Source organism: Bombina bombina, chromosome 3, assembly GCF_027579735.1.
Source record: "Bombina bombina isolate aBomBom1 chromosome 3, aBomBom1.pri, whole genome shotgun sequence".
NCBI classification, from domain to species: domain Eukaryota; kingdom Metazoa; phylum Chordata; class Amphibia; order Anura; family Bombinatoridae; genus Bombina; species Bombina bombina.
In genome coordinates, this window is record NC_069501.1 from 1,000,311,967 (window position 1) to 1,000,384,055 (window position 72,089).

The following is a 72,089-nucleotide window of genomic DNA, read 5'->3' on the forward strand; positions in this document are numbered from 1 at the left end:
CCAATGCGGTTATTAGCAAATTGAGTCTGTGCTGGCAGTTGTGGTGTCTGTATTGGGATCCCTGGGTTACCATATACCGGGGTAAGCGGGGAGCATGCTGTGGATATGTGTGAATTTGTCCTCACTGTTTTGTCCCATTCCTCCAGCATCACTCCAGTCAAGGGGTAGAGCACAACAGTCGGGGGCCTGAATTTTTTATCGATCCATAGGAGAGAGGCGAGATTCCCCACCCGAAGGATGCTAGCATCAAGCTCAATCCAAGCTTTTTGTGGGTTACCATGACACCACTCAATCACCCTCTGCAGTAGGGTAGCTCTCCTATACATGAGGAGATTTGGTAGCCCCAGCCCACCCTCATCCCTAGGGAGATACATGGTCTTCCTATTCACCCTTGGCCTAATATCTTTCCAAATATAACCTTCAATTAGTCTTTGCAGGGAGGGTAGAAAGAGGGTAGAAAAGAGTATGGAAGAGGGATTGGCATGGCCTGTAGAACATACAATACCCTGGGAAGAACATTCATTTTAACTACATTGATTCTTTCCAGCCATGATATCATTTTGTGTTTCCATTCTGAGAGATCTCTAGCATTGTCAGTTTTGAGTGCTACATAATTGGCCTCAAACATGTCAGATACTTTGGCAGAAAGTTTGACCCCGAGATATTTCAATGAAGTGGAGCAAAGAATAAAAGGGCTATAAGTTTTGCTGGTGCCAAACCAATACTTAATAATTCTGACTTAGTGTTGTTAAGGAGGAAGTGGGACACATCCCCATATTCACTAAACTCGCTCAGCAGAGCAGGAATTGAGGTCTCTATCTTAGTGAGCGAAAATAAAAGATCCGCGTACATTGCTATTTTATATTCCCTGCCACCGACATGAATCCCTTGTATTAGTTGGTTTGCTCTAATACTGCATGCCAGGGTCTCTATTGAGATGGCAAACAATAAGGGGGACAGCGGGCACCCCTGTCTAGTTCCATTTGTGATCATGAAGGGGGAAGAAAGAATATTATTAACCTTAACCCTAGCGTTAGGCGCTGAATACAGGGCGAAGACCATCCCCAAGAACCTCTCACCAAATCCAATCTTTTCCATTGTGCTTCTGAGAAACAACCAGTTCACCCTATCAAATGCCTTTTTGGTGTCTGTTGATAGTAAGGCCATCGGAGTGGAGTTGTTCTCAGAGTATGCAATCAGTTGTAATACCTTCATGGTGTTATCCCTCGTCTCCCTCCCAGGGACAAACCCCATCTGGTCCTGTGAGATCAGCAAGGGGAGAATGGAGTTAAGTCTGTTGGCTAGAGTCTTGGCCAGAAGTTTTATATCTGTGTTTAGCAATGATATTGGTCTATAACTTTGGGGGATGTCCACAGGTTTACCCGGCTTTGGCAACACAGTGATATAGGCCGTTAACATAGTGTCCGGTAAGGTTTCTAGGTCTACTAATTTATTAAACAAGTCTTGTATGTGGGGCAGAAGGACTGGTGAGAAATTTTTATAGTATTTGGCCCCGAAGCCATCAGGGCCAGGACTCTTTCCATTAGGGAGGTCCGAAAGTGCATTCTGTATTTCCTCCTTTGTGAGGGGCGACTCAAGAAACTCCACAGATTCCTGCGGTAAAGTAGTCAAGCGCACTCCCTCTAGGTATTTTGCTATTTTAAGCTTCTCTTGATTATCGCCTGAAATATGCTCAGGTAAGGGAGGTTTGAGATTATATAAATGACTATAGTAATTGCGGAAAGTCTCCGCTATGTTAGGACTGTCTTTATGGGTTTTACCGTTTCTGTCTTTTACCGTATAGACATGGGTTTTTAATTGAGAGCGGCGAAGGGCTCTAGCAAGTAGTTTTCCAGCTTTGTCGCCCCCTTCATAGTATTTTTGTTTCAAAAACAGTGCTTTCTTCTGGTTCTCGTCTTGCAATAATTGTTTAAAGTCAGACCTAGCAGATGTCAAATTAGCTAATAGACTAGTGTTCGTGGGGTCCCCTTGTGCTGTTCCTCCAATTTCGTGATTTGTAATAATGTTTGGTTATATTTTTCTCTGGTCTGTTTCATCGCCCTACTTTTATGTTTTATAAAGAGTCCCCTCACAACGCTTTTATGTGCTTCCCACACTGTGGTCAGCGGCAGTTCCTCTGTCAGGTTGTTAGTGAAATATTCTGTCAGGTTGGTATTAATATCCTCAACTATCAGTGGACATTGCAGCAAAGAATCGTCTAATCTCCACAGGTAAGGTATGTCTGGAGTGTCTGGTCAGCGCATCACGCACGAAACTGGTGCAGGATCTGACCATGTGATAGGTGAGATGTCACTACGCGAGATGTATGCAATTCCCTGGGAGTCCGTAAAGAAGTAGTCTATACGAGAGTATTTCATGTGTGGATTCGAATAGTATGTGAAGTCAGTCTCGGTAGGGTGCAGAGTGCGCCAGACGTCATGTAACAAGTGTGTTTTCAAAGTATTGTTAATGTGTTTCAGAACATTATGTGGGACGCTGGAGACCCCATTAGAGGTGTCCAGTCTAGGGACCAATGGTGCGTTAAAATCTCCTCCTAAAACCAAGACTCCCTTAGAGAGTTCAAGAAGCCTGGTAGAAAAGGCTCTAAAGAAGACATGTTGCGCTGTAATTGGGGCATATGCGTTAACCAATGTGATATATTTGCTATGTAGTAATCCCACCACTATAATAAATCTGCCCTCTTTGCCTCGCTCCACCAATTGTACCTGAAATGGGACTCTGTGGTGCATGAGTATGCCAACTCCATTATGTTTACGGGGTCCTGAGGCAAAGAACGCTACAGGGTATCTGTGGTTGTGCCATTTAGGCTCTTTATGTTTAGCGAAGTGAGTTTCCTGGAGGAAAAACACATCCCCCTGGAGTTTATGCAGTTCACGTGACACTATAGAGCGCTTACCAGGACTGTTGAGTCCTTTAACATTTATAGTGATGAATTTGGTAAGGTGTACCTTTGATCTAATCTCTGAAGGAGCCATATGGAAAAAAAAAATTAATTTAGGAAGAAGGGTCAGAGGAAATAGGAGAGAAGGGAGAGCAGGCAGAAGGTTGAGTAAGGAAAAGGGATCAGCGAGGAATTTTTGAAAGAACCGGCCCAAGAGAGGCCCACACACACTCTTTAGATAGAAAAATTAACCACTCTCTATCGAGCTGGTTTGCCTTGTATAAAAGGATGACAATTTTCAAGGTAAGCTCGCAACCACCAGCAATGCAAACAGTGCAACAATACAACTTTTTCAATCAGCCTTTAGCTAGTCATTTTAGAAGCATAAATAATAAGCTAATTATTAATCCTGAACAGAAAGATTCTATTTAAACATATTACCAGTTATTAATCTGAAGTATTAAGATAAATTAGTTGAACCGAGGGGGGGGGGGAGGGGGAAAGGGGAAGGAAAGGGAGGAATATAGATGGGGGGGAGGGTGTTGGGAGGGGGAAAGGTAAAGGGACACAGTTGAGGGGTAAGGCATATAACATAAAACTGTAAGTAATTCCTAAACAAGAAAAATGTTTTATATAAAACCATAGTTTGGGGAAACAGAGACATTACAGTACATTAACTAGGTACCTTATTTTTGCCTCAGAAACATGTGAGGCGTCCCGGGTTCACTGTTAAAACACACCCCAATATTTGGAGTTACTAAGGCCTAGATTTTGAGTTTGGCGGTAGCCGTGAAAACCAGTGTTAGAGGCTCCTAACGCTGGTTTTAGGCTACCGCCGGTATTTGGAATCATTCAAAAAAGGGTCTAACGCTCACTTTTCAACCGTGACTTTTCCATACCGCAGATCCCCTTACGTCAATTGCGTATCCTATCTTTTCAATGGGATCTTTCTAACTCCGGTATTTAGAGTCGTGGCTGAAGTGAGCGTTAGAATTCTAACGACAAAACTCCAGCCGCAGAAAAAAGTCAGTAGTTAAGAGCTTTCTGGGCTAACGCCGGTTCATAAGGCTCTTAACTACTGTACTCTAAAGTACACTAACACCCATAAACTACCTATGTACCCCTAAACCGAGCCCCCCCCCCACATCGCCGCCACTCGATTAAATTTTTTTAACCCCTAATCTGCCGACCGCCACCTACGTTATACTTATGTACCCCTAATCTGCTGCCCCTAACACCGCCGACCCCTATATTATATTTATTAACCCCTAACCTGCCCCCCACAACGTCGCCGCCAGCTACCTACAATAATTAACCCCTAATCTGCCGACCGCCACCTGCGTTATACTTATGTACCCCTAATCTGCTGCCCCTAACACCGCCGACCCCTATATTATATTTATTAACCCCTAATCTGCCCCCCTCAACGTCGCCTCCACCTGCCTACACTTATTAACCCCTAATCTGCCGAGCGGACCGCACCGCTACTATAATAAAGTTATTAACCCCTAATCCGCCTCACTCCCGCCTCAATAACCCTATAATAAATAGTATTAACCCCTAATCTGCCCTCCCTAACATCGCCGACACCTAACTTCAATTATTAACCCCTAATCTGCCGACTGGAGCTCACCGCTATTCTAATAAATGTATTAACCCCTAAAGCTAAGTCTAACCCTAACACTAACACCCCCCTAAATTAAATATAATTTTAATCTAACAAAATTAATTAACTCTTCTTAAATAAATTATTCCTATTTAAAGCTAAATACTTACCTGTAAAATAAATCCTAATATAGCTACAATATAAATTATAATTATATTATAGCTATTTTAGGATTAATATTTATTTTACAGGTAACTTTGTATTTATTTTAACCAGGTACAATAGCTATTAAATAGTTAAGAACTATTTAATAGCTAAAATAGTTAAAATAATTACAAATTTACCTGTAAAATAAATCCTAACCTAAGTTACAATTAAACCTAACACTACACTATCAATAAATAAATTAAATAAAATACCTATAATTATCTACAATTAAACCTAACACTACACTATCAATAAATAAATTAAATACAATTCCTACAAATAAATACAATGAAATAAACTAACTAAAGTACAAAAAATAAAAAAGAACTAAGTTACAAAAAATAAAAAAATATTTACAAACATTAGAAAAATATTACAACAATTTTAAACTAATTACACCTACTCTAAGCCCCCTAATAAAATAACAAAGCCCCCCAAAATAAAAAAATGCCCTACCCTATTCTTAATTACTAAAGTTCAAAGCTCTTTTACCGTACCAGCCCTGAACAGGGCCCTTTGCGGGGCATGCCCCAAGAAGTTCAGCTCTTTTGCCTGTAAAAAAAAACATACAATACCCCCCCCCAACATTACAACCCACCACCCACATACCCCTAATCTAACCCAAACCCCCCTTAAATAAACCTAACACTAAGCCCCTGAAGATCTTCCTACCTTATCTTCACCATACCAGGTTCACCGATCGATCCAGAAGAGCTCCTCCGATGTCCTGATCCAAGCCCAAGCGGGGGGCTAAAGAGGTCCATGATCCGGCTGAAGTCATCATCCAAGCAGGAGCTGAAGAGGTCCATGATCCGGCTGAAGTCTTCATCCAAGCGGGAGCTGAAGAGGTCCATGATCCGGATGAAGTCTTCTATCAATGGCATCTTCAATCTTCTTTCTTCGGGAGCCATCATCTTCCATCCGACGTGGAACATCCTCTTCTCCCGACGCCTACTCGCCGAATGACGGTTCCTTTAAATGACGTCATCCAAGATGGCGTCCCTCGAATTCCGATTGGCTGATAGGATTCTATCAGCCAATCGGAATTAAGGTAGGAATATTCTGATTGGCTGATGGAATCAGCCAATCAGAATCAAGTTCAATCCGATTGGCTGATCCAATCCTATCAGCCAATCGGAATTCGAGGGATGCCATCTTGGATGACGTCATTTAAAGGAACCGTCATTCGGCGAGTAGGCGTCGGGAGAAGAGGATGTTCTGCGTCGGATGGAAGATGATGGCTCCCGAAGAAAGAAGATTGAAGATGCCGTTGATAGAAGACTTCATCCGGATCATGGACCTCTTCAGCTGCCGCTTGGATGAAGACTTCAGCCGGATCATGGACCTCTTCAGCTCCCGCTTGGATGATGACTTCAGCCGGATCATGGACCTCTTCAGCCCCCCCCGCTTGGGCTTGGATCAGGACATCGGAGGAGCTCTTCTGGATCAATCGGTGAACCTGGTATGGTGAAGATAAGGTAGGAAGATCTTCAGGGGCTTAGTGTTAGGTTTATTTAAGGGGGGGTTGGGTTAGATTAGGGGTATGTGGGTGGTGGGTTGTAATGTTGGGGGGGGGTATTGTATGTTTTTTTTTACAGGCAAAAGAGCTGAACTTCTTGGGGCATGCCCCGCAAAGGGCCCTGTTCAGGGCTGGTAAGGTAAAAGAGCTTTGAACTTTAGTAATTTAGAATAGGGTAGGGCATTTTTTTATTTTGGGGGGCTTTGTTATTTTATTAGGGGGCTTAGAGTAGGTGTAATTAGTTTAAAATTGTTGTAATATTTTTCTAATGTTTGTAAATATTTTTTTATTTTTTGTAACTTAGTTCTTTTTTATTTTTTGTACTTTAGTTAGTTTATTTCATTGTATTTATTTGTAGGAATTGTATTTCATTTATTTATTGATAGTGTAGTGTTAGGTTTAATTGTAGATAATTATAGGTATTTTATTTAATTTATTTATTGATAGTGTAGTGTTAGGTTTAATTGTAACTTAGGTTAGGATTTATTTTACAGGTAAATTTGTAATTATTTTAACTATTTTAGCTATTAAATAGTTCTTAACTATTTAATAGCTATTGTACCTGGTTAAAATAAATACAAAGTTACCTGTAAAATAAATATTAATCCTAAAATAGCTATAATATAATTATAATTTATATTGTAGCTATATTAGGATTTATTTTACAGGTAAGTATTTAGCTTTAAATAGGAATAATTTATTTAAGAAGAGTTAATTAGTTTCGTTAGATTAAAATTATATTTAATTTAGGGGGGTGTTAGTGTTAGGGTTAGACTAAGCTTTAGGGGTTAATACATTTATTAGAATAGTGGTGAGCTCCAGTCGGCAGATTAGGGGTTAATAATTGAAGTTAGGTGTCGGCGATGTTAGGGAGGGCAGATTAGGGGTTAATACTATTTATTATAGGGTTAGTGAGGCGGATTAGGGGTTAATAACTTTATAATAATAGCGGTGCGGTCCGCTCGGCAGATTAGGGGTTAATAAGTGTAGGCAGGTGGAGGCGACGTTGTGGGGGGCAGATTAGGGGTTAATAAATATAATATAGGGGTCGGCGGTGTTAGGGGCAGCAGATTAGGGGTACATAGGGATAATGTAAGTAGCGGCGGTTTACGGAGCGGCAGATTAGGGGTTAAAAATAATATACAATGGTCAGCGATAGCGGGGGCGGCAGAATAGGGGTTAATAAGTGTAAGGTTAGGGGTGTTTAGACTCGGGGTACATGTTAGAGTGTTAGGTGCAGACGTAGGAAGTGTTTCCCCATAGCAAACAATGGGGCTGCGTTAGGAGCTGAACGCGACTTTTTTGCAGGTGTTAGGTTTTTTTTCAGCTCAAACAGCCCCATTGTTTTCTATGGGGGAATCGTGCACGAGCACGTTTTTGAAGCTGGCCGCTTCCATAAGCAATTCTGGTATCGAGAGTTGCAGTGGCGTTAAATATGCTGTACGCTCCTTTTTTGGAGCCTAACGCAGCCATTCTGTGGACTCTCAATACCAGAGTTATTTTAAAGGTGCGGCCAGAAAAAAGCCAGCGTTAGCTACGCGGGTCATTACCGACAAAACTCTAAATCTAGCCGATAGCCATTACCGTCCGCTTACCAGATGCACAAATCTCCCCAAAGATTCAGAAGCACCTACCCAGTCTCTCCTTGAACAGTGATCCTGTGGAAAAAAGAAGATTAAATGAGCATAGTTGGGACTGTGTGTTCATGGTCGTGGCTGCGAGACATCTGGTAGCTCCTCTGGATGTTGCAGTGATTCCACTGCTGGTAATGTTATGTCCAGAGCTGCACAAAAGGTATCCAAGTCATCTATAGTCCTATAGATGGCCGTATTTCCCTTATTGGCGGCCATCAAGCAAGTAGGAAATCCCCACCGGTACTGTATCTTGTTATTCTGCAGTGCCGTGGTTAGAAATTTCAGTTCCCTTCGCTTTTGAAGGGTCGCAGGGCAGAGATCCGAAAAGACCTGAATAGTAATGCCCACGTGCTGAATTGGATTTTTATTCCTGCTGTGGCGTAAGATCTCCTCCTTGTCCCTGAAATTAAGCAGCTTCAAGATCACATCCCTTGGGGGTGCCTTTGCAGAGGGTTTCGGGCGCAACGCCCTATGGGCCCTTTCTATACAGATCTCTGGTGACATGGGTGTTCCCTTGATTACTCTAAATAGATCTTGTAAATACCCTTGTAGAGCATTGGGGCTAACACTCTCTGGAATTCCCTGTATACGTAGATTGTTTCTTCTTCCACGGTTATCTAAGTCTTCTATTCTTTCTAATAAATTTTGTATAGTATTGGTGTTGTGCTGTACTTGGGGTATAGTTTCTTTTAATTGATCTCTCATAGAGCTATGGGAGTGTTCTATAGTGGTGACTCTCTGTGCTAAGTCTGCAACATCCCTGCGGATTTTTCCAAAAAGATTTTTAATCTCATTAACCACCTCTTTGATATCCTCCTTTGATGAGAGGTTTTTCAAGTCTTCTTTCGTGACATATTGTGCAGGAGGGTTTGTCTCGGGAAGGTTGCGGTCTGAATCTGTTGTTTTAGAATCTTGCTGAGTGGGTGAGTCATCAGATGTCTGGGGGTCTATATTTTTAAGATAGTGATTCATGTTCCTGGTCTTGGCACCCTTGTCTCCCAGTCCAGATTTTTTTTTGTGCCATTGTGTGATTTGACATATATATTGTGTACTCTGATAGAGTGTGGTGGCTCCTGGCTAAGAGCTACAATCCCACTGTGGCAGGCTATATTGACCCAAGACCTCCTCTAGACCCTTCACTATAAAACAAAGGCAGCAAAAGTGCTACTTACTCTGAGCCCCTTATAACTTCTGTGCAGCTCAGTAGGTGTCAAAGCTCAAGTTCTTCTTTTATTTTAATAGGCTTCCTGTTTAGTTATTAATTCTATTTTTATTGTTTAATTTTTTATTTTTTTTCCCCTTATAGGTCTTCTTTAGGGCACACCAAGCGACCCTACAGTGCACTAACCCCTCTGGGCGTTTATATGGCCCACATCTTATCACATAATCCAATATGGCTTTATAATGGATGGCCCTCTCTCACTCACCGGGACCGGCAGTTGTGCAGAAGCTCTGTGTCAATCCCTGCAGCTCCGGTAAGATTTCAAATATCCTCCTCAGACTCCCCGCTCACAGTGAAGAAGTTAGCCCTGCAAGCGTGAAGCAAAGCCCCTAATGTACCACCGCTCCTCAATGCGGCTCAGGATGGTGCCGCAGTTAGACGAGATATGCGCTCGTCACGTGGGCATCCCGGTCCGGTGCTGCGGCCCTGCTGAGGGTTATTGGCAGTTGGAGGTATGGCGTCCCAGCCAGGCCCAAGCACCCACGCGTGAGAGGATTCCACAACCGGCCCAGCAGCCGGGTCGTCAGCTGTGATAACAGGTCAGTGGCTGTAAGACAGTCTCACTTGAAGCACTCCTGAGGGAGCCGACTGAGATACTTGCCGGGTATTAGTTAGTTTTGGAAGCTCCGTTGGGCTCAGCGCAGGCCTTCAGAAGTGTGAGAGGGTTAGATCTTCTTTAGATGCACCAAACAAGTCCGTTTAGGAAATTAATATAGTAAAAAGGTCCCCCTCGGTTCATATGGGGTAATAAAACTTAGAGATGCTCTAATGTATTAAGAAACATATGTTAGACTAGCTGTTGACTCAGGAGCTCTACTCAGCTGCGGCCATTCTCCAGCATAGCCAGGCTCCGCCCTCCATTGTGAGTGTTTTTAATCGTGTGTTATAATAAATTTACAGTAACGTCTACCTTGATATGGGCTTGCGCTTTTTTACAGGGGCACTGGCCCCTGTGGGCCCCTGTGTAGAACTGCCCCTGATAGCAGGTGTCAAGTAAATGTCATTACTAAGGCAGTTATTGTTTAGGCAATTATGCTACTGTAAGGCGTTGCATTCTATTATAATATCCTTTTAAGTAAACAACAGAATTTTTCCAACACGTATGCTCATCTGAACTTATCTTACACCCTTCCCAGAGGCAAGTATTTTGCAATTTCATATCCCCCCCCTAGTATAGTACTATGCATGTAAATGTGAATGCCTTAACCCTTTGAGTGCTAAGCTGAATTTAATATTTTTCTGTTTTTTACTATTTTCAAAAAAACATTTTTATTTTGCCCCCCAAATCCCCAAGACTTCTACAATTGGAAAGGTTAGATGATTACCTTTCCAATGGTGGTCCTTGGGGGTCTGTAGCTGCTTAGATCCCTGAGATACAGGTTTCTAAGCATAAGACAAAAAAGAGGAAAAGTGGATAGTACAGAGCACTCAGTCTAATACAATAAGTGAATTATGTCACAGTGAGGTTAGCACAAGACGAGTGAATATTAAAACTTAACATTTAATAATAAAATTAAGAAGTAGATAAATACTACTAGTGTAGGTGTATATAAAACTCATAAAAATTACAAAGAAAGCAGGCATGCCTAGGTAAATAACTATACAAATGTAATGTCAGTAGTAAACCACAAGTATATGGAATTGTCTGGCAGTGATGCACCCAAAAATGCTTGCGGATTTCACAGATAAGCTATCTAAAAATAGAGGATTGTCCTCAAACAAGTTAACAATTACTAGTGCAATACTGGAGCGGTGCGAGCCCTGTCAGAGTTCCAATACCAACCCATTAAATACTAATAAAGTATGGTGTAAATGTATATGTCTGAAATCAATAATACATTATCAGTTCACGACAGAACATAAGGTAAGGCAGCAGAGCTTTCAAAACGAGCACCTGATGCGCATTTCGCCAAACAAATGGCTTTCTCAAAGGCTAACCCGACTTGGGAAAGCCTCACTGCTTAAACATTATAATAGGCCAATCAGGGGTGAGGATTCTTACACACCCATTTGAGAGGCCAATGCAGTTAGTCCTCTTATCATTGGATAAGCGTCCATCACATGACCAAGCATACGGTGACGCAGAAGGGGGCGGGGACAATAGCCGATTTCGCCGCTTAGAAGATTATACCTTCAATACACTTTCGCTTGAAAATAGACCATCCTATATGTTTATTTGTAATGAATATCAAGGGAATGAATTCAATGAAAGTAGCGCAATATAAAGTGTTGAGAAAAGACTGGACACCACATTATAATAGTGTATCCTAATAAAATTGTATGGCATATTGAACAAGTATTGCTATGTGATATCCAAGAATTGTAAGAAACTGTGTAAGATCATTGTATTGTTAGTCTCATTTAGGTTGATCATAGATCTTTTATTGTATGATTTATACCGCTTATTCGCAAATATCTACATTAAAAATGCATCTTGTAAAAATCTAAGGAAGAGGTATATCGTACTGAAATTTTATTAAGGCAAACAACATTGCATCAAAGGAAAAATAAACACATAGTTAAAATTTGGTTCTAATGATATATCCTAATAACAGTATATAGCCTTTAGAGAGATATCCCACATTACATCTATTACCGGATTCCCTACAATATATTCCTATATAATATTCAAAATCATGACCACCTATATAAAACCTTTATGTTGGTACAAGGAAACAATAACATATGCACGTATCCAAGTATGCGTCTGAGGTTTTACAATTACTTTAACTAGTATGCTCATTAGCGTATACGTAAAGTACATTTCCATCTGATAACTATCTGTGTTTGTCTGGATCATACGGCAAACTTCCATTCAATACAGATAACTTCCAATACAAAAAATAGATTGGGTAGTCAGCATTTCTACTTCTATGTAGCCACAAAACATTATTACATGTAGTGGCAACAAGAAATTCCTAATTCTAAGCAAAAATTCAACCATAACCTGTGTGTCAAAATGACCCTCCTCTTATAAAAAGTACCTGGTAAAAAGTACTTTGCATAGTGATCCAAAAGAACTTAGTATAGTATCTACCAACTGTTGCAACATAACTTGGGTATATGCCTATATTTCAAGATAACTGACAAATTGATAATCAACTTCTTAATACAATAAGGACATCAGAGTATATGTTCATTATTTAGATACAGTTATTATTCAGACCAATATTCAAATGCATGTGTGAAAACATATGCACATATAAAGATGTTGTTCATCCTATAATACATCTCATTATCAGATACAGCTTGTTGTTAATCTCATTAGGTAATCTTTGATCCTTTTAGGAATATTATGTAGTTTGCTAGAGTTCTTTCGCAATTGTCTGCGTTAGACATGCTAAGTCATGCCAAAACAAGGGGTCACAATCTAAAGTTAGAGGGTAGCAGATTCAGGAGAAATTTAAGGAAGCATTTTTTTACAGAAAGGGTGGTGGATTCATGGAATGAATTTCCATTTGAGGTGGTAAACACAAAGACTGTAAAGGAATTTAAAAATGCCTGGGACATGCATAAGTCTATCCTAAGGAAAAAGTAACATGTAATATGGGTAGACGTGATGGGCCTTTTTGGTTCTTATCTACCGTTAAATTCTATGTTTCTATGTTTCTAAGTCATACCATATCAAAATCTGGGGTAGAGGTTAAAGTTAGCAAAAGATATAGCGTACTGATTTTCATTAAGGCAGATAATATTGTAACGGCAGTATAGACAGAATAAGACATGATTCAGGTCTATCTGGATGAGAAGTGTATTATATTACAAAAAGGAATTGTAACCATCTTGTTCATTCAATCCCTGTGGTGTTAGAGTGTCAAGCCAGAAAATCCACCAGCATTCTGCCTGTAAAGGCATAGTTTCCACATCCCCACCTCTAATTCCAGGTTTAATTATTGTAGGACAGAGACTTTTAGATCTGGTTTTGTTCCGTGTTTGCTAAGGTAGTGTTTGGCTACAGGGGTAAGGCTCTTACCTTTTTTGTGGTCTTTTTCACAATTTTTAATACTATTTATGTGTTCTCCCAGTCTCACACGTAATTCACGTGTCGTGATCCCTATATACCTTTTTCCTCATTTACATAAAAGGCAATAAACCACATTTTTAGTTTTGCAGTTCGCAAAGCCAAGCATTCTTTTCGTGCTACCGGTCAGAGTAATGAATTCTCTCCCATTGTGTATATACCTACAAAAGCTACAAGTGCCACGTGTATAGGTTCCACATATGTGCCTATTAGGGTTTTTTTCTCTTGAAGTGGCTCTTAACTAATTTATTGCCAATTGTGTTAGCTCTTCTCCAACTAGTCTTGATTTTAATTTTATCTCTCAGAAATTTTGACAGATCTTTATCTGATTTTAGTATATTACTCTGTCTATTCAAGATGTTACTGATCTTATTATGGTTAGCGTTGAATGTGTTTACAAATCTAATTTCATTATTTGTAACCTTAGATTTCTTTTTCAGAATCAATAAGGAGTCTCTTGATGTTATTTTGGCTTTTTGATATGCTATACGTATCACCTTTCGGGTATAACCTCTATCTCTTAGCCGTAACTTTAATTCTTTTGCTCTTTCATTAAAGACCCTAAAATCTGTACAATTCCTTCGTATACTCAGGAATTCTCCTGTTGGAATTGCTTTTTTGGACTCTATAGTATGGCAACTATCATACTGAAGAATGGAGTTAGTTGCAGTGTCTTTTCGAAAGAGGTCTGTTTTTAGAAAATTATTTTCATCTTTGTAAATAGTAACATCTAAGAATTCAACTTTGACACTACTTAGATTATATGTTAGTTTAAGATTCATTTTATTTCTATTCAAAATAGAAATAAATTCTCTGAAACAATCTTCACTACCTGTCCATATTATTAAGAGATCATCTATATACCGACACCATATGCTGATGTGGTCGGTATATTCTGACAAGTCTTCGTTAAATACAAACTCTCTCTCCCACCAGCCAAGATAAATATTAGCCTAGGTGGGTGCACAAGATGACCCCATTGCGGTGCCCTGGATCTGAAGTTAAAAATTGTCATTGAAGACAAAGTAGTTATGTTTCAGCACAAATTGAAGTAACTCTATGATAAATTTATTACGTTCCAATTTATCACTAGATTTATCACTAGATTTATCACTAGATTTCATACTTAGAAAATATTTAACTGCTTCACATCCATATTCATGTTTTATTGATGTGTACAGTGATTCCACATCACAAGTAATCAATAGCGAATCTTTCTCTAGTATTAAATCATTTATTTTACTGAGAATATCCATGGTGTCTCCAATATATGATGGTAGAGACCATACTATTTCTCTCAGATATAGATCCAGAAATCTACTGGCTTGTTCCCAAAGGCTATTACCATTCTGTTTGGCTAATTAAGTTATTGGCTTTAGCATTATCAATAAGATTTTTATACTCATTAAGAAACTGGGTAGTGGGATTGGAAAATAAATGTTTATAACAACTTGTGTCATTCAATTGTCATTTAGCTTCTAGGATATAGTTTTCTTTTTCCCAGACCACTATATTTCCCCCCTTGTCTGAAGGCTTTATGAGAACGTCTTCCCAGGAATTAATTTCTTTAAGTGCCTCTTCCTCTCTCCTACTGATTTACTAATTCTAGTGTCTGTCAGATTCAGAAGGTCAAGTGTCACCATTTTCAAAAACACCTCAATTTGGGGTACCTTCGATGTGGGTGGCATATATTGCGATTTTAGTCTGATTTTCTTATCCAAAAAGGCATCAGTCTCAGATATCTCACCCCCTTCACTTTCAATCCAAAGTCCAATAAGAGTGTCTAGAATCTGTAACTCCGCAGTAGCACTATCATCATGCGTGTTATACATTTTCTTTAGAACTAGTTTTCTACAAAAAAGGTGTAGGTCCTTTATTAATTCAAATTTATCAAGAGGAGGGGTGGGAGAAAAGGATAAACCTCTAGATAAGACTGACTGATGGATTTCAGTAAGGGTTCTTTTAGATAAGTTAATTACCTGTAGTTTATCTATAGTTTTCTCTACCATTTCGGGCATTTGCCCCAATCCTGCCTCCTCCTGTATCCATTCTCGGTCCTGTACCCCCATCTTGATCGATCCCTTAGGGTTCTGTTTTCCCCCTTTGCCCCTTCTTGTGGGTCTTTCATCTCTTTTTCGAGAGGAATTGAATTTCTGCCTAAAAAAATACTTCCACTAGATTTCTTAGTACTATTATCAGAGTCACTGTCCTCTACAGCTGACGATTCACAGTCAGACTGATGTGTGTTTTTGGATGGTGGGAGGCTATTATTCGTTCTCCGTCTGGGCTGCTTATTGTCCCATGTAAAAAAAATTCCCTTTCTCAAAGTCTTTCAGATCTCTTTTCATTTTAAAGCATTTAGTCTGAATTATTTCCTTTTCTCTATTGTCAAGTTCCTCTCGCATTTCCTTATATGCTTGTTTGAATTTATCCAAACTTTTGTAATTTAGTATTATAATCAGTAATTTCTTAATCTAATTCTGACATAACCTCTGTCTCATAGTCTGACAGAATTTCCACTAATATCTCTGAATAATTTATTAGAGCTTGTTCCCATCTATCTTTGTATGAGTCGATGTGGAAAGCAAAGGTTGGGAATAAACGTACTCGTAATCCCCTAGGTATATGTTTTGCTAAATATTTATTGTATGCGCTTTTATTCCAGAATGAACATGTATGTTTTTTAATTAGATAGTTCAATGATTTCAAACCCTCTTCCCAATTATCGATTTCAGTATCCAATATAGGCCTCGCTTCCATTGAGACGTTAAAAATGGAGCCGTAAGCTACCGAAGCGGCCGACAGCTAAAAGTAATTTACGGCTGCATTTTAGTACCAGGTTTCCATTGAAAAGATTAGCGTGTTGCGCGCAGTCGCTCTTTTCGTGTAGCTGTAAGTTAACGTTGTGTTAACGCTTCCATCTGACGTCGGATTTCTTGAAAATCAATTAGTTGCTAAGGTAACCCGACCTTACGCTATAGAATTTACGTTTAACGTCCGTGCTTCTTACCTGTGATCGCCTCTCAAGAAAAATAAAAAAACACTTATCCATATTTTTAATAATCAAATACTATTTTTTAATATAATTATATTTACCACTTCAGAAATATAAGTAATATGTATTGCTGCCCTAGGCATAGGTCTAGTTTGCATTCTGTAGATATGTTCTTGCATATATTATTATATTTAAATATATACTGATATTTCTATTAGAATATAAGTTCAACTATTTCTATACATGAGACAACATTAAATATTACTTATAACAATTTATTTCTACATTAAAACACTTGCATTATTTGCAAGTTTTATAATTTCAATAGAAAATAGATCTCAAAAAGCACAATTTTCCTCTTTTACACCTAGTTGAGCTGGGGGTAATATATCTCAATGTATCGACAGCCTCCGACAATGTATTAACGGTTAGCGCTTTCAATGGAAACCTGGTATAATTTATCGATTAACGGCTTCTATTACTTTCTATGGGACGCGAAAATCTTTTCTGCAGCCGAAGTCCGGCAGCCGATATTAAGGTATAACGCGCCATAGGAAACAGTCGTTAAACGCTATTGCTTTCGACAGCATATTTAACGGTTTGCGAGTGCACGCAAACTGAATTACGACTCAATGGAAGCGAGGCCATAGTGTCATTATCGCAGGCTAATGCAAAGGTTTTGTCTATGTCTCTCAATCTTTGGTCTTGTCTATTTTTAAAGTCTTGTGACAGACTGGAGGACATGGTGTAACGTTAGGTAGATTGGCTTAAATCTCAAATTATACAGGAAAGGTTCCCAGAAATGCTGTCCTAAACAGCTGATAGATAATAATTATAGTATATAAAGGGAAAGGGGGATAGAACAAATTATCTTATATAGACCCCAAATATGTCGCTAGTATAGTATATAGTCAGAGACGACTGGCTGTATACTCTGTGGGTAATAATACCATACCAATAAAACATGGCGGGTGCTAACTATCCTGGTAATGTACATAAGACAAAAAAGAGGAAAAGTGGATAGCACAGCCAGGCTCCGCCCTCCATTGTGAGTGTTTTTAATCGTGTTTTATAATAAATTTACAGTAACGTCTACCTTGATATGGGCTTGCGCTTTTTTACAGGGGCACTGGCCCCTGTGGGCCCCTGTGTAGAACTGCCCCTGATAGCAGGTGTCAAGTAAATGTCATTACTAAGGCAGTTATTGTTTAGGCAATTATGCTACTGTAAGGCGTTGCATTCTATTATAATATCCTTTTAAGTAAACAACAGAATTTTTCCAACACGTATGCTCATCTGAACTTATCTTAAACCCTTCCCAGAGGCAAGTATTTTGCAATTTCATATTTCCCCCCTAGTATAGTACTATGCATGTAAATGTGAATGCCTTAACCCTTTGAGTGCTAAGCTGAATTTAATATTTTACTGTTTTTTACTATTTTCAAAAAAACATTTTTATTTTGCCCCCCAAATCCCCAAGACTTATACAATTGGAAAGGTTAGATGATTACCTTTCCAATGGTGGTCCTTGGGGGTCTGTAGCTGCTTAGATCCCTGAGATACAGGTTTCTAAGCATAAGACATAAAAGAGGAAAAGTGAATAGTACAGAGCACTCAGTCTAATACAATAAGTGAATTATGTCACAGTGAGGTTAGCACAAGACGAGTGAATATTAAAACTTAACATTTAATAATAAAATTAAGAAGTAGATAAATACTACTAGTGTAGGTGTATATAAAACTCATAAAAATGACAAAGAAAGCAGGCATGCCTAGGTTAATAACCATACAAATGTAATGTCAGTAGTATATTTTGTGTCTGATGCTTGGATGCTGTATAGTATGTTTGTTTTTTTTCCTTCTAATTATTATTTTTGTATTATAAACAGACCAGTTTTGTATTATGATGAAACTGTTTACATATAACATTGCTCAAATCAATTATATACCCTGTGTGGTATTTTTCAAGTAAGACTGTATATGCTTTACTTACTGCTGGCTATAAATAAAAGTGAAAAAAAAAAGAATCTGCCAAGGTCTCAATGTTATGATTCTCCATTTTGACCCATGACACTTTATCTGCTCACCTTCTATGGCTAACAAAGTTCCGCAAACAGGTCTACAACCTTGGGGGTCCAGAGCAGAAGATGATGTAGGGGGGTCTTCCCTTACCTCTATCTCCATTGTAATCTTGCCCCTCTGCTCTACTATCTTTGAAGTAGTCTGTTTCCAAGACCTGCAGACTCATTGTTAAACCCTTTGCCAAATTATCTACATCTGGTGCTGGGAATGGGTAAAGCAGGACTTCTAGGGCTCTGCAGCTGTTGCAGTCCAGCTTTCAACATTTAGTTAGAGGTCGAGTTCCGTAATTCTCTCTCCTGTGGGCCTCCAGTATTTCACAAAGCTCTGCGTAGAAATCCTCCATCAGCTTGAGAACTAAGATAGGGCTAAAGATGATGTATAAAGGTACGCAGTGCAGCAGACTGCTAACCGGCTAGCTCCCAGAGAAACCAGGGGGGAATTTGTGGCGGCCTAAGCTTCTCTGTACCTTGCAATCAAATTAAGATTAGAGATATACTCTGGTTCCACCAGCAATAAAATAATCAGATGATGCTGGAGAAGTTATAGAGATATAATCTTTCAAAATAGCATGTAGATTTGAAGATAAATGGTAAAATAAATATTCCTCAATGCAGAACACACATTTCAGCATCTGAACATGACTGCCACCTGGATGTTCCCGCATTTATAAATATCTATAATACCTTTATTTTGTCTTTTGATGCACCCAACTATACTATTGCATGTTTTGTACAGTAGTAGTGGCTAGAGGAAAACTGTTCAAACAAGAGACAGCAGAAGATGTCAACTTCCTAGTAGATGGTGGTGCAGAGAGAAATAGAGATATAAATTATATTAGGAAAATAAACAGATTTGAGAGAGAGAGAGAGAGGAAAATATTTTGAGGAAAATATTGTCTTAAATTTCAAAAAGCACAGTGTCAGCCATAGCAACCTGTGCACTGCCTTAAAGTGCATGTAAAGTAAAGCTACTTGCTCCTCCTCATAGTGTGTAATGCCAAAAAAAAAGGTAGTTTAATTCATCAATTTTTTAAATTTGCTGCTGAAAAAGAAATAGATACTAATTTACCTTCTATTAATATCTGTGATTCCTCCGCCCGCCATTTTTGTCCCACATTTATGCTCTGATTGACACTTCTCTATTGAAATCGTGTTTTCACCCCCGGGGCGTCCAGCCACTTTTTTGACACGTCACGCGACGTTACTGCACATGCGTGAACTACACAATGACGTTGCAGACTCAATGCTCGTCCACGAGTCGTGCATTCGCAAAACGAAGAAGCAATAATTCATTGAATACTCTGTTTCTAAAATAGTTACGGACTTTCAACGCATGAGCAATGTGAAACGAGGTGCCAATGTTGATAGCATATTAATTTCGGGACGCGTGCGCATATTGTCATGAACCTTTGAAACGCATGCGCTAATTGACTGCTGATTGTGAACGCGCATCAAAGCAACGTAATCGAGCGGGCGGGACCACTCTAAGTAAGGCAGGGGAAATACAGGAAGAACAGGTTGGGAGGAGTTGAATATTATAACGGAGATAAGTTGCATTAGATAAAATAACTAAAAATATGATTTTATTTGAAAAAATATTATTGCGGTTTGACTAAATAGTAGATTGTGAATAAGTAGGCAAGATGTATTACAAAAAAAATTATATTCACTTTAAGACTGTAGCTATGATCATATTTTATTACAGTAATTGCTCTCACTGGGTGACAAGTAGGTGTTATCTACCTTCGTGGCTCAGCCAATTTGAAACAGTATTCCTTAAAGAATTTTGGAAAAATAAAATCATCCCAGCTGGTTGCCTTAGTACAATGTATGTTTAATGTTTAGGAGAAAGCTGAAACCATAACTCATATGTGAGCACAAACTGGGGATCACAGGGCTGTATATTGTATGCACGTGCATTTCTTAACCACACATCAGGAATGCTTGCTGTGAAGCATATGCAATGTATAACAGGTGTCAAATAAATGTCATCACTAAGGCAGTTATTGTTTAGGGCTAGGCAATTATGCTACTGTAAGGTTGTTGCATTCTATTATAATATCCCGTATGCTCATCTGAACTTATCTTACACCCTTCCCAGAGGCAAGTATTTTGCAATTTCATATCCCCCCCCTAGTATAGTACTATGCATGTAAATGTGAATGCCTTAACCCTTTGAGTGCTAAGCTGAATTTAATATATTTCTGTTTTTTACTATTTTCAAAAAAACATTTTCTTTTACTTTTTTATTTTTCCTCCCAAATCCCCAAGACTTATACTATTGGAAAGGTTAGATGATTACCTTTCTAATGGTCGGTCTTGGGGGTCTGTAGCTGCTTAGATCCCTGAGATACAGGTTTCTAAGCAGCATGCACCCTTTCCCAATACTTTGTATTGACAATTTTAAATAAAGTTGCGCAGTGACGTCACCACGTCATTGCGCGTGACGTCACCGGAAAGCCCCTGTGATGCTTGTATATATGCAGGCCAGATCGCTGGGGTAAGGGCGGGTGGGGGCCCCTAGATTGCAAAAAAGGTAGTTGAGTGCTAATGACATCTCTGAGCCGTCATTAGCACTCAAGTTAAATCAGGTGCAGGAACACAATATGCTTTGCTCAATTAAGACAAGGATCTGAGAGTCCCCATATAGGTGGGGGACTAGTGCTGGATGTAGAACTTCATACGGAACTAGTGGATTCAAGGCCACACTCCCAAAAAGTAATCCCGGATGGATTCCTAAGATGCAATAAAGGAAGAGAAGGAGAGGCGCCAACCATAAAACAGTATCGTCGGGACGATCACAGGTAGAGACAAATTCCTCCCCCCAGTAGTAAGATACACTCACAAACGGAGCGGCACAAACAGTGCCTGTAGTAGCAGATCGGGACTATTCGGAGTCACCCGACAGACACACAGTGGCTATACACGTCACCAGAAATCCTCCAACCGGTAGGTGAATTACTATGATGCACCAGCGGTGCAGTCTTTCAAACTTTGTCCTTTAGAGATAATTCCTCTCCGTCTCTCAGGAGAGTGTTTGCAGTTTCCCTTTACTGCTGGCAAACACTCTCCGCCCTCCGCTCCATGCCAGATTGTTCCTGAAAGAAGAGGTCACTGCTTGGAAGAAGACTTCACCGCATGGACAGGACCTTTTCCGCTGGACTTCAGGAATGGTATCAACCTGGGGGTTAGACTTAGGTTTTTTTTTATTTAGATTAGGAAGGGCACTTTGTAAAAGAGCTAAAAGCCCTTTTAACAGCAATGTCCAAACAAAAGTCCTTTTCAGGGCAATGGGTAGTTTAGTTTTTTTAGTGTTAGGTTTTTTTTATTTTGGGGGGTTTGGTGGGTGGGGGGTTTTACTGTTAAGGGGGACTTTGTGTATTTTGACTGTAAAAGAGCTGTTTATCTTGGGGCCCTGCAAAAAGCCCTTTTAAGGGCTACTGGTAGTTTATTCTTAGATTAGGGGGGGGTTTTATTTTGGGGTTGCTTTTTTATTTTCATAGGGATTAGGTATAATTTTTTAAAATTTGATGATTTTGTTTTTTATTTTCAGTAATTGTAGCTGGAAGGGACAGTCTACACTAGAATTTTAATTTTGAATAGACTGTTGCTTTAATTTATACTTCGGGTTTTTTTTTTTTAAAGTAGTGTTAGTTTTTTTTTTTTTTTATAATTATTATCAAAAAGGGAGATACTACAACAACCGCAATTAGATTGTTATAATGCATAGACAGGGATTGCAGCACATATTTTTTATATAATTTTTAATTAGCTTTGTAAAATTCTAAAGCTCCGCTAAAATAGCGGTGTGTATAGATATATACTCATTCCCCACATTCACATATGCCACCCAGCGTTAAAGTTGAATAGAAGGTAACCACTAAATTAAAGAACACATGAATCGATGGGTCAAGAAGCGTGTTTGGACAAATGCACAAGCACAGATTGGCTGTGCAATTTTATTTTAGTTCACACAGAATGAAACCAGAAGAGCAAACAGGTATCGACTGTTTAAATTGACAACACCTCCACTAGAGGGTGGTTACGTGTAGGCGTAGATTCCGCCACCATAGTGATCATTGAGGATCTTTGTCAAAACAACACATGTATATAGATAAACAAACAGTGAATTTATACAACCAATATTACTTTAAAGATGAAAAATTGTAATGCTTAAGTCAATATGCACTATACCTAAATTTGGCCAAATTGTGCAGAAAATATCCTCAAAATTATTACTGATAGAGGACAATATAGTCTGTAGGGGGCTAGAGAAAGCAACACCTGTAACAGCGGGCACCACCAACTGAATGAGAGGTATCAGGTGTCATGTTATCACATATCAGGATCTATGTTTCTTAACCCCAGTGTATACAGACTAATTGTTGAAAACTTAATAGCAATAAGCAGTATATACTATACATGTACTAGTTGAACAGTATTTCCAAAGACCAATAGAGGTTATGGGGATAGTATATAACAACTCCAGTATTCAGCGGGCACCACCAAATATAAAGGTATCCGGTGTCATGAAAAATATTGATTCTGGATCTATGTTAAAACTACCCCAAAGTAACTCTTTTTCGGTCTGTTACAGTTGTATAGAGAATGGAAATTAATTACAGCGCATTACAACTCATTTAATACATGACAGTGTCTGAATAGCATAAACAAACGTGTACACAGGTAGTGGTCACCCTTTTCAGGGCTTAGGCATGTCCCATTACTAGGATCTGTGTGTACAGATGGTGCATTTAAAACACCTTCGGATGTCCAGGTAAATGAGCTGAAAATTCAGATGGTAAACGTTCAGTTAATTATACAACCGTGTCTTTGCTTTCTGTAAAAGAACTTCCAAATGGTTTCCGTGTGTAGATAGATTCCAAATCAAACATGCTACAATCTAGCACAGCGTAGACGCCACAGCGATCTGTCCTTCGTGCATGTCCGTCTCCACTTCTTACGTCACTGCCGACGTACGTTTCACCCCCCACGTGACAACCAGAGAGCACAGGGGTTTCCTCAGGGCAAAAGCGGATTTTCCGCTTTTGCCCTGAGGAAACCCCTGTGCTCTCTGGTTGTCACGTGGGGGGTGAAACGTACGTCGGCAGTGACGTAAGAAGTGGAGACGGACATGCACGAAGGACAGATCGCTGTGGCGTCTACGCTGTGCTAGATTGTAGCATGTTTGATTTGGAATCTATCTACACACGGAAACCATTTGGAAGTTCTTTTACAGAAAGCAAAGACACGGTTGTATAATTAACTGAACGTTTACCATCTGAATTTTCAGCTCATTTACCTGGACATCCGAAGGTGTTTTAAATGCACCATCTGTACACACAGATCCTAGTAATGGGACATGCCTAAGCCCTGAAAAGGGTGACCACTACCTGTGTACACGTTTGTTTATGCTATTCAGACACTGTCATGTATTAAATGAGTTGTAATGCGCTGTAATTAATTTCCATTCTCTATACAACTGTAACAGACCGAAAAAGAGTTACTTTGGGGTAGTTTTAACATAGATCCAGAATCAATATTTTTCATGACACCGGATACCTTTATATTTGGTGGTGCCCGCTGAATACTGGAGTTGTTATATACTATCCCCATAACCTCTATTGGTCTTTGGAAATACTGTTCAACTAGTACATGTATAGTATATACTGCTTATTGCTATTAAGTTTTCAACAATTAGTCTGTATACACTGGGGTTAAGAAACATAGATCCTGATATGTGATAACATGACACCTGATACCTCTCATTCAGTTGGTGGTGCCCGCTGTTACAGGTGTTGCTTTCTCTAGCCCCCTACAGACTATATTGTCCTCTATCAGTAATAATTTTGAGGATATTTTCTGCACAATTTGGCCAAATTTAGGTATAGTGCATATTGACTTAAGCATTACAATTTTTCATCTTTAAAGTAATATTGGTTGTATAAATTCACTGTTTGTTTATCTATATACATGTGTTGTTTTGACAAAGATCCTCAATGATCACTATGGTGGCGGAATCTACGCCTACACGTAACCACCCTCTAGTGGAGGTGTTGTCAATTTAAACAGTCGATACCTGTTTGCTCTTCTGGTTTCATTCTGTGTGAACTAAAATAAAATTGCACAGCCAATCTGTGCTTGTGCATTTGTCCAAACACGCTTCTTGACCCATCGATTCATGTGTTCTTTAATTTAGTGGTTACCTTCTATTCAACTTTAACGCTGGGTGGCATATGTGAATGTGGGGAATGAGTATATATCTATACACACCGCTATTTTAGCGGAGCTTTAGAATTTTACAAAGCTAATTAAAAATTATATAAAAAATATGTGCTGCAATCCCTGTCTATGCATTATAACAATCTAATTGCGGTTGTTGTAGTATCTCCCTTTTTGATAATAATTATCTAAATATTTAAAGGGTCTGCACATTGGCTATTATTTTTTCCTTCATATAAGGTTTTGTTTGCACCTGGGCGTTGCCATACAGTCCTAGGTAAAGAATTATTAATCTGGCTCTACTAGCCTCCCTTTCCCTACCCTTTTTTTTTTTTTTAATAGTAACTTTAGTATTTTGTAATTTAAGTAATTTGTGTTCATTTAGGGGGTGTTAGGTTAGGGGGCTTAGTAATTTAATTATTTCTTTGCGTTGTGGGATTTGGCGGTTTAGGGGTTAATACTTTAATAGGTAGTGTGCATTCTGGGCTTTGGCGGTTTAGGGTTTAATACTTTAATAGGTAGTTTGTGTTGTGGGCTAATGGCGGATTAGGGGGGTTAATAGTTTTATTAGGTAGTTTGCAATGTTGGGGTTGGCGGATTTACGGGTTAATACGTTAATAGGTTTATTGCTTTGTGGGTTTATTTGCGGATTTAGGGGTTAATACTTTAATAGGTTTATTGCAGTGTGGGTTTGATGGCGGATATAGGGGTTAATAGTTTAATTAGGCATATTGCATTGTGGGGGGTTGTTGGTTTAGGGGTTAATACTTTTAATAGTTCCGATGTGGGTTTGATGGTGTATATAGGGGTTTTTATGTGTCGGGCTTATTTTTGAGAGGTGTGTTAGACTTTTACAGGAGATTTGATATTTTTTTTATTTCTCTTAGGCACCAGCAGTTTCTTAAGTGTTGTAAGTGACTAGCGACTCCAGTAATTTGTATTTACGCTCATTTCTGGATATTGCTAGTTTATCAGACTTACAGCACTTTATGAACTGCCGGCGTATATGTAATCTCTCCCCAAGTGAGAGGACACCCGTCATGGGCTGTTGTAGCGTGGCTCCCAAGAGGCTAAGCCTAACACAGCCCTGACCAGGTCTGCTAAACTGAGTGCTACGGCGAATTGTGACAGTTATGTTGCACTGTTTTTACCTAAGTTTTATGTGTTTTACAAATTTGGCATCAGTGAATCTCAACCTAGTAATTCTTCTGCTATGTTTGTATTTAGTATTTTATGTGGAGCTTAAAGGGACAGTAAACACCAGAATTTTTGTTGTTTTAAAAATGTAGATAATTCTTTTATTACCCATTCCCCAGTTTTGCATAACCAACACAGTTATAATAATATACTTTTTACCTCTGTGATTACCTTGTATCTAAGCCTCTGCAAACTGCCCTTGTATTTCAGTTCTTTTGACAGACATGCATTTTTGGCCAATCAGTGCTGGCTCCTAGGAGCTTCACATGCCTGAGCTCAATGTTATCTATGTGAAACACATGAACTAACGCCCTCTAGTGGTGAAAAACTGTCAAAATGGTTTCAGATTAGAGGTGGCTTTCAAGGTCTAAGAAACTAGCACATTAACCTCCTAGGTTTAGCTTTCAACTAAGAATACCAAGAGAACAAAGCAAAATTGGTAATAAAAGTAAATTGGAAAGTTGTTTTAAATTACATTCCCTATTTAAATCATGAAAGTTTTTTTTTTTTACTTGACTCTCCCTTTAATACAACCTAAAATGCAAGCTTGCCAATATTATTTGCATTAGTGAGATATTTTTTTCTTTTTAGTTAAAGGGACAGTCAATTCCAAAAAAACATTCATTTTTCAAATAGGGCATGTAATTTTAAACAACTTTCCAATTTTCTTTTATCAACCATTTTGCTTTGTTCTCTTGGTATTCTAGTTGAAAGCAAACCTAGGAAGGCTCATATGATAATTTCTAAGCCCTTGAAGGCCGCCTCTATTTTATTTACTTTTTGCAGCAGGGGAGAGCTAGCTCATGTAGGCCATATAGATAGCATTGTGATCACGCTTGTGGCTAGTGGCAGACACTGCACTAATTGGCTAAAATGCAAGTCAATAGATAATAACTAAAAGTCATGTGATTAGGGGCGGTCAGAAGATGCTTAGATACAAGTTAGTCACAGAAGTAAAAAGTGTATTAATATAACAGTGTTGGTTTAGCAAAACTGGGGAATGGGTAATAAAGGGATTATCTATATTTTTAAACAACAAACATTCTGGTGTTGACTGTCCCTTTAACTAAATGTATTTTCCCTCCGGCTATATGACTAAGCAGTGATCTCCTATATTAAAAAACCGGTCTACTCCTCAATATATAAATGAACAGCTGCTACCCGTATTTACCTGAGTGCACTGCTCTGGCACATTGTGAATACTACTCCACTACAGTGTCCATTCTTTAAACGGTAAGTTTTTATGCAGCTATATATGCTTAGGACCTACATGAGAACTACAAAAACAAAAATAGGATTAAAAAAACACAACTATCTATTAATTTATTTCCATTCACATTACATAACTCTTAGTTGTGAAATATTACATTATCTAGAAATATTAGTGTGTAGGACTATATCAGGATTAATCAGAATATCTACACAAGATCTTGTGAATGGTAAATAAGAAAGTATAAAATACCATTATTTTTGTTAGTGTTAATTAATTTGACAAAATGCATGCCGAAGAGACCAAGGGGCCGATTTTCCAACTGTCTGTACGACATGATCCGCTCAGTGGATCATGTCCGACAGACATCGCTGAATACTTTATATAACTTTTATATCAAGATGTTCCAATAAAAATAGTATTGACATTGTTTTTTTTATTAGTCCAACATATTTCATATGTCTGAAAGTAAACACGTGTTTTGGAGCTAAACCTCAGGAATTTGTGGGATTATTATAGATTAAACTATTTTGCAAAATATATTTTGGATGCTTTATTAGATATTTGTTTATTGAATACAATTGTGTAATTCTTATTCTAGTAAAAATTGTTTATTATGCTTTTATTTCATATTTTCACTTTTTTTTAGCTCATATTATATTATTTTTATTTTTTTACAGAAATATTCCATACTTCTACCTACATTTTAGACAAAACTAGTTTTCTTTTTTGTAGAAAATATGCTTTTAAGTGTTTCAAATTTAATGTGAAAATGATAGTAAAGAAGGGATTTATTTTTTTTTGGTCTATCCCTGTAGGAGAAAATATTCAGTGTTTGAGAAACTATTTGACTCATTTGACCTGGCTCCAAGGATAAATGTAGGAAACACCTTGATTAGTATGCAAAGCACAGCAATACAAAGTAATTTATATTTTATTATTCACAACTCATATTAGTATAATTATACATTGTCACGTCAGTGGTTTCTTTTTGGATATCTTTGATATTTTTCTGAGAAATATTTTTCTTGTAAAAAGAACGATTGCCTAGATTACGAGTTTTGCGCTAAACAGGGTACGAAACTAACGCCAAAAAAGTTGTGGAGTGTGGAATGAAAAATCTCTGGAACGCAACCCCATTGATGTCTATGGGGAAAAAAAAACACCCTAACATAAACCCCTAGTTTAAACACCCCTAATCCGTCGCCCCGACATTGCCGACACCTAAAAAAAGTTATTAACCCCTAACCTGCCGCTACCCGACATCGCCGACACAAATAAAATGATTAACCCCTAAACCGCTGCTCCCCAACATCGCTGCCACTAAATAGAATGATTAACCCCTAAACCACCGGCCTCCCATATCGCCGCTACTAAATAAACCTATTAACCCCTTAACCTCCGGCCCCCAGGTCGCCGCCACTAAATAAACATATTAAGCCTAAACCGCCAGCCCCCCACATCACAAAAACACTAAATTAAACTATTAACCCCTAAAGCTAACAGACTTCTAGCTTTAAATTAAAATTACAATATAACTATCTTAAAATAAATAAAAACTTACCTGTGAAATAAAAAAAATCCTAAATTTAAACTATAAATTTACCTAACATAATTATTCTAATAAAATTAAAAACTATCAATTAAAAAAAATCTAAATTACAAATTTAAACAAACCTAACACTACGAAAAAATTAAAAAAAATCTAAAATGACAAAAAATAATAATAAACACTAAATTACGAAAAATAAAAAACAATTTTGGCTGTTAAAATCAGCCAATAGGATTTCAGCAGCTCTCATCCTATTGGCTGTTTTGAACAGCCAATAGGATTTCAGAAGCTCTCATCCTATTGGCTGATTTGAATTTGAAGAATCAAATCGGCCAATAGGAATGCAAGGTACGCCATTTTGCAACGGCTACCTTGCCGTCAACTTCAGCGTACGGCGGTAACCGTATGTAGAGGACGCTCCGCGCAGGATGTCTTCTGAATGCCTTTTTTACGGGCAATGCCCATAAAAAATCCCCTTTTGGGGCAATGGGTAGATTTTTTAGAGTTAGGTTTTTTTATTTTGGGGGGTTGGTTGGGTGGTGGGTTTTACTGTTGGGGGGGACTTTGTATTTTTTTAAAGGTAAAAGAGCTGTTTAACTTAGGGCAATGCCCTACAAAAGGCCCTTTTAGGGGCTATTGGTAGTAGACATGTGCGTTTCGTATCGGACGAATTCGGACAAATTTTCGCCAATTCAGCGAAATTCCGAATCGGCACATCCCGAAAAATTCCGAAAAATTCTAAAAATGAATAAATATGTTTTCCGAATTTTCAGATCCATTATTCATATTCAGGATTTTTCATTGTTCCTTCATAAACCGCAGTTCCCCCGACACTAACTCTAAGTCTATATTAAAGGTATAACCGCTACACCACCATTCCCTGACATCGCTGAAACTAAACCTATTAACCCCTAAACCGCTGTCCCGAAACATCGCCGACCCTAACTAAACCTATTAACCCCTAAACCGCGTCCCAAAACATTGCCAACACTAAACCTACTAACCCCTAAAAGCTATTAACCCCTAAACCGCCGTTCACAAAAATTGCCAATACTAAGTAAACCTATTAACCCCTAAACTGCCGGCCCCCATATAGCAACAACCTAAATTAAACTATATTAACCCTTAAACGTAACACCCCTAACCCTAAACCTAACCCTAACTGTAAACTAACACCCCCTATCATTAACATAATTAAAATATAACTAAATTAAAGTTACAATTATTAACTAATAATACATATTTAAATCTAAATACAAAGTAACTTACCTGTGCAATAAAAGCCTACAACCACCCTTACCCATACCTAAAAAATAAGACACAGGAGACAGCATCTTGGTACAAAATTGGCCGCAGCACTTTTATTAAATAACCATAAAACCTTTAAAGGGACAGTCTAGGCCAAAATAAACTTTCATGATTCAAATAGAGCATGTAATTTTAAACAATTTTCCAATTTACTTTTATCTCCAATTTTGCTTTGTTCTCTTGGTATTCTTAGTTGAAATCTTAACCTAGGAGGTTCATATGCTAATTTCTTAGACCTTGAAGCCCACCTCTTTCAGATTGCACTTTAACAGTTTTTCAGTTCACCACTAGAGGGTGTTAGTTCACGTATTTCATATAGATAACACTGTGCTCGTGCACGAGAAGTTATCTGGGAGCAGGCACTGATTGGCTAGACTGCAAGTCTGTCAAAATAACTGAAAAAAGGGGCAGTTTGCAGAGGCTTAGATACAAGATAATCACAGAGGTTAAAAGTATATTATTATAACTGTATTAGTTATGCAAAACTGGGAAATGGGTAATAAAGGGATTATCTATCTTTTAAAACAATAAAAATTCTGGTGTAGACTGTCCCTTTAATTATTAATAAATACCACATTTAAACATAAACACAATGTTCTTAAATAACTTAGACCTTAAACACCATTTAAATACCATACTGGACCATACCCAGCGATGCTAGTTCCTTTATTATTTAGCAACATGGCCGTTACTCCATCTGGACTCAACTATATACTTGCTGAGTCTGTTACAAACCTCCCTTCCACTTTAATAGGGAACCCCTTTCCCCTATAAGAACCCAATTGCACACTCACCCCATGGAGAGGCAACTTGTTCAAACCCCCACTTCACTTGGCCATATTCCTTTCCTTGCTGTCTAAGAACTAGCACCCCCGCCACCGACTGGCCTGATTAAATCAGCCCAGTCCCGCCAACCCCAACAAGTCTCTCAGAGATACCTTAATGTCCAGTAAAAACAGCTGCTGGCCAAATTGACCAAAGGTGTACCCCGTCCTTCACATAAAACTCCCCAGAACCCACCTCCTCAAAATCAATGTGGTAAGCCACCGCACCCCCAAGTCTTCTAACAAAAGAACCTATCAGTTTATTAATTTTTCTCCGACTCCATTCCAACCTGTCATAGTCCCAAGCCGCCCTCCACACCAACCGTGGCACAATCTGAGACCAAACAATTTTCAAGGTCGGGTGAAGATCGATAAGTCTCCCTAAGTCCCTCTTTATCCCAAATCATTACCCCCCAAATGCACAATCAACACCCCCAGAGGAGGAAATTACCTACAGTAATCCACAAACAATGGCAACAAACTCACCGCAGACCCCGAACCCCCAACCATTTTACCTCCCACTGATCAATTGGGCACCCAACTGCAGGCCGTCCACTTTTTTCCTAGCCTCAGACCTGGCCCAGTAAATAAACCAAACGCTCTTCACACCTGGGAATAAAACAAAACACAAAGAAATTCCATTAACAAGAGCACTCCTCCCCTTGTACCCTCAATTCAGGTCACACATAAGACCTATATCATGTGGACCCCCATCTCCCAATATGTTTAACCACATCCTCCCGTAAACCTAGCATAGAGGCCTCAGTTGCCGCCCCTATACGGAAGGAATGGGACCCAAAATCAGACGGGGACAGCCCTAACAGACCTATAGCTCCTTTTAAAACTGCCCTAAACTGATATTGCAACAGGAAGGACCCATCTGAATGAATTAACAGCGGGCCCCCTTGCGCAGGCCGTAGGGCCGCATAGTGCAACAAGACTCTACAGGGACAAACCTCCCTGCCACTAGTAAATAAAACTATACTCTTCCCCTTCCCATACAGGTCAGTTTTACTGCGTCTCAATAAAATATCCACCCTGCGCTCACCCCACAACACATCTTCCACCCGCAAACCACCGGGCGCCCTCTTGCTCGGACTAACCAATTCAGAAATACGAAAGGCCTCAAAAAAAGCTAGGACTAAGGCCATGCGAAATAAAGAAATCTCGAATGTGGAAAAACAAATATTGGGCAGTATTCCCCAAATCCTCACCAATAATGCAAAGGTAATGGGCCTCCTACTATCAATGCTCCTACCCTTCTTCTTCAGACCCTTGAGGACTTGTCGAACCCAAAAAGCTTTGTTCACATCTCCGAGACCCAACAACCTAAACCTGAAAGCTAAGGCAGACAGTCTCCTGTCCATACTAGCAGATGACAAACCCAAGCCGCCCCAATGCCACAACCACTCTAAAAGGCAGCCGGTAACATCATCAATCCCTTCAGTAACCCCAGCCTGCCTCAACCAGTTCTCCCATTCCCACCATACTCTAACATAGGCAGACCAAGTACCTGGAGCCAATTAACTTTTCACCAATCCAGCCAGTCCTCCTACCCAAGCCTTCATAGCTGATCTGACACCTTCTCCCCACCGCGTACGCCTGGGGGCCAACTCCCGGAAACGATTCCACTAAAATCGAGATAAAGCATCTGCAATCAGATTACACTTACCAGGAATATGCCTGGCCCTAACCAAAACATTCATGTGCAGACACTTTAAAACTAACAATCTCAGCAAACGCAAAAAAGGGGGATAAGAAGCAGAGAGAGTGTTAACCGCAGCGACCACACCCATATTGTCCGTGTGAAACAGTATAGATTTGTTCACCAACTCCCCCTCCCAGACAAACAATGCCACGATGATGGGGAACAGCTCCAGGAACACCAGATTATGAATTAAATCCATCAAGACCCAGGCACACCAGTGCCCCTGAAAATAGGCCCCGAAACCGTGCCCCCCAGCAGCATCGGTTACCAAGTCCAATTCTAAGTGAGACACTCTGGACTCCAGGAACAAAGTCGTCCTGTTAAATTCCTTCAGGAACCGCAACCATATCAACAAATCATCTTTCAGCCCCCTTGTCACCTTCACAAAGTGATGAGGCTTACGAACCCCAGCCGTAGCCAGCGACATTCTCCTGGAAAACACCCTACCTATGGGAATGATTCTGCAAGCAAAATTCAACTTCCCTAGGAGGGACTGAATATCCCTCAATGTTACCTTGGACAAGCAGAGGAACTGCCGAATCATGCCCACTAAATCAGCAATCTTATCCTGAGGCAACCTACACTCCATCCTGCACGAATCAATAGTGATGCCCAAAAAATTGAGGACCATTACAGGGCCCTCAGATTTTTCCATGGCAATGGGTACCCCAAACTCCCTAGCCACCAAATAAAAACAGTCCCTCAGCATCCCAAAAACCTCCAATCCAGCTGGGCCCACAAAAAGAAAATCATCAAGGTAGTGTACTACTGATGAAAACCTCGACCGGAACCTCACCACCCACTCCAGGAAAGAGCAAAAGCACTCAAACAAGGAGCATGAGATGGAACACCCCATGGGTAGGCAAAGATCCACGTAATAGGCCCCATTAAAACAACAACCCAGTAGATAATTGGAAGGAGGATGAACCGGCAATAACCGAAAAGCCGCCTCGATATCGACCTTGGCCAACAACACCACAGGACCAGCCTCCTTGACGAGTTTGACAGCCAGATCAAATGATGTATACGATACCGAAGCCAGCTCCTTCAGAATGCTGTCATTCACGGAACTCCCTTTTGGGTGATGTATCAACCTTAACTTCCCCGGGTCCTTCTTAGGGACCCAGAGGTGAAATGCGCAAATGAAGAATTGGTGCAGCCCCAAAAGGACCTGCCATTCGCCCCAACAAGACCTCCTTATACAATTTCTCCTGCACCATTTCAGGCCACTCCCTAGCCGATTTCAAGTTACCCCTGAGTTGAATGACCCCCCCCCGTAGACGGGATTATAAAGCCATTTTCGAACCCTTGCCACAACAGCAACACCTTTTCCTTGCACCCCCGAAGCTTAGCGTACTGGACAAGCCAACGCGCCATCCCACTTACCCTCACCAGAGTTATTCCCTTTGTCAGGCAACTCCGGACCTCCTCCTGCTCTGTTCTTACGGAAACACTTTGAGTACGAATGGGAACCCCCACACCCCGAACACTCATGTTGAAATTTGCACAACGAGCCCCATTTACACACCTTCTCATTGAAGGAGAAGCAGAAACCTTTTTTGACAGGTGCCGACGGCCCTCCCTGAGGGGAACCTCCGGCTCCCCCGCGAAAAGGCTGAGATGATCGGAGTCATAACCATAAGCCCATATCCCGATCATCCCACTGCATCTCTGGATTGACGGACAAGCGTTGCTGAAACTGCTCGTCATACGCCCACCAAGCCATGCCCCCATATGTATGCTGCGCGGCAGCGACCTCATCCAAATAACAGAAGAGTGCCGCCCCTTGGTCAGGGAACTTGCCCGCCATGACACTGGCATAGATGACAAAAGCCTGGAACCAATTTGTAAAAGTTTTTGGTAACTTCCTATAGCGCTTCTTCCTCTCCTCCTCCTTCCTTCTTGGACGCATCCTTCTTGGAATCCTCAGGGATTTCAAAAGACTGGTCCAGCGGCAAGAGGGAAAACAACTCAATGAATTCCCTCTTCCAAATCTTTTCCATCAAGTCCGCCGTGAGATGCATGCACAATGGGCCAATGGAGCAAAGACAGGACCGCGACAAGGCGCTGTCTGCAATCATAAGCTCCGAGCTCCCTGACCCCTTCCCCGCAACTTTGACAGCTGCAAGGGAAGCCACCACATCAGACTGGACCTGGGTGGCAACCCCCGCTGTGGTCCCAGGCCCCACCAATGCCGACCCCCCTGTGACGGTGCTTAATTCGGAGGCTGCAGGGGGGATCCAAGAACTGGAACCCCCCGAAACCTGCGACCTGGACCCCTCCAGCCTGGCCAACAGATCCCTCAACCCCGCTACCACAGTAACTGCAACAGAATCAACACATACATTCACCCCCGTATCCACCCGACCCACCATATCAGCCCCAGCCGTACCTTCTCTTGCCTCCTCGGTCCTCTGGGGCTGACTCATGTGGGATGCAGCCATATCAACCTTCTGGCTCAGGAACCCGGTGACTCCGGGTTCCGTAGCAGCCATCTGCTGCTCTCCTCCGGTAGCCTGCAAAACATACACATGTGACAAGCCCCCCCGCTGGTGCCCACATCCTAATGCCCCTCTGGGCCGTGGAAAGGCCCAAAGCACTGTCCGAAACTCCCCCCTTACCCCTCTTTGGAGCCGTAGCCTCGGCACCAAACTGACCCATGTCACCATACCTCCTGCGCTGCCTGCCCCTACTGGGGAATCCACCTAGCCGGCCGTCTCACAGCACCAGTAGTCCCCTTATGCACATAGTAATTACCCCTCCCACTTTTTCCCTCTGGCCTGGGCCGAAGCCCCTGGCTGTACTCACCGGCGCCCTCCTGTCCGGTACCTCAGCACGTCCTCCAAATCCAGCCTGATGGTCTCTGTCCATGAATCTTGCAGGCCATAAGTATCCCCACTCAGGCCGTCCTCTCTCACAGCAAGCGGGCCGGAAGAAATCCCTGGCCGTGACCCTACATCCCCCCAATCTGCAAAAGAAGCATTGTTAGACCCATCAACAGCTTCCCTGACAGTGACAGCCCCACACAGCCCCCCCCACGCCCCCTTACTACAGAGGGGCCCCTTTGCGACTCTGAAGACCACCCATTGGAGGAGTGGGAGGGACCATATCCTCCTCCGAGGAATCCAAACAAAGGGTGAGATCCTCAAAGTCATCCCAGGCCCCCGTTTCCCCCTGGGCCTCAGGGCTATCTACAACCCACCTCCCCAACCACATACACCCTGTGAGGGACCCCTGTATCCCCACTAGGCCTGGCAACCTTGGCCGTTTTCTCCACCACCCTTACTTGGGCTTCCACATGTGGCACCCCTTCCCCAAGGCCGTTATCCCCGGCCGCCTGCAAGCCCACTGCCCCTTGTGAGCTCACCCCCCCCCCTTGGAGCACTCCCCCTCAACTTGATCAATATCCTCTAACACCTCAGGCCCCCCTGGGCCGTGACGCCTGCTGTGATGACTGCCTCCACCTCTAGGCCCCCAAGGGCCGTGCGCCCCTGTCTTACCCGGCACCAGAGTCTCACTGGCTTGGCTGGGGCGGGGCTCCAGGTCCGGAGCGATGACGTCATCCGACTCCACTACGTAGGGCTGCTGTCGAGCTGCTTGGGCCTGCTGATCCACGGAACCGAGAGCTGCCGTCTTCTTCACCACCTTCCTGGCACCCGGACTAGGACTGCTTCTCCTGCGGCCACCGAAACTCCTCCCGACATCCGGACTGAGCCTAGCTGGAGGCCTGGAGCGGCGGACTGACCGGGACCTCGCTGCCACCTGTTCTTCACCTCCACCGATGTCAGGAACCAGCAGGGACCGGAGCCTTTCTTCCAATCAGGTAGGTCCCTGTCTCCGTAGCATCCCTCAGTTGAGCCAGCAAAGCGTCAAGCTGAGCCATACCCAAGACTGAGCAGGAAGAAGCACAAAGGAGCAAGTGGGATAGCTGTTGTCACCACAGTGTTTATTCACAAGTGACTTCCTGCCTCTTCCCGCTCAGCCCCTTAAGTATGGCTCATCCTGAACCAACCCCTTCCCTTTCTACCCCACCAACCAAAAGAGGCCTCTTCCTCCCTCAGTCAAAGCCCCTTCCCGTTCACTGTGTCACTCCCAGGGGCTTCTTTCTTTAAAAAATAAATAATATGAATAATTAAATGATGTGTGTGTAAATATTTTGCTGTCACTTCTGCTTGCCACAATAAACTCATTATTTATAAAATGTGGATGGGTCAAAAAATAATATAGTATATATCAGGACAACTTCTTTGTGTTTACATCCCTTACAATTATGACAAAAGAAAATGCTGATAAATAAAAAAAAATAAAAGAGAAGAAATTCTCTTTACTTTATCTTAAAGGGACAGTTTACTCAAAAAATGTCTCCTCTTTCATTTGTTCCCAATGATGCACTTTACCTGCTTAATTTGTTCCCAATTATTCTCTTTACCTGCTGGAGTGTATTAAATTGTTTACAAGTATTTCCTTTAACCTTATATTGACATTTGAAATAGTTGATTTAGCCTGTGGTATCCCCACCTATTCTGAAAGTATCTGGCCTTAGTTACAAGCTATAGATAAACTGTGTAAACACACCCAGCAGAAGACATTTCACTCCCAGTGGGGTATAGAAGAGATAATGTAATAAAATGTTAATTTTCCATTGTTCTCTCCAAGTATTGGTCTTTGGTTTATGGACAGATATAAGATAAAGAAGCATGCATATATACACAATGTGATAAAGTAATGAGATCTTATTATACCTACAAGCCCAACCCATTTTATTAGGTTGTGGCTTCAAGACACAAAATCAGCTAATTCATATACACAAATAAACCTTAAAAAGCAAATTCTCATATACTGTATGTTATACTCTACAGCTGGTGATAAAAAGTTATTGGAAACACATTAAGGGAAAACAATTTTACAGTATACTGTCCCTTTAAGTAAAGAGGATTATTTTATGCCTGGAGTTCAAGTCTTTTTAATGATAGGTAGAAGTTAAATTATCCCTATAGTATGTCAATAAAATGTAAGAGTGAGCTTACTCTAACTCATTTTTCTTTCTTTCTTTTATTGAATCTATACACAAATGATATAGCAGAGGTTGTACCATATTCTCTCTATTAACCTAGTCACAGTATTTAAAATATACAAAAGAAAGTACTGAACAATGAACAGTCTTTGATATACAAATGGATATTAGTGCTCAGCTGATCTGCTACATTCTTACACTGAGGCAGATGAGATGTATACTGTAGGTTTTCAGATAAGGACAATTAGGATATTCTAATTCATGTAATAGTGTTTTTTTACACAAACATTCAGTATATTATCCCATTACAGAAAAAAACAGTTACCTCAGACATGTGGCTCTGTCTTCTGGTGCTCTCATTGCTGGCCCTGGTGTACAGATGGTACAGACAAAGTCAGATACTAGAGAATCTCTCAGATAAATATGTGCTGATCACAGGATGTGACTCTGGCTTTGGGAACTTAGCAGCAAAACAGCTGGATCTCCGTGGTCTGAAGGTGCTGGCTGCTTGTCTGACCGAGAAAGGTGCTGAGGAGCTGAAGAAGGAGACGTCCAGCAGATTGCAGACAGTGATTCTGGATATTAATGACAGTCAGAGCGTGAAGTCCACTGCAGAATGGGCCTCTAGTGTTGTTGGAAATGCAGGTGAGATCAGCTATGTGTATCAGTAACGATTTGTGATCATTGTTTGACACACAAAAAGCTATAGTGATGCACCATACTTCAGATAATAACAATAAACAAATATATATTTGTTCAAAACGGTGGCCTTTATCAATTCTGAAAATATTGTCAGATTTTCCTGCTCACATATATCACTCAACAACACTTACCAACCCTCATAAGGAAACCTATTATGTACATTTTAACCCCTTCGCTACTGGGAACTTGCCCAAAATACCGGCACATTTTTTGTAATTTTGATATCACTCCATTTAAATAGAAATAGAGCCTTGGTTTTTTTTTACCTGTTAAAACTACATATTTTTTTTAAATAGACAACACAGGGTATTGATCTAGGGACATTTTGGTATATTTCAAGCCACCATTTCACTGCCAAATGCGATCATATGAAAATAATCGTTAATTTTTTCACAAACTTTCTCACTGAAATTATTTACATGCCGCTTGTACAATCATGACACAAATTATTGTAAAAGCTTCTCTGGGATCCCCTTTGTTCAGAAATAGCAGAAATACATAGCTTTGCTATTGTTTTTTGATAAATAGAATGCAGCTAATTGCAGCTGCGCACCACTTCTATTATTCCCGGCAGTGAAGGGGTTAATCAAGTAGCTTGTAAAGTTAATTTTAGTTGTAGTGTAGAGATTACCCTCCCACCTGGCACATCCCAACCCCTGATCCCTCCCAAATAGCTCCCTCACCCCGAACTGGTCACCACCATCTTAGGTACTAGCAGACAGTCTGCCAGTATGCATTTTTGTTTGCTTTTATTTAATATTATTATTATTTTTTTAATATATTTTTCTGCAGTGTAATGATCCTCAATCCTCCCACCTCCCTGATCCCCCCCAAATAGCTCTCTAACCCGCCTTCCCACTAATTGCGACCATCTTTAGTACTGGCAGCTGTTTGCCAGTACCCATAAATACATATATATTATTTTAATTTTTTTCTATAGTGTAGTGGTCCCCCCACTTACCCCCCTCCTGCGATCATTAGCTAGGGACCTCCCACCCCCTTTTTTTCTGTAGTGTAGCTACCCATCCATCCCTCTCTCTCCTTTTATATATTGATTAAAAATTATTTTTATTATTTTCAGGTATTTGACTGGAAAGGGCTCCAATGTGTCTATCTATATATCTGTATACATGTATATACACGTTGGATTATAAAATAATAAACAGTTTGAAAGAGCTGAGTCATATGTGAATATATTGATGCCTACAGATACAAGCTCTGAAGAGGACAAGAGAGTGCAGTCCCGTCCCATATATATATATAAACAACACTGTATACAGCAAATATAAACTAGAAATACACACTGTGTAGAAAAAAACACTTTATTTTACTGACAGACCATGTCTTAGAACATTTAAAAAGATATAACATTTACCTATTCACAAAGCAATAGTATTAAATGTTGCTATTGTATACAGTCCTAACACATAGGTTAAAAAACTATTTACACAATGGAGGGCAAATTAAAGTTTTTGAGATGAAATGGAGCACTATTGTCCCCACTTTCATACAATATACAAATTTACAACATACAAATATGCAATATTAAATCACAAGTATAAAAACCTTTTAAAAAACTAAAAATCATATAGTACTCTGATAAATGAAGAGCGAGAGAAACTGCAAACACTTGCCTGGCCAGACTCTGTGTATACGTTACCACTACTAGTTTCAGGGACACGCCCCTTCCTCAGGTGTTCTTGCTTCTAAGAACAGCTGCAGTTCAGCCCTTGATCAATGGATTAAATATCTAGTATATACTAGTGGCATAAAAAATAAAAATACATTTTTTAGTTGATTGCAACTAAGTAACTAAAATATACATTTCTCAGTGTGTGGCGCTCTCCTTTTTTTACAACTATATATATATATATATATATATATATATATAGTGTACAAAAATTAAGGAAGATTAGGTGGTTTAAAATAAAATCACCTACTAAAGACTGGGAATTCAGCACTCTTTTGAAAAAAAGAAAAAGCAACACATCTTGGATTTGAAACAAAGTAACGTTTATTCTCACACCGTGTAGAACTCGGGCTCGTTAGATTGACACCATCCAGAATACACTGGATAAAATGAATATCGTTGTTTTAGATACTAAAATATTTTAAGTACAAATGCATAGCCAACTCAAAGCATTTTTACATATGTTTGGAAAAAATGTTACTAGGACCGGTCCATGTGAAGTGACAAGCAGTTTACAAAGATTAATTACTTCCTAAAGTACACAAAGTTGTGGTAAATCAACAGGCATGCTACAACTGAATAGGCACATAACGTGAACCTCAAATTGAGTTCTCAGCCTATTAAGGTTTTAGTGAAACTGATGTCAATGAATGAGGCTCACTTATAAATGTGCAAAATCACTTGTCACTTCCTAGACAACAGCACATAATAACTAAAGAAAATTGTATATAAGTTATATTACTGAGCGTAGCATAAACATTTAGGAAAATATCATACGAAAAAGAACATATTCACTGTTACACTGTTAAGTAAATAGCATAGGCGGTTTGTAAAATGGGGTAATACGCTTAGGGCCCAGCAGAGCTTCGATGGGAGTTCGATGTATTAACAGTCTATTGCGGACTGATAAAATAGTAATGCATCTTCCAACCATTATTTACTTCTAATAAAGTTGTTAATACAGTTATAGAAGTGCGTCCTATTCAAAGTAAATAAAGCCACCAAACAAGGTTTCAAACAGTCTGCCACAGGTATTAGTAGAAGTCCAGATGATATGCAACAAAGCACTTAAAGCATGTATGTTAATGCTGCAGCAGGACAAAGATTGAAGCCAATAAAGACAAAGATGCAGGAGGATATCCTTATCTGCTACCATACCCCTCTGTCAACTGCACCTGTCTTGTGTAGAAAGCAGCATGAAAGGCAGCAGTCACGGATAGCAGTAATGGTGCGTATTAGAAAGTACTTTAGGAAGTAATTAATATTTGTAAACTGCTTGTCACTTCACATGGACCGGTCCTAGTAACATTTTTTTCAAGCATATGTAAAAATGCTTTGAGTTGGCTATGCATTTGTACTTAAAATATTTTAGTTTCTAAAACAACGATATTTACTTTATCCAGTGTATTCTGGATGGTGTCAATCTAATGAGCCCGAGCTCGACACGGTGTGAGAATAAACTTAACTTTGTTTAAAATCCAAGATGTGTTGCTTTTTTTTTTTTTTTTCAAAAGAGTGCTGAATTCCCAGTCTTTAATAGGTGATTTTATTTTAAACCACCTAATCTTCCTTATTTTTTGTACTATAATTATTCAATGGGTCTGCACCATATTTAATCGATGTTTACACTTCATACTCGTATTTACGAGTAGGTATTTAATTTTGAATACCGAGTAAATTAATGCAACACTATTTATGAACTAGCAGGTTTTCCATCCACATTTTTCTCAAAACTTATATATATATATATATATACACTGTGTGTATACATTACCTCTCCTGATATCGGGTTCTGGATCCACCCAGAGGGACAGTTTTTAGGGACAGTTTAGTTTTAGGAATAGGGATTTTTTTGCAGTTATGATTTTATTTATGTTTAATAAAAATGTTATTTTATGATTTCTTGTATTGTAGATGTGACATTTTATAAAAAAAAAAAAAAAATGTCTGGGGTTGCCATGTTCCCTGTTCACAGAGGGATTTCCTGGTATTTTTGGGCTGGATTGACCTTGTTAGTTGGGATCAGACTGATATACTTCAGGAAAGTTCTCTCTGTGAAAAACATTATTGGGCTAAAAGAGGCTTCTCCCATGGGGTTAAATCACCATAGAAAAAGATAACAATTTTATTGAGCTGTCGTTCATAAAAGACCGATTCTCTTTCTGTCTGTATTTTTAATTTGTCCCTGGGGGAGTCTCCTTAAGGGTGATGGGGGAAACCAGACATTGACACCTTGCCCAATTTGCATAGAGAAATATGGCTGCACCTCACTGACGAGGCCCAATGAACTTCAAAACTATTGTCTGGGGGTTGCCATATTTCTTGTTCAGAGAAGGATTTCATAGTATGTTTAATCTGGATTGACCTTGTTAGGCGGGATCAGACTGGTATACTTTAGGAAAGTTCTTCTCTGTGAAAAGCATTATTTGGCTAAAAAAAGACTGCCGCTAGGGGTAAAATTGCCATAGAACAAGCTAACGGGTTATTGAGCTGTTATTCATTCCTGAGAGTGGTTCTCTTTCTATATATATATATATATATATATATATATATATATATATATATATATATATATATATATATATATATATATATATATATATATTTATATATATATATATATATATATATATATATATATATTCCAAGGATAATCACACTCTCTGGATGAAAGTGGCCCCTTCTTGCTAATAGCAGCCTAGAAACTAGGGCTGGGCGATATGGAGAAAAAAAAATTGCAATTGCAATTTTCACGTCAACACCACCTGTAACCCTCATAAGCCCCCCTCTGTAACCTACATAAGCCCATCAGCTCCGACTGTAACGCCGCACCCACTGTAACCCCCATAAGCACCCCTCTGTAACCTACATAGATGCAATCACCTTCCACTGTAACCCCCCAATAAGCACCCCCTTTAACATTATAAGCACCGCCTGTAACCACATAAGTCCCAGCGCACCCCTCTCCCTGTAACCCGCATCAGCCACAGTGCACCTACCTCCCTGTAATCCACAGCGCTCCCAGGTAAGTCGGCCCCCCTCCCTGTAATCCGCATCAGCCACAGTGCACACCAGTTAGTCACTCCCCTCCCTGTTACCCGCATCAGCCACAGCGCATCCCCCTTCCTGTAACCCGCATAAGCAACAGCACTCTTCAGTAAGTAGGCCCCCCTCCCTGTAACCCCCATCAGCCACAGCGCACCCCCCTCCCTGTAACCCACATCAGCCACAGCACTCCCCAGTATGTCTGCTCAATGTCGCAAGGTGGGCACGGCAAGTCAGCGTCCGTCCTGTACATCATAGGTGACGTCAAATGGGGTGAGGCTAAAAATTGCATACTCTCGCGGTTTTAAAACTGCGGCAATTAATCGCACTTTGAAATCGCATCCGCGATTAATCGTGCAGCCCTACTAGAAACTTTCAAGGAAAGTTGCACCTGCTCACCAAAAATATGCCCAAGCACCCTGGGAAAGTGGCCCCTGCCCACCATTAGGCATCTCAGACACCCCAGAAAAGTGGCCGCTGTTCACCAATATGTGCCGAGGCTCACTGGAAAAGTGGTCCTTTTTCACCAATAGGTGCCTAGACACCCAGAGAAAATTGCCCCTGTTCTCATAATAGGGGTAAATGCAGCCTGAGAAAGTGGCCCCTGCTTGTTAATAGACTCCCAGGCATTCCAGAAAAATAGCCCCTGCTCACTAAACCACACCAATGCATCTATAGAAAGTGGCCCTTTCTTGCCAATAGGCTTTCAGGTTCCCCGGAAAAGTATCCCCTGCTCTCAAATAGGCATTCCAGGAAAGTGGTCCCTGCTTGTCAATACATGCCCAAACACCCTGGTATAGTAGTCCCTGCTCACTTTTAGGCACCCAGGATACCCAGGGAAAGTGGTCCCTGCTAACCAATAGATACACAGGATCACTGGCAAAGGGGCCCCTGTTTATCAATAGGTGCCCAGACACCCTGGGAAAGTAGCCCCTGTTCACTTATGTGTCCAGACACCCTAGGAAAGTGGCTCCCAGGCACCTAAGAAAGTGGCGCCTGCTCACCAAAAACAACCAAGCTACACCGAAGCCTATTTGTGAGCCGGCCCTCTCCTTTTTGGAGAACACTGGCTACTTTCCCAGGGTTCCTGTGTGCCAACTGGTAAGCGGGGGCTACATTCTCAGAGTGTCTGTGTGCCTATTGGTGAGCAGGGGACAATTTCCTGGGGTGCCTGTGAGGCTATTGGCTTGCAGGGGCCACTTTCCTGGGGTACATTGGGGCCTATTGATGAGCAGGGACTGCTATCCCATGGTGTGTTTCCTGGTGTATCTGGGCACCCACTGGCAAACAGGGAACACATTCCAGGTATATATACATATATCCCAGAATTCTCCAATCGCATATGAAAGAAAATGTTTATTTTTTTCATCACAGGGCCATCCAACATTGTTCATCTTTCTTTGCAGGTCTGTGGGGCTTAGTAAATAATGCTGGTATTGCTATTTCAATGGCACCTAATGAATGGCAAAAAAAAGAGGATTTTGCTAAACTGCTAAATGTGAACTTGCTGGGGATGGTCGACATCACACTTAATCTGCTGCCACTCATCAGAAAAGCCTGTGGGCGCATTGTTAATGTTTCTAGTTCTATAGGAAGACTGTCTTTAACTGGTGGAGGATACTCTGTCTCTAAGTATGGAGTTGAGGCTTTCTCAGATAGTTTACGGTAAGTAATTTGTGGACAGATGTCTCTAACGGTATTGTGTAGAATAAGAAATTCACATGAATAATCTTTGTAAACATTAAGAGATTGCAATCTAATGAAGCACATATAATACTAATTAAATTGTAATCTGTTTATTAAATGTTCATAAATACATATAATGATTTGTAGAATTTTATAGGTTACTTTTACAGGTTTCCAAGTGATATGAAAGTCAAAAGTAATTTCAAAACATAATGCAATGAAATTTATCTTAATAAAAATCTAATATGATACTGTACATATCCTAATGCCATGCACCAGCTTGATTGACAGTTAAGCTAGTACATGCAGTGATGTCTCCAATAGCCATATGTGGGGGGAGGCACAGGTAGAGAAAACAGTAATAATTAATAAAATAATGAATGCCCCCTGCTTCCCCCCATAGAGATGCCTATGACAGATGGTACTTACCTACTATTCTTAACCCTTTAAAGCTCTGAGATTGGCATAGGGTATTTGCACATAGTGCCACACTCAGTATTAAAAAAGGCTAAAGCAGCCTGCCTAATATTTTTCTATCTAAAATAGTTATCCATTAAAACACAAAATAAAGTGCCTAATAATTAAGAGAATATTAAGGCCTTGATTAGATTATGATTAGTAGTAGTGTTATTTATATTGAGGGTATGTCATCAATATCAGGGAACCGCGTTAAAAGTGTGCAATTTGGTATTACAAGTCCATATTAAAACAGAATTACCACAGAATGTTTAGCGCGGATTACATCTCTTTTGCGCACCCTATACTTTCAATGGGTAGTGCAGCCATGCTAAGCATCTGTCATATTATAAGCGGCGAGTTGTGTGTTACGCTTCAGCACAACACATAACAGTGCTATGAAAGGCACGGTGACTTAAGTAAAGTGCTAGGTCTAGAATAAAAGTATAACAGACAGAACACATGAAAAACATTAAAGGAATAGTAGAGACAAAATTAAAATTTCATGATTCGGATAGAGCATGCAATTTTAAACAAAGTAGTTTACAAATGCATGCTCTATCCGAATCATAAAATTTTAATTTTGTCTTAACTGTCCCTTAAAAATAAAGTATTACACTTTTATTTTTATTTATATATATATATATATATATATATATATATATATATATATATATATATATATATATATATATATATATATACAGCAAGCAGAAGACAGCACGGATAGACAGCTCGGATAGAGCAAACAATGTAGTTTATTCAGTGACGTTTCGGGGAATGCTCCCCTTCATCAGTCCAGTGAGTGCTGTCGTCTTCTTGCTGTATCTAATCCATATTCAGCACCCTGGCATTTATGACTGTTTGTGAGAGTGCTCCTTACTCGTTTTCTATATGTATATATACATACATACACAGTAAATTTAGTTATAGGTTTATTATTATTGAAATCATTTTATAACAAAGTGTTTTAAAAGGATATGGTATGACAAGTTGTTTGACATGGAAGGGCTCAAAGGTGTATATACACTTCAGTATATGTGTGTATATTTGTGCACACATACATACATATAAACACATATATACATACAACACATATATACCTACACACACACATATATATATAAAGTCAATTGTACCTATTGACAGTGAGGCCCCCGATGATCGAAAGTGCTATGAGGCAGCAAAATATTCAAAGGGATCCACCGCTATGTCGAGCAAGATTTTCGGAATATTCCAAGCTCCCGATATAGAGGCATTGCCGAGAGGCGCTTACTATACATGCTGGCTATAGATAACAGCCAGCATTGCTGACAATATTGGCGATGTACAGTAAAACGATCTCTAGAATAAAACTGCTGTCTGCCTAACCACTAATCCTAATACTCCTAAACCGAAGTACCCCACGATCGCAAACTAACACTACACTAATAAACCTCTAAACTGCCATATACCCACCCGCAAGTCACTAACTATTAACCCATAAATCACCACATACCCACCGCAAGTATCTATCTATTAACCTTTAAACCGCCACATACCCACCGCTAGTATCTATTAACCTCTAAACCGTCACCCACTGCAATCAACTAACTATTAACCCCTTTGTTACCATATACCCACCGCAAGTACTAACTTATTAACACTTATGCCGCCACATACCCACCGTAAATACTAACCTATTAACCCCTATGCCGCCTCATACCCATCGCAAGTACTAACCCCTATGCAGCCACATACCCACTGCTTGTATCTAACTATTAACCCCTTTACCACAATAAACCCCAAATGCAAACTAACCTAACACCTTAACCCCCTCTAAACTAAACCCCGAAGTTAGAAATATTAAAAAACCAAAACAAAAAAAACCTAAACCACAAACAAAATCTAACCCTACACTACCTGATACCTAACCACCCCTCTAAACTAACCCCACTAATTTATAGAAAAAATGCTGTTTCAAAAAATAAAAAGCTGTTAAAAAAATAAACTCCATTATCCAAAATGAAATAATCATTATACCTAACATTAAACTACATACAATACAAAAGAAGGGTATTCCAGCCTCCAAAGTTAAAAAAGACGTTTATTGTTTCACATAGGGTCCAGAGAGCAAAACATACAACATTTCAGGCCTACTATAGACCCTTAGTCATGTATCATGATGACTAAGGGCCTATAGCAGGCCTGAAGCATTGTATGTTTTGCTCTCTGGACCGTATGTGAAACAATAAAGGTCTTTTTTAACTTTGGAGGCTGGAATACCCTTCTTTTGTTATTGGATTACAATTTGGTCATGGCAGGTCCTATATTCCGTGCCCCTCAACCAAGAGACAGGTGTGCTGTTTTCCAAAACTTTTGTGAAATTACTAAACTACATACCCCATACAATAAACACCCTAAACCCTAACACTTAGCACTTTTGCAACAAAACCCCCCACCTACAATAAAGTAACCCCCCCAAAATAACAAAATCTAACTGTAAAAAACCTAGCCTACAAAATAAAATAAAAATTAACAAACCATATGCTTAAAAATAAAAAAACCACCCCAAAAAACTCTATCTAACCCCAAAAGTGTTACTCACAGTTGATGGGGACTCCGGCCCCTCTTGATCCAACGTAGGGCCCTCTTCATCTAAGGTTCAAGCGCCGGGGCCCATCTTCACGGAGGCTGACTTTTGCAGCCTCTTCATTTATAGTTTAGAGGGGGTTAGTTTAGAGGGGGATTAGGTGTTAGTGTAGTTATAGTCTGCATTGGGAGGTGGCGGTTTAGGCCTTATTCTCCTAACCCCCCCAATTAATTGGGTGATTATTGTTAGTTAGTATTTTGTAGGCCTTAATCAACTAACCACCCCCCATACCTGTATGGGGATTGATTAGGTGATTATTAATGGTTACCATTTATTAGGCCTTAATCAACTAACCACCTCTCATACCTGTATAGGGTTGATTAGGTGTTTATTGATGGCTACCATTTATTAGGCCTTAATCGCCTAACCACTCATCATACCTGAATGGGGGTTGATTAGATGATTATTGATGGTTAACATTTATTAGGCCTTAATCAACTAACCAACCACCATACCGGTATGGGAGTTGATTAGGTGATTAGTATAGGGCAGCTTAGGGGTTAAAATTGTATTTATCTACAATTTTTAAAATATTATGCATTCTTGTCTGATGTCTATTCTTTTAACTATTGTATATAAATTAATATGTTTTTTTTTCTTGTGTTTTTTTATTTTAAATATAAATATATATTTTAAAATGTATATTCATGTTACAAAAGGCATTAGTGTTACAATTGCTTTATTGCAAAACAGGCATGCAGTTATGTGATGCTATAATTATAATGCAACTGTCTTTTATAACATAAATATCTATTTTAAAATATATTTGTATTTCCATTAATAAATACATCAAGCAAGAATATCTACATTTTAATGTATACATCCAATACTTAAACTAAAATGCATTATACATGACCATGCATTTTATTTCAAAGATTGTAGATGTAATGTAGTCAGGCCTTGCATTGATATTCAATATTTAAACAGTTATGCATGTATATTGCATAATGGTTTAAGTATTGCATATACATTAACATTTATTTATGCTAGCTTGTTGTATTTATTAGTGATAACATAGAATATATGTTAATATATATTTAAGTTATAGTAGTAGCATTAAGTTATATCTTTACATAACAGGCATGCAGTTATGTAGATCTATAATATTAATTATACGGTCTTTAATTTGAAATAATAAACACAAGATGCAACATTAAAGGGAAACTGAACCCATTTTTGTGTGTGATTCAGATAGAGCATGCAATTTTAAGCAACTTTCTAATTTACTCCTATTATCAAATTTTCTTCATTCTCTTGGTATCTTTATTTGAAATGAAAAAATTTAAGTTTAGATGCCGGCCCATTTTTGGTAAACAACCTGGGGCGCGATCCGATATAGATCGTAGTTTGCGGCGCAAGCGAGGGAACCCGCGTCGCCCGCAGTTTCAGCTCGCAACTCGAGCTATCCCATATATGGCACCATCAGATGCTAATCAGCCAATCGGATTGAACTTGAATCTGATTGGCTGATTCAATCAGCCAATCAGATTTTTCTACCTTAATTCCGATTGGCTGATAGAATCCTATCAGCCAATCGGAATTCGACGGACGCCATCTTGGATGACGTCATTTAAAGGAACCTCATTCGTCGGGAAGTCGTCGTGCCGGATGGATGCTCCGCGGCGGAGGAGCGAAGCAAGAAGATTGAAGATGCCGATTTGCTTGAAGACATCGCCGATGGAAGGAGACTCTCTGCCGCTTGCTTCAAGACATCGCCCGGATGGAAGAAGACTTCACTGCCGCTTGCTGGAACACATCGCTCGGATCGGATGAGGAGTTCGGCCCGGCTGGGTGAATACAAGGTAGGGAGATCTTCAGGGGTGTAGTGTTAGGTTTATTTAAGGGGGGTTTGGGTTAGATTAGGGGTATGTGGGTGGTGGGTTGTAATGTTGAGGGGTGGTATTGTGGGTTTTTTTGCAGGCAAAAGAGCAGTTTTCTTTGAGGCATGCCCCCACAAAAGGCCCTTTTAAGGGCTGGTAAGGTAAAAGAGCTTCAAACTTTTTTTAATTTAGAATAGGGTAGGGAATTTTTTTATTTTGGGGGGCTTTATTATTTTATTAGGGGGCTTAGAATAGGTGTAATTAGCTTAAAAATCTTGTAATCTTTTTTTTATTTTTTGTAATTTAGTGTTTGGTTTTTTTTGTAATTTAGTTTAGTTTATTTAATTGTATTTTTAGATAGATATTTGTAGTTTCTTTAATTTATTGATAGTGTAGGTGTATTTGTAAATTAGGTTAGGATTTATTTTCCAGGTAATTGGGTAATTATTTTAACTAGGTAGCTATTAAATAGTTAATAACTATTTAATAGCTATTATACCTAGTTAAAATAATTAACAATTTACCTGTAAAATAAATATAAACCCTAACATAGCTATAATGTAATTATTAATTACATTGTAGCTATCTTAGAGTTTATTTTATAGGTAAGTATTTAGATTTAAATAGGAATATTTTAGTTTATAATATGAATTAGATTTATTTAATAAGAATTTAGTTAGGGGTGTTAGGGTTAGATAGAGTTAATATAGTTTATATAAATACTATAGTAACTATATTAACTATATTAACCCTAATATAATTAGGGTTAATATAGTTAATATATATAATATAATAACTATATTAACTATAATATACTTAGGGTTAATATAGATAATATAGCTGGTGGCGGGGTAGGTAGATTAAATTAGGGGTTAATAATTTTAATATAGATGGCGGCGGTGTAAGGGGTTCACATTAGGGGATAGATCAGTTAGATGGTGGCGGTTTTAGGGGTTCACAGTAGGGGGTTAGTTTATGTAGATGGCGGCGGTTTAGGGGTTAAATACTTTATTAGGGATTGCGGCAGGGGATCGCGGTTGACAGGGAGATAGACATTGCGCATGTGTTAGGTTTATTTTAGCAGATCGCGGTTGACAGGGAGATAGACATTGCGCATGCGTTAGGTGTTAGGTTTATTTTAGCAGCCAGTTTAGGGAGTTACAGGGCTCCAATAGTCAGCGTAAGGCTTCTTACGGCTGCTTTTTGTGGCGAGGTGAAAATGGATTTCTCCATTTTCGCCACGTAAGTCCTTACGCTGTATATTGGATACCAAACTGCGCGGGTTTGGTATACCTGCCTATGGCCCAAAAAACTACGGGCGACGGCAGAAATATACGCGCGTACCTTCTAGGTTACGCCGTATATAGGATACCAAACCCGCACAAATATTGGCGTTGCCAGCTTTTGCGGGCGACGATTTTTATCGGATCGACCCCCTGGGTTGTTCTTGCAGATTGGTGGATAAATTCACCCACCAGTAAACAAGTGCTGCCCAGGGGATCTGAATCACAAAAGAAAAAATATTGGGTTCAGTGTACCTTTAATTACATTTTAATTTATATGCAAATATTTAAACATAATTCATTTTACATAACAATGTATCATTTTAAATATTGAATATTTAGGTATAGGGCCTTAGCTTCTACAGTTAGTTTTAGGTTAAGGCAGATTAGGGGTCAATGTTTAAATAATATGCATAGTTATGTACAATGCATATTGTTTAAAATATTGTAGATATCTTAAAAGGGATTTAATGGTTGCTTAATAATATTTTAAACATGAACATATATTTTCAAATATATACAGTACTTATAACAATGCATATTTTGCCATGGAGATGAGGTAAACGCAAAGGACCGACAAAACTTCTCAGGCCTATCCGGGCTCCTGGAACTCAGTGCCGGACTGGAATTGAGCCCCGGTCCACCCCTTCCTAAAAGTGGTATTAATCGAGTAGGGTGCAAGGAATCAAATCGGTCTTTTAGTATGTCGTCAGCAATTTGATGAGGCACCTAGTAATACCACTTGTTTGGAGAGCTACCTTCTGTGAGGAATGAGGGTCTGGATTTGAAGTGTCCCCCATTCTTCCAGAAGGTAGCCCCCCAAATAAGTGGTATACCTAGGTGCCTCATCAAATTGGTCGTCCGCCAGCGGCGGTTCAGGGCTCAATTCCAGTACGGCACTGAGTTCCAGGAGCCTGGATAGGCAGGAGAGGTTTTGCCGGTACTACAGCGGTCGGCCGCCAGTGTTTTAGCGCATCTCTGTGACACATTATTTAAACATTGATTATAACTTTAGTGACATAGCTTTATAATTATAGTGGGGAGATTTAGAATTTATAGTTTATTTTTATTATAGTGATTTATATTTTGACAGCAGGCAGTTAGCTGGGGCATTCCAGGGGAGTGTAGTTCACACTTTACGTCAGTGTAGGTGGTATTAGGGACTTAACTGGGCATTCCGGGGGTCTGTAGGTTAGGCGTGACATAGGTGTAGGCGGTAATTAGGATGTAGTGAGGTGGTGCAGGGGGAGTGTAGGTTAGCTGTGCCGTAGGTGTAGGCGGTCGGAGGGGGGTAGTGAGGCGGTGCAGGGGGAGTGTAGGTTAGTCGTGATGTAGAAATAGGCATTCAGGGGAGTTAGCGAGGTGTGCTAGTGGGAGTAGCCTGCACTTTGATTTGGACACATCGACACAAGATCAATATGTTCAAAGCAGTGAATTACAGGATGCGAGGAGGGTAGAAGCCATGTTTGTCTTGCTAGCTATTAGCTCCTGAGACAACATCACCTGAGCTAGTTAGAGTAGGTGTTGTAAAAGGTAGGTTCCCACGGCAATATTTGAAGTGTGCCTACACGGAAACTAATTTTAGTTTCAGTGAGTGCCCTGTTTGCACCATGTAGGCACACTTTGAATAGGGCCCTCCCCCCCAAAGTAAATTGCAAATGAGTGGCTATGTGGGTGGTGACATCATGCTCCTATTGTCTTCTATGGGAGCGACATAAGCTCTCGTCTGCATCTCTCAGACATGCCCCTTTTTTTAGAGTATTTTAACAGGCCATTATATTTTTAATTTTAACTATCTATCTATCTATTTATCTATCTATCTATAGATATATTATATGTATATATGTGTAGATATATATTTAAAATATATTATCTATAAATATACATATAGATATATAACTATATTTATGTACAGATAGAAAAATATTTAAAATGAAAAATAATGTTTTCTTTGGCTTTAGCGCACCTTTTAGTTAGCATGTGAGTGAAAGCCAGAACAGGCTTTTGTAGTTCACCCCAGTTTTGTAGTCTATAGGGAAAGGGAGTTAGCTCGACCACACTATCTGATCTTCAGATGTTACCGAGTCTAAGGCAAAAAGTTTTACTTTTAGCCTGTAGTACTAGCGCAAGAATAGGAGTACTATTGATTTAACTTGAGCATAATTTTGTGCTCCACTTGTAATCTAGGCCTAAATAGGTAAATGATGATTCTAGTAATCTATGAAAATCAGTACAGTTATGATAAAAGCAGGCAAAACCCCTCATTTTTATCCCAGCACACAGTGTAGTACTGTGTACTTGCCAAGTAAAGATAAAAAACAACAGCAACAAACATTTTAGTGATTAGTTGTCTTGTGCATCATTCAGTTTGGCATCTATATTATTTGTTGGAATAGACAGGATATTTGCTTTAATTAAAGTGCAATTATAGTGAAAAAAATCACATGCCCTACAATTAGTCATCTGCAGCACCTAGCCTAGGTAAGTCCCTAAATAACCCTGCCTAGCTCCCAACCCTCCCATAGCTACACCTACTTTCTTTGTCTGACTGTCCGCAGATCCCCCTCCCTGCCCCCACTGAAACTCAGGGCGGGGTGGGGAGAGCTGCACAATCCTGTACTGTTCTTATTATCCAACCCTCTTATAGTGTTCCCTCCCTATTCAGGCACTTCACACCCTCATACTACTTTGTCAGAGCACTGCTACCCAAGCACAACCTGATGCTGACCCAATTAGCAGTGACAGCACACAACCCAACTGTGTGACTTCCCCTACTGATTGCCTCATCTGCAGCTTCTCCTCGGGAACAGCAGAGCTCTGCATCTCATGAGCATTACTTTAAGTATATTGCAGGGACGCTACTGTTAAAATGACATGTTCTGATAAACAAGAACAGTTTTTCCCCCACTGTAATGACATCTTTAAAAGCCATCAATATTGCTAATTACCTGGGAGACTCAGAGCAAAGGCCTAAACCACAGTGAATTGGTTAATAAAAATGAATACAAGATTTATACCTGATTGGTGGAATGTGTAACAGACGGACCCTAGCTATGCATTAAAGGGGAATTAAAGTTGTAACTGAAAAACAAGTCAGTATTAATCTTTTTTTATTATCATTTCATGAAAAATAAGTTCAAAATTATTTTAAAATTAAAAACCATAATGTTCTTTTTTTTCTCCTACAATAAAATCATGTGTGTTTTAAGTTGTTTTTAACCCATTGTTAGCAAGGCAAAAATAAATGTACAGATCATTTTTGTAAAGCCAATATTTTGTGAAATAAATACATATCTACACCTGTATGTATTCTAGTTAAAATGTTAATACTTTAGTTTTTAGTACATTTACAGCATTTTTGTTAACACCTATACATATAGGTCAGCCTGCAAGTCACTCAAGAGCTACCCTTTTCACATTAATTTTCTCATTTTCTCATTCATGCTTTCACATATTATGTAGCTTCTGATACTTATTACTTAGTAAAAGGAAATGTATTTTTATTGTTTTATCTTCTACAGAAGAGAGATGCATGACTTTGGTGTAAAAGTGTCCATCATAGAGCCAGGTGCTTTCAGAACTCCAATAATTCACTATGAACCTCATTTTAAGAACCTGGAGAGATTATGGAACAATTTGCCTGCTGAGATCAAGGACAGCTATGGAGAGCAGTATTACCAGCAATGTAAGATTACTTATCTATTCTGTGCAGTGAGTGGAATTGGCTGCTAAAACCTGTTCTGAACCCCTTCTAAACTGCCAAAACATCAATGCTACTAAAGCCTTCTAACTGCTATTAGCCCCCAAACGTCAAAATACAATAATTCCCCACTGCTAAAACCTGTATCAGCTATTAATTAAACTTAGCTTGTATTCTACTGATTGGTTAAATTGGATTGTGCACTATTGTTTGATAAGAATCTGGTGGTTTAACTTTTAATAGCAATGAAGGGTTTTAGTGGTAGGGGATTTATTGTGATGTGGTCTGGCGATTTAGGAGGTAATAACTGTTGTGGATTTTAGCAGTGAAGTTAATTATATTTTTGTGATAGGGGTTATGGTGGTTATGAAACCCAAAATCTCATGATTCAGATAGAGCATGCATAAACAACTTTCTAATTTACTTCTATTATCGGTTTTTCTTTGTTCACTTACTATCTTTTGTTGAAAAGCAGTGACGTATGCTTATAAGCCGGCCTATTTCTGGAGCATATATGGCAGTAGTTTTGCAAGAATGTTATCCATTTGCAAGAGAACTAGATGGAAGCACTACCTAGGTATCTCTTCAATCAAGAATATCATGAGAATGAAGCAAATTTGATTAAAAGTAAATTGGAAAATTGTGAAAATGGTATGCTCTGTCTGAATCACAAAAGAAAATGTTTTGATTTCATATCCCTTTAAGGGGTATTGCAGTGAAGGATCTAGTAGTTTAGGTGTTAACAGATGCTAATGGATTTTATCAATAGGGGCTATGGGTCTGGCAAGTTTTGGAGTTAAATGCTTTGGGGTTTAAGTTTGGGGATCTATGTGTTTATTATTGTGGAATAAGGAAGAAGTGTTGGTGGCTGCTGTTACCACTCACGGCAATAGTTTACATCGGCTTTTAAGACGTGCTATTAAAAAGATGATTATTGTGTTCTTTGCCCATTCTAATGATCTACTTACTTGTAATAGTAAAATAAATTTAGATTGCACACTAATTAGCACAACCATTTATGGGATGTAATAATGTAGCACAAAACATTTATTTGGCTAAATTTTTACTGAGTTGTGAGGTAGATTGCAGGCTTGTGTGCTGCACGCAATCAATATTGCTCAGTTTCTTATTCCTATATATTCTAGGGTCACAGGTCATAAACATATTAGGTAGGTAATAGGTTGTGTTGTAGTCCTATATTACAGTTACATTCCTACATTCACATGTTTTGGCTAGTTTTCTTTTCCTTTTTTTTTTTTACACAGATGCCAAGGGCCTGGAAAGTTTGTTTAAATCTGCTAGCCCTAATTTGTACATGGTACCGAACTGCATGGAGCACGCCCTGACTGCTGTTTATCCCTGGACACGATACTCTCCTGGATGGGATGCTAAGCTCTACTATATTCCCCTCTCATACCTACCAACTGCCATATCTGATTATATGCTCTCTGGCAATCAACCCAAACTACCTTGCAAGGCAAAATAATAATTTTTTTTGTATGTTCCACAAACATTTAATAATAATCAATAAATTGAGGCAATATTTATTTCATTAAATATCATTAAATAATATTCATTTTCAAGATCCTTCTACTATTCTATTTGTATATACCATAGTCAAGTATCACTCAAAGTGTTTCTTGTTTTTTTTATGTTACAAAAGCAAGTTTTCCACTTTGCATAAAGAAAAGCAGTTATAGGGGTAAACCACAATCTTTCCAATGTTGGCTCCCTATAACTTGGTTTCAGCGTTGGCTGATATGGAAAGTACGTTTTTCAAGCAATCACAATCCAAAATGAAATTGGCTGCTAAAAGCCCACAGTTGTAAAATAGTATTCAGCAGAAAAGTAATGAAAATGTGTTTTTCAGTTTTTGCTTACTGGTTATTGGGATCAAAATCAACACACTTGTTTGAAAGCCAGGTCATGAAGATGCAATGCCATTTGAAAGCTGGGTCATGAAGGTGCAATGCCGTTTGAAAGCCAGGTCATGAAGGTGCAATGCCGTTTGAAAGCCAGGTCATGAAGGTGCAATGCCATTTAAAAGCCCGGTCATGAAGGTACAATGGTGTTTGAAAGCCTGGTCATGAAGGTGCAATGGTGTTTGAAAGCCCGGTCATGAAGGTGCAATGGTGTTTGAAAGCCCGGTCATGAAGGTGCAATGGTGTTTGAAAGCCTGGTCATGAAGGTACAGTGGTGTTTGAAAGCCCGGTCATGAAGGTGCAATGGTGTTTGAAAGCCTGGTCATGAAGGTGCAATGGTGTTTGAAAGCCTGGTCATGAAGGTGCAATGATGTTTGAAAGCCTGGTCATGAAGGTGCAATGATGTTTGAAAGCCCGGTCATGAAGGTGCAATTAAAGTGAAAAAAGGAATTTATGGTCATTGAATCCTACTGCAAACTCGACACTGCATACCAACTTTGATGCAACACTAATTAACCTAACAGTTTGAAGGACTTACTGACCTGCTTACTAATATTGTGAACTGCATGTCAGACCTTTGATCCCTTTTGGTTTTGTATACGTTTTTATATGTTGTTTTGTCTTGTATTTTATTGCATGTGCCCATTGTATATTTATAAGATCTGTATCTTTTATGATACTTGTATGACTTTAAATGTACCAATTTATTTTTTATTTTATATTCACCAGTATTGTTATGTTATATTATACTCTCCAGAAAAGAATGCTTTGCCAACTTCTTCTGAATTTCGTTTAGCATTGCATGGCCATTCTGTATATATAAAACACGTACTACTACATATTGATGACCTCATTGGGTTATGTGTGGTGTTGTTGCACTTTGGGACTGTTTAATGGCATTAATTGGGTAAATCTGATGTTGAGCTATCCATTCCTCTTTTATTTTTTTTATCGTACTTTATGGGTATCAGCACTTGGATGCAATATAATTGATAACCTTATAGCACCACTGGTTTTGTTTCTGTAAAACAAAATTCTAACAGAAATGTAACGCTGGGATACATTTTACTTTTATGTCATTAAAATATTTTATATTGACTAAGCAAGCAGATAGAAATATTAAGCAGGCAGATAGAAATTTCTCTTTGTTAAGAAATAAACACAATATTTCAAGCATTATTTTTACATATTTAAAAATGAATACATTTTAATATTTACTTATATGTAGCAGAATAAATAATAGCATATTGTATTTGACACTGTAGTGTGAACTTCAATTAAACATTCAGTAAACCTTAAATGTGTTTTCCCAAGAGAAATCTTTAGCACACAGAGAACTTGATTATAACTGCAGAAGCAAACATTAGTAAAACAATTTACTGCCTCCTTTTTTTTAATAGCAACCAATATATTAACTTGGAAATATATGCTGTATTACTAATAAAAACATATCTGCCTGTTTCAAATGCAAACATTCTGATGAATGCGTAGGTTACACTATTTTAGTTCTGCATGCAAATAAGTAACCTTCATTTATGCGTGTTGGTATGTCAGCACACTTACACCTAGATTTAGAGTTCTGCGTTAGCCGTCAAAAGCAGCGTTAAGGGCTCCTAACGCTGCTTTTGGCCGCCCGCTGGTATTTAGAGTCGGCCAGGTAAAGGTGTACCGCTCACTTTCAAACTGTGAATTTTCCATACCGCAGATCCCCTTACGTCAATTGCGTATCCTATCTTTTTAATGGGATCTGCCTAACGCTGGTATTTAGAGTCTTAGCTGAAGTGAGCAGTACACCCTCTACCGACAAGACTCCTAACGCCTATGAAAAGGCTGTAGTTAAGAGTTTAACGCCGGTATATAAAGCTCTTAACTACAGTGCTCTAAAGTACACTAACACCCATAAACTACCTATGTACCCCTAAACCGAGGCCCCTCCACATCACCGCCACTATAATAAACTTTTTTAACCCCTAATCTGCCGACCGCACATCGCCGCCACCTACATTATCCCTATGAACCTCTAACCTGCTGCTCCTAACATCGCCGACACCTACATTATATTTATTAACCCCTAATCTGCCCCCCCCAACGTCGCCGCTACCTAATTACACTTATTAACCCCTAATCTGCCGACCAGACCTCGCCGCCACTATAATAAATGTATTAACCCCTAAACCGCCGCACTCCCGCCTCGCAAACACTATAATAAATTTTATTAACCCCTAATCTGCCCTCCCTAACATCACCACCACCTACCTACAATTATTAACCCCTAATCTCCCGCCCGCACCGTCGCCGCTACTATAATAAAGTTATTAACCCCTAAACCTAACTCTAACCCTAACACCCCCCTAACATAAATATAATTTATATTAAATGAAATAATATTCCTAAAATTAACTAAATTATTCCTATTTAAAACTAAATACTTACCTATCAAATAAACCCTAATATAGCTACAATATAATTAATAATTACATTGTAGCTATTTTAGGATTTATATTTATTTTACAGGCAACTTTGTATTTATTTTAACTAGGTACAATAGTTATTAACTATTTAATAGCTACCTAGTTAAAATAATTACAAAATTACCTGTAAAATAAATCCTAACCTAAGTTACAATTAAACCTAACACTACACTATCAATAAATTAATTAAATAAATTACCTGCAATTACATGCAATTAAATAAACTAAACTAAATTACAAAAAATAAAAAAAGATTACAAGAATATTAGGCTAATTACACCTACTCTAAGCCCCCTAATAAAATAAAAAAGCCCCCCAAAATGAAAAATGCCCTACCCTATTCTAAAATACAAAAGTAATCAACTCTTTTACAAGCCCTTAAAAGGGCTTTTTGCGGGGTATTGCCCCAAAGTAATCAGCTCTTTTGCCTGAAAATAAAAATACAATACCCCCCCAACATTACAACCCACATACCCCTACTCTAACCCACCCAAACCCCTCTTAAAAAAAACTATCGCTAACCCCCTGAAGATCATCCTACCTTGAGTCGTCTTCACTCAGCCGAGCCGAATTCTTCATCCAAGGTGCGCAGAGGAGGTCCATCATCCGGTAGAAGTCTTCATCCAAACGGGGCAAGAAGAGGTCTTCCATCCGATTGAAGTCCTCATCCAGGCGGCGTCTTCAATCTTCATCCATCCGGAGCGGAGCCATCTTCAAAGGAGCTGACGCGGACCCATCCTCTTCAACCGACGCCTACTCGCCGAATCAAGGTTCCTTTAAATTATGTCATCCAAGATGGCGTCCCTCTCAATCAGATTGAGCTCGCATTCTATTGGCTGTTCCGATCAGCTAATAGAATGCAAGCCCAATCTGATTGGCTGATTGAACTTGAATCTGATTGGCTGATTGAATCAGCCAATCAGATTTTTCCTACCTTAATTCCGATTAGCTGATAGAATCCTATCAGCCAATCGGAATTCGAGGGACACCATCTTGGATGACGTCATTTAAAGGAACCTTCATTCGGCGAGTAGGCGTCGGTTGAAGAGGATGGGTCTGCGTCGGCTCCTTTGAAGATGGCTCCGCTCCGGATGGATGAAGATTAAAGACGCCGCCTGGATGAAGACTTAAATCGGATGGAAGACCTCTTCTTGCCCCGCTTGGATGAAGACTTCTACTGGATGATGGACCTCCTCTGCGCACCTTGGATGAAGAATTCGGCTCGGCTGAGTGAAGACGACTCAAGATAGGATGATCTTCAGGGGGTTAGCGATAGGTTTTTTTTAAGGGGGGTTTGGGTGGGTTAGAGTAGGGGTATGTGGGTGGTGGGTTGTAATGTTGGGGGGAGGGTATTGTGTTTTTATTTTCAGGTAAAAGAGCTGATTACTTTGGGGCAAGGCCCCGCAAAAAGCCCTTTTAAGGGCTGGTAAAAGAGCTGATTACTTTTGTATTTTAGAATAGGGTAGGACATTTTTTATTTTGGGGGGCTTTTTTATTTTATTAGGGGGCTTAGAGTAGGTGTAATTAGCCTAATATTCTTGTAATCTTTTTTATTTTTCGTAATTTAGTGGGGGTTTTTTTTGTAATTTAGTTTAGTTTATTTAATTGTATGTAATTGTAGGTAATTTATTTAATTAATTTATTGATAGTGTAGTGTTAGGTTTAATTGTAACTTAGGTTAGGATTTATTTTACAGGTAATTTTGTAATTATTTTAACTAGGTTGCTATTAAATAGTTAATAACTATTTAATAGCTATTGTACCTAGTTCAAATAAATACAAAGTTGCTTGTAAAATAAATATAAATCCTAAAATAGCTACAATGTAATTATTAATTATATTGTAGCTATATTATGGTTTATTTGATAGGTAAGTATTTCGTTTTAAATAGGAATAATTTAGTTAATTTTAGGAATATTATTTCGTTTAATATAAATTATATTTATGTTAGGGGGGTGTTAGGGTTAGAATTAGGTTTAGGGGTTAATAACTTTATTATAGTAGCGGCAACGGTGCGGGCGGATGATTAGGGGTTAATAATTGTAGGTAGGTGGCAGCGATGTTAGGGAGGGCAGATTAGGGGTTAATAAAATTTATTATAGTGTTTGCGAGGCGGGAGTGCGGCGGTTTAGGGGTTAATACATTTATTATAGTGGCGGCGAGGTCCGGTCGGCAGATTAGGGGTTAATAAGTCTAGGTAAGGTAGCGGCGACGTTGGGGGGGGGCAGATTAGGGGTTAATAAATATAATATAGGGGTCGGCGGTGTTAGGGGCAGCAGATTAGGGGTTCATAGGGATAATGTAGGTTGCGGCGGTGTCCGGAGCGGAAGATTAGGGGTTAATAATAATATGTAGGGGTCAGCGATAGCGGGGGCGGCAGATTAGGGGTTAATAAGTGTAAGGTTAGGGGTGTTTAGACTCGGGGTACATGTTAGGGTGTTAGGTGCAGACTTAGAGAGTGTTTCCACATAGGAAACAATGAGGATGCGTTAGGAGCTGAACGCTGCTTTTTTGCAGGTGTTAGGTTTTTTTCAGACAAAACGGCCCCATTGTTTCCTATGGGGATATCGTGTACAAGCACGTTTTTCCAGCTTACCGCTACCGTAAGCAACGCTGGTATTGAGGGTTGAAGTGGAGCTAAGTTAGGCTCAACGCACCCTTTTTTGAGCCTAACGCAGCCCCTCAGACAACTCTAAATACCAGTGTTGTCTTAAGGGTGCGTTGGGGAAAAAAGCAGCGTTAGCTACGCGGCTTTTTACCGACAAAACTCTAAATCTAGGCGTTAGTTCTCTGAGTCAAAAGACAGATTTGTCCTCTCCCACAGCTAGGTGTATTACCACTGCTGGACACCTCTACAACTGAAGTCTTGCAATACCCCTAAAATTCTTTAGTCCCACAAGGAGTTTACAGCTCTACTCTGAGAAATGTTATTATTTCAGATTAAATTATTGAAATGTACTTCATGCCTGGAGGCATCAAGTGTAAACATTGGGGCCGATTTATCAAATGTCTGTCCGGTATGATGCACTCAGCAGATCATGTCCAACAGACATCGCTGAAGCATTTAACATTGCACAAGCAGTTCTGGAAAACTGTTGTGCAATGCCGCCCCCTGCAGATTTGCGGCCGCTAGCAGGGGGTGTCAATCAACCTGATCGCATACGATCAGGTGGATTGATGTCTGCAGCGTCAGAGGAGGCGGACGAGTTAAGGAGCAGCGGTCTTAAGACCGCTGCTTCTTAAATGCTGTTTCCTTTCCGGGGGCATCAGGGGCCATTCGGCCCCTTGATAAATCGGGCCCACAGGCTCTGTTGAACCTTCAGTGAAGTAGATGAGCCCAGACCTGGACTGCTAATAATTTAAGAAGCTGCCACAAACAATTAACCAATTTTCTCCAAAATATAAATGTAATAATATGAATATGTATATATGAATATGTATTAATCTTAGGCAATAGTATTATGTAAAAAAGAAAGAAGTAAATCATTAAATTTAAAATATTGTGTTCTCTTCTTTTCCAAATGTAATTTAACGGAACATGAAAACAAAAATGTTTCTTTCAGGATTCAGTTAGAATATACAATGTTAAAGAAAACTTTCCAATTTACTTCTATTATTAAATTTACGTTGTACTCTTGGTTTCCTTTTTTGAGAAGCAGGTAGGCAGGGTCAGGAGCATGTACATGTCCTGTCGCTGCATAGTTTTGCAAGAATGCTTTTAAAAATGTTATACATTGTGCAGTCACTGGTACCATCTAGTGATGAAAAGGCCCAACTTATGAGTTATTATTAGCTGTAAACACCTTTGCATAAGATGATTGACAGGACAGATAGACTTGTGAGCTTGCATTATAAAGAAAGTACATGATAGTGTTGAAGGGGAGCATCCAGAAGCAGGAGAGGCATCTAAAAGTAGATTGTAAGCATCCCTGAACAAATAGTCTTTTAAGGAATGCTTTAAGCTTTGAAAACTAGAGACAAGTATTAGAGAGTGAGACAAGGAGCTGAGGAATTCATTAGAGATGAGAAATGAGTCATGGGCAGACCTGAGGGGATGGGTCAGGGAGTATTTGCAAAGGAGGGTATAAATATAGGAGGGTGTGAGTGTTAGTGAGGTTACATAAACAGAAACAGGAAACTAGCAGAAAATGCATGTTTGTGCACAAAGCATATCCAAGTATCCATATTCCACTGACTGATAGAGAAAATTCCCACAGCTATGTTAGTATGCAGGAACATGCCTCCAAAAGCCTGACAAGATAAAAAGGCTTCATATTTTACAGGGATACCAAGAGAACAGAATAAACTAGATACTATAAGTACATTGGAAAGTTGTTGCCATCTTTTTAGATCAGATACATTTTGCCTTGACTTTATTTAAAGGTATATGAAACATACCATTTAAAAAAAGTTTCCATTTTTCTTTTGTTATCAAATTTGCTTAGTTCCCATAATATTCTGTGTTGAAGCGATACCTAGGTAGGCATTTGGAGCATAACAGGTGAAACTCGAAAAATTAGAATATTGTGCAAAAGTTCATTTATTTCACTAATGCAACTTAAAAGGTGAAACTAATAAATGAAATAAACTCATTACATGCAAAGCAAGATAGTTCAAGCTGTGATTTGTCCTAATTGTGATGATTATGGCTTACAGCTCATGAAAAACCCAAATCCACAATCTCAGAAAATTAGAATATTGTGAAAAGGTGCAATATTCTAGGCTCAACGTGTCCCACTCTAATCAGCTAATTAAGCTATAACACTTGCAAAGGGTTCCTGAACCTTTAAATGGTCTCTCAGTCTGGTTCAGTAAGAATCACAATCATGGGAAAGACTGCTGACCTGACAGTTGTGCAGAAAACCATCATTGACACCCTCCATAAGGAGAGAAAGCCTCAAAAGGTAATTGCAAAAGAAGTTGGATGTTCCCAAAGTGCTGTATCAAAGCAAATTAATAGAAAGTTATGTGGAAGGGAAAAGTGTGGAAGAAAAAGGTGCACAAGCAGCAGGGATGACCGCAGCCTGGAGAAGATTGTCAGGAAAAGGCCATTCAAAAGTGTTGGGGACTTTCACAAGAGCCACCACACACAGACGGATCCTGGACATGGGCTTCAAATGACGTATTCCTCTTGTCAAGCCACTCCTGAACAACAAAAAACGTCAGAAGCGTCTTACCTGGGCTAAAGAAAACAGACCTGGTCTGTTGCCCAGTGGTCCAAAGTCCTCTTTTCTGATGAGAGCAAATTTTGCATCTCATTTGGAAACCAAGGACCCAGAGTATGGAGGAAGAATGGAGAGACACACACTGCAAGATGCTTGAAGTCCACTGTGATGTTTCCACAGTCTGTGTTGATTTGGGGAGCCATGTCATCTGCTGGTGTTGGTCCACTGTGCTTCATTAAATCCAGGGTCAACGCAGCCATTTACCAGGAGAATTTTGGAGCACTTCATGCTTCCTTCTGCAGACTAGCTCTATGGGGATGCTGACTTAATTTTCCAGCAGAACTTGGCACTTGCCCACACTGCCAAAAGCATCAAAACCTGGTTCAATGACCATGGGATTACTGTGCTTGATTGGCCAGCAAACTCGCCTGACCTGACCCCCATAGAGAATCTATGGGGCATTGCAAGAGAAAGATGAGAGACATGAGACCGAACAAAGCAGAAGAGCAGAAGGCCGCAATTGAAGCATCCTGATCTTCCATAACACCTCAGCAGTGCCACAGGCTGATAGCTTCCATGCCGCTTCATTGAGGCAGTAATTGCTGCAAAAGGGGCCCAAACCAAGTACTGAGTACATACAGTATGCATGCTTATACTTTTCAGAGGTCTGATATTGTTCTACAGGTATGTACAATCCTTGTTTTATTGATTGCATGTAATATTCTAATTTTCTGAGATTGTGAATTTGGGGTTTTCATGAGCTGTAAGCCATAATCATCACAATTAAGACAAATCATGGTTTGAACTATCTTGCTTTGCATGTAATGAGTCTATCTCATATATTAGTTTCACCTTTTAAGTTGCATTAGTGAAATACATTAACTTTTGCACAATATTCTAATTTTTCGAGTTTCACCTGTACATGGCAGGAAATAGTGCTGCCATCTAGTGCTCTAGCTAATGGAAAACATTCTTGAAAAGCTACTGCCATATAGTGCTCCAGAATTGGGCCGGCTCCTACGTCATATCCCTTTAATTTTTTAATTTCAAATTGAATATAGTTAAAAATGGGTTAAAGCTAGTGTAGTTCTAAGATCTGGCTGTTACAATTAGTTGAAAGTTTTAGTTGTTATAAAATAGAAAAAAAATGTGAGCCACAACTAGGGGGCAGAAGGCATCTGCCTTCACATGGTAAGGGAGCACTGATCATGCTTCCTTACCATATGAAGCTAGATCGATGATCGTCATAGAGGGTGACACTGTCTGTATCACTCTCTACAACAATCTTCCAGTGGTGCTGAGTGGGAGAGGTGGAAGGGAAGAAAGGTAGATGGCCCAGTGGAGGAAGGAGGAGGGAGAGGTTGGATTCCCTATACTACAAAAGAAAAGTTATGAAGGGAAAGGGAGGGATCATGGGTCCCTACACTTCAGAAAAATATAGGCTGGTGGGGGGACCGTACACTACAGAAAAAAAGTGATCTTGGAGGGGGGAGGGGAGGGTCCCTACACTAGAGAAAAAAATATAATAAATAGAAAATAATAGAAAATAAAAAATAAAGGCCTAGATTTAGAGTTTGGCGGTACGCGTGAAAACCAGCGTTAGAGGCTCCTAACGCTGGTTTTAGGCTACTGCCGGTATTTGGAGTCAGTCAGGAAAGGGTCTAACGCTCACTTTTCAGCTGCGACTTTTCCATACCGCAGATCCCCTTACGTCAATTGCGTATCCTATCTTTTCAATGGGATCTTTCTAACTCCGGTATTTAGAGTCGTGGCTGAAGTGAGCGTTAGAAATCTAACGACAAAACTCCAACTGCAGAAAAAAGTCAGTAGTTAAGAGCTTTCTGGGCTAACGCCGGTTTATAAAGCTCTTAACTACTGTGCTCTAAAGTACACTAACACCCATAAACTACCTATGAACCCTTAAACCGAGGTCCCCCCACATCGCCGCCACTCTATTAAATTTTTTTAACCCCTAATCTGCCGACCACCACCTACGTTATACTTATGTACCCCTAATCTGCTGCCCCTAACACCGCTGACCCCTATATTATATTTATTAACCCCTAACCTGCCCCCCACAACGTCGCCGCCAGCTACCTACAATAATTAACCCCTAATCTGCCGACCGCAAAGCGCCGCTACTTACCTTATCCTTATGTACCCCTAATCTGCTGCCCCTAACATCGCCGACCCCTATATTATATTTATTAACCCCTAACCTGCCCCCCTCAACGTCACCTCCACCTGCCTACACTTATTAACCCCTAATCTGCCGAGCGGATCTCACCGCTACTATAATAAAGTTATTAACCCCTAATCCGCATCACTCCCACCTCTATAACCCTATAATAAATAGTATTAACCCCTAATCTGCCCTCCCTAACATCGCCGACACCTAACTTCAAGTATTAACCCCTAATCTGCCGATCGGAGATCACCGCTACTCTAATAAATTTTTTAACCCCTAAAGCTAATTTTAACCCTAACCCTAACACCCCCCTAAATTAAATATAATTTTATTCTAACTAAATAAATTAACTCTTATTAAATAAATTATTCCTATTTAAAGCTAAATACTTACCTGTAAAATAAACCCTAATATAGCTACAACATAAATTATAATTATATTATAGCTATTTTAGGATTAATATTTATTTTACAGGCAACTTTGTATTTATTTTAACCAGGTACAATAGCCAATAGAATGCAAGCTCAATCTGATTGGCTGATTGGATCAGCCAATCGGATTGAACTTGATTCTGATTGGCTGATTCCATCAGCCAATCAGAATATTCCTACCTTAATTCCGATTGGCTGATAGAATCAAATCAGCCAATCGGAATTCAAGGGACGCCATCTTGGATGACGTCATTTAAAGGAACCGTCATTCGTCGTCTAGTCGTCGGTTGAAGAGGATGTTCCGCGTCGGCTTGGAAGAAGATGGTTCCGCTCCACTCCAGAAGAAAGAAGATTGAAGATACGGCTTGATAGAAGACTTCATCCCGATGATGGACTTCCGACTTCAGCCCGATGATGGATTTCTTCAGTCACCGCTTGGATCCAGACTTCAGCCCCCCGCTTGGGGGCTTGGATCAACACTTCCGAGAACCGATCGGTGAACCTGGTATGGTGAAGATAAGGTAGGAAGATCTTCAGGGGCTTAGTGTTAGGTTTATTTAAGGGGGGTTTTGGTTAGATTAGGGGTATGTGGGTGGTGGGTTGTAATGTTGGGGGGGGGGGTATTGTATGTGTTTTTTTACAGGCAAAAGAGCTGAATTTCTTTGGGCATGCCCCGCAAAGGGCCCTGTTCAGGGCTGGTAAGGTAAAAGAGCTTTGAACTTTTTTAATTTAGAATAGTGTAGGGCATTTTTTTATTTTGGGGGGCTTTGTTATTTTATTAGGGGGCTTAGAGTAGGTGTAATTAGTTTAAAATTGTAATATTTTTCTAATGTTTGTAAATATTTTTTTATTTTTTGTAACTTAGTTCTTTTTTATTTTTTGTACTTTAGTTAGTTTATTTCATTGTATTTATTTGTAGATATTGTATTTAATTCATTTATTGATAGTGTAGTGTAGGTTTAATTGTAGGTAATTGTAGGTATTTTATTTAATTCATTTATTGATAGTGTAGTGTTAGGTTTAATTGTAACTTAGGTTAGGATTTATTTTACAGGTAATTTTGTAATTATTTTAACTATTTTAGCTATTAAATAGTTCTTAACTATTTAATAGCTATTGTACCTGGTTAAAATAAATACTAAGTTACCTGTAAAATAAATATAAATCCTAAAATAGCTATAATATAAATATAATTTATATTGTAGCTATATTAGGATTTATTTTACAGGTAAGTATTTAGCTTTAAATAGGAATAATTTATTTAATAAGAGTTAATTAATTTTGTTAGATTTAAATTATATTTAATTTAGGGGGGTGTTAGTGTTAGGGTTAGACTTAGCTTTAGGGGTTAATACATTTATTAGAATAGCGGTGAGCTCCAGTCGGCAGATTAGGGGTTAATGTTTGAAGTTAGGTGTCGGCGATGTTAGGGAGGGCAGATTAGGGGTTAATACTATTTATTATAGGGTTAGTGAGGCGGATTAGGGGTTAATAAGTGTAGGCAGGTGGAGGCGACGTTGTGGGGGGCAGATTAGGGGTTAATAAATATAATATAGGGGTCGGTGGTGTTAGGGGCAGCAGATTAGGGGTACATAGGGATAATGTAAGTAGCTGCGGTTTACGGAGCGGCAGATTAGGGGTTAATAATAATATGCAGGGGTCAGAGGTAGCGGGGGCGGCAGAATAGGGGTTAATAAGTGTAAGGTTAGGGGTGTTTAGACTCGGGGTACATGTTAGAGTGTTAGGTGCAGACGTAGGAAGTGTTTCCCCATAGGAAACAATGGGGCTGCGTTAGGAGCTGAACGCGGCTTTTTTGCAGGTGTTAGGTTTTTTTCAGCTCAAACAGCCCCATTGTTTTCTATGGGGGAATCGTGCACAAGCACGTTTTTGAAGCTGGCCGCGTCCGTAAGCAACTCTGGTATCGAGACTTGCAGTGGCGTTAAATATGCCTGTACGCTCCCTTTTTGGAGCCTAACGCAGCCATTCTGTGAACTCTCAATACCAGAGTTATTTAAAAGGTGCGGCCAGAAAAAAGCCAGCGTTAGCTACGCGGGTCGTTACCGACAAAACTCTAAATCTAGCCGAAAATAATTTGTTGCTGACAAAAGAAAGAAGTGGGAGGGGGGAAGGATTAGCAAGCTTTTTGGATGGTCAGGGAGGTGGGAGAGTGAGGAAGGATATACACTCTGGAAATATTTAAAAATAAATATAAAAAAAAAAAAAGCCCTAAACTGTATGCTGGGAGACTGCCAGTACCTAAGATGGTGTTGAGCAGTGTGAGGGGGAGAGAACTGCTTGGGCGGGATCAGGTAAGGATCAGGGGGTGGGAGGTATCATTTGGGAGGGTAATCTCTACACTTCAACAACTATTAACTTTACAAGCGGGATGGAGTGATAGCAAAAATAATAAAAAAATTATCTGGTACCTTAGGAAAGTTTTTCTCTTAAATTCCCAGTGACGAATGGGTTAAAAAAGTAAGTAGATCAGATAGATTGGCGTAAAAGTTAGACATAGGATAGTTAATTATTTATTATTTTAAAATTTCACAATTAGTACTACAGAGAAAAAAATAATATCCATCCATCCATTCTTAGTTAACTCTAGTAGTATGTTGTAGTATACAAATACTAATATATTATTGTTGATAATAATCATGATCTACTATAAACATGCGCATTGGAATTAGCGTGCAAGTTGAAAGTAAATGCGTTTGCTTAAGTGCAATTGAATTTAACATCCATCGGGATAGCATGGCTTCAGAGCTTTGGTTTGATTGTTATGCTAGACAAAAAAGTGGCACAGAACAAAAAACAAATAAAAAATACCTTTAAAAGTACAGTTACACTCATAATAACACTCGGCTAGATTATGAGTTTTGCGTTAGGCTTAAAAAGCAGCGTTGGCTGGTCCCAACGCTGCTTTTTTCCTATTACGAGTCTTGCAGGTACAGGCTCACCGCTCACTTTTTTGGCGAGACTTGGAAATACCGCAAATCCACTTACGTAAATTGCGTATCCTATTTTTTCAATGGGACTTGCATAGCGCCGGTATTATGAGTCTGACAAAAAGTGAGCGGTAGACCCTCTCCTGTCAAGACTGGTACCGCATTTTAAAGTCAGTAGAGTTTTACACTACAACGCCGTAGCATAAAACTCTTAACTAAAGTGCTAAAAAGTATACTAACACCCATAAACTACCTATTAACCCCTAAACCGAGTGATCACTTTTACTAGTCTAGAAGCATTTTTGCCAATACATTTATATTGCAAATATGATTCTATTCAAATATGTAATTAATCTATGTGCATTTAAATTTTGACTGGAATGTCCCTTTAACTTTATTAGATATCTACAAATATAAAAATAATATGTTTTTTCTATGAAAAGAAGATCATGTGTAGATAAAAGGAATGTAAAATATGCGTAACACGCTTTGGGTTTTGCAATTTAGGTCTAACGTGGTGTCGAGTTAGCGCACAAGAAGAGTTGCTAATCTCAAAGTGCATTTTTATTATTAAAAGTATTAATAATAATTATTAAAAATTATTATATATAGGGTAAACAATTCTAAATAATCCATAGAATATATATATATACAGACAGAGGCGTAACTAGAAGCCTCAGGGCCCCCTTGCAAGAATCCATGAATATATATGCTATAATATACATTTAGAAATGTATATATTATATTATTATCCCTCCTCTTTAAAAAACAAACAAAAAACAACAACTTTTTTTCTCTATATTTTTTTATTTTAATGTATATTTTCCTTTTCTGTTTTTTAAAATCTTTAGAACAAATCCATTGCCATAGCCATACTAGAAAACAGCACAAGAGTCCGTCCACCATGATATAAATACAAAATGGAACTGCCCTAATTTTGTAGCCAAGAGACACATACATACATACATGCACTCACACATATACATACACACATACACACATAAATATATATATACACATTCACACATGCGCACACATGCACTTCCTCATACATACATACACACACTCAAGCACACACATACATACACACAAGCACAGAACAAACGCATATACATACACAAGTATACGCACATACACACACACAATGGCACATGCACTCATACAAGCACACATGCACTCACTCATACAAACACATTATTAATACTACTAGTCCTAAAGCCCATGTACACGGGCCATTTTTTGAAGTACAGCGGTCCCACCCCTTGCTCTCTCTCTATACCCCTCTCTTTTGTGCTCTCTCCCCCTCTCTTTTGTGCTGTCTCTCTCCCCATCTCTTTTGTGCTGTCTCTCTCCCCCTTTCTTTTGTGCTGTCTCTCGCCCCCCTCTCTTTTGTGCTCTCTCCCCCATCTCTTTTGTGCTGTCTCTCTCCCCCATCTCTTTTGTGCTGTCTCTCTCCCCCTCTTTTTTGTGCTCTCTCCCCCTCTCTTTTGTTCTCTCTCCCCCTCTCTTTTGAGCTCTCTCCCCCCCTCTCTTTTGTGCTCTCCCCCTCTCTTTTGAGCTCTCTCCCCCTCTCTTTTGTGCTTTCCCCCTCTCTTTTGTGCTCTCTCCCCCTCTCTTTTGTGCTGTCTCTCCCCCCTCTCTTTTGTGCTGTCTCTCCCCCCTCTCTTTTGTGCTGTCTCTCCCCCATCTCTTTTGTGCTGTCTCTCTCCCCCATCTCATTTGTGCTGTCTCTCCCCCTCTCTTTCCCCTTTCTTTTGTGCTGTCTCTCTCCCCCTCTCTTTTGTGCTGCCTCTCTCCCCCTCTCTTTTGTGCTGCCTCTCTCCCCCATCTCTTTTGTGCTGTCTCTCCTCCCTCTCTTGTGTGCTGTCTCTCCCCCCTCTCTTTTGTGCTGTCTCTTCCCCTTCTCTTTTGTGCTGTTTCTCTCCCCTTCTCTTTTGTGCTGTCTCTCTCCCCCATCTCTTTTGTGCTGTCTCTCTCCCCTTCTCGTTTGTGCTGTGTCTCTCCCCCTCTCTTTATCCCCCCTCTTCTGCTCTCTGACAGTCTCCGATGTCTCGACAGTCGGCCACGCCCGGCCACGCCCACGCCTCACCCACCCGGTCATGCCCGGCCTCGCCCACATTGCGACCGACCGCATCCGGCCACGGCCACGCCGTGTATTTTTGTAAATATTTTTGGCACATTTATTACCTTTACAGTTTTTTTCTACCCTCCAGATGCAACCATGAATAAAATGTATTTAGCTATTCCAGAGCCTATAAAAGAGTAATGTACAGAACAGAAGCCCAGTTTTTTTATTTGTATACTTAGATATATAACATAGAAGTGTGCCACATGTATTAAATGGAATGGAAAACATTGCTTTATTTATTTTACTGCATCTGTGAAACAGTGTTTAGCTGGAACATAAAGTTTGTCCTTTCATCTCACATATTTTCATAAACACAAAGCGCTAAACTTGCCAGTATCCTATAACTGTATCAGCATAGCGCTTAACTGACAGACCAGTTCTTTAAACTGATTACGCTTCCTTTTTTTTTTATAAACCTCTAAGAATGACATTTTTCTTACTAAAAATAAAAAAATCATCTATTTTAAAAATGTATATTCCCAGGCTACTTGATTTAAAACATTGTACTTAGTGCATGAAAGAGTTTACAGTCACTTTTATATTTACACAACACACATACAGCTAGATTACAAGTTTGTGCGTTCGTCTTTTAACGCTGAAAAT

At 39.5% G+C, this 72,089-nt stretch overlaps 1 protein-coding gene across 1 annotated transcript; it reads left to right on the plus strand.

The window, feature by feature from the left end:
* The first annotated feature begins 26,747 nt into the window (after nucleotides 1–26,747).
* LOC128654299 (retinol dehydrogenase 7-like) lies at nucleotides 26,748–55,819 on the plus strand. The gene is made up of 5 exons (XM_053708160.1): nucleotides 26,748–26,839; nucleotides 37,534–37,867; nucleotides 44,066–44,324; nucleotides 54,058–54,221; nucleotides 55,502–55,819. Exons 2-5 carry the CDS (start codon nucleotides 37,555–37,557, stop codon nucleotides 55,720–55,722), a joined length of 957 nt encoding a protein of 318 aa, XP_053564135.1. The 5' UTR covers nucleotides 26,748–26,839; nucleotides 37,534–37,554; the 3' UTR covers nucleotides 55,723–55,819.
* Nucleotides 55,820–72,089: the final 16,270 nt, after the last annotated feature.

Coding starts and splice junctions, on each gene's coding strand:
- LOC128654299 (XM_053708160.1), top strand. CDS start 37,555: ATGTGGCTCTGTCTTCTGGTGCTCTCATTGCTGGCCCTGGTGTACAGA. Junction 37,868..44,065: donor TAGTGTTGTTGGAAATGCAG/GTGAGATCAGCT, acceptor CTTTCTTTGCAG/GTCTGTGGGGCTTAGTAAAT. Junction 44,325..54,057: donor GCTTTCTCAGATAGTTTACG/GTAAGTAATTTG, acceptor TATCTTCTACAG/AAGAGAGATGCATGACTTTG.